General features: G+C 42.0%; 2 protein-coding genes across 4 annotated transcripts; both read left to right on the top strand.

Annotated features, from left to right (window-relative positions):
- The first annotated feature begins 1,366 nt into the window (after window positions 1-1,366).
- SLC35D2 (solute carrier family 35 member D2) lies at window positions 1,367-21,936 on the top strand. 3 transcript variants are annotated; one of them, XM_050329902.1, is made up of 12 exons: window positions 1,368-1,546; window positions 4,831-4,864; window positions 6,440-6,526; window positions 9,261-9,328; window positions 11,770-11,841; window positions 13,304-13,372; window positions 14,398-14,500; window positions 15,775-15,867; window positions 16,821-16,888; window positions 17,627-17,705; window positions 19,110-19,192; window positions 19,823-21,936. In XM_050329902.1, exons 1-12 carry the CDS (start codon window positions 1,419-1,421, stop codon window positions 19,923-19,925), a joined length of 987 nt encoding a protein of 328 aa, XP_050185859.1. In that variant the 5' UTR covers window positions 1,368-1,418; the 3' UTR covers window positions 19,926-21,936. The 3 variants fall into 3 exon arrangements, with proteins under 3 accessions (XP_050185860.1, XP_050185859.1, XP_050185862.1); XM_050329905.1 differs by lacking the exon at window positions 1,368-1,546 and adding an exon at window positions 1,756-2,467; XM_050329903.1 differs by lacking the exon at window positions 11,770-11,841 and having other exon boundaries at window positions 1,367-1,546.
- A 996-nt stretch (window positions 21,937-22,932) lies between these two features.
- HSD17B3 (hydroxysteroid 17-beta dehydrogenase 3) lies at window positions 22,933-49,287 on the top strand. Its single transcript, XM_050328876.1, is given in 9 exon segments — window positions 22,933-22,971; window positions 23,421-23,501; window positions 34,570-34,675; window positions 36,972-37,029; window positions 38,016-38,151; window positions 39,849-39,929; window positions 40,193-40,429; window positions 40,914-40,980; window positions 49,220-49,287. Coding segments are annotated over 9 exon segments (873 nt in total).
- Window positions 49,288-56,080: the final 6,793 nt, after the last annotated feature.

Raw genomic sequence — 56,080 nt, 5'->3', positions numbered from 1 at the left:
ATAAATCCGTTGTAATTCTGAATCATAATTCAGAATTGCTCCTGACTAGTATGTTCACAGGGGCAGAAGACTCTGTATTACCAGCTGGTTGCAGACTGGTGTAATAGGATTTGGGGTTTTTTCCCTAGTCAGCTGTAATGCTTTGGGTGACTTGCAGGGTATTTCTCACATATGACAAGTACACTGACTTGTACTTAGCTGCAGACAAAATTCAGACAGCTGAAGCAGTTTTGGATCATGGCAAGTTTTGGGTCAAGTACCAAGTAAAAAGAAAACCTGGTGTGTGGAAGACTGCTTTTTTATTTTATTAAGTGATTGACGCATACAAGGAGTTGTGAAGTGTCTCCAGTGCTTTGAAAGATTAAGTTGTAGTTTGGCATGAGTTAAAAGCAGAAGAGTTGATGTGCTGTCATTCTAATAGGCACTTTGAATAAAAAGTTTAATTTTCAGGTTGGTGTGTGCCGTTTGGTAACCGTTAAGTATCCAACCTTCTCCTTGCTTCTGTAATCTGACAGCCCGATTTTGTTGCAGAGGGTGAAGGTATTTCTTTCCCTGTCGGTCCACGTTTGGCCCGAGCTAAACCACCAAGGTGAATTCCACGGAGAGTTTTTGCAGTTAGACAGAGCCGTGGGAGTGCTGATGGTGCAGAGCCAGGGCTGGCTGTCCCCTGACCTTGTCCTGACCCTGTCCTATACCTGCCGCCTGTCCCTGACCCTGTCCCTGTCCCCGTCCCTGCCGCCGTGCCCGCGGGGCTCGGACCTGTTCCCACCGGGATGGTCCAACACCGGCCGGGGCTCGGGGACGGGCCCGGGGTTGGCGATGATCCTCGGGAGCTGCTGAGGCGGCGGCGCGGGGGGCTGGCCCTTCACCCCCAGCCCTCCTGCTCGCCCAGCCAGGCCCTGCAGAGCCAGGTCCCCAAAGCCAGGCCCACGAGAACCAGGCTCCCTAAAGCCAGGCCCCCCAAAGCTGAGCTCCCCAAAGCCGGGCCCCCCAAAGCTGAGCTCCCTAAAGCCAGGCCCCCCAAAGCTAGGCTCCCCAAAGCCGGGCCCCCAAAGCTGAGCTCCCTAGAGCCCAGGCCCCCTAGCTGAGCCCCACAGTTGGGCCCCAAGGCCGGGCCCCCTGCAGAACCGAGCTGCCTAAAGCTGAGCCCCCAAAGCTGGAGCCCCCAAGGCCGGGTTCCCAAGCTGGAGCCCTCCCAGGCCAGGGCTCTCAGGCCGCGCTGGGGCCCGGCCGCAGCGCCCTCGGGCGGGGCCGGAGCCGCTCCCACACGGCCGGCAGGGCCGGCGCGCCTGGGCCCCGCTGCCGGCGCTCGGGGCCGGGCCGGGCGGAGGAGGAGCGGCAGCGGCAGCCGGAGCGGGGCCGGGCCGGGCGGAGGAGGAGCGGCAGCGGCAGCCGGAGCGGGGCAGTCTCTCGCCGCCATGAGCGCCGGGCAGGCCGCGGGGGAGGCGGCGGCCCCGGCGCTGCCCAGGGCGCTCTCGGCGCTGTTCTACGGGACGTGCTCGTTCCTCATCGTGCTGGTCAACAAGGCGCTGCTCAGCGCCTACAGGTGAGCCCGGGCGGTCCCTGCCCCGGGGCAGCGCTCCGCAGCCGGGCCGGGGTCCCCGCTGAGCACCCGCGGAAGGCCCGGCCCGACCCGGCCCGGCAGGCCCCGCTCCCCGCTGTGGCCCCGAGGGTCGCGGCGCCCCGGGCACCCTGCGGGGGACAGCGGGGACAGAGCCTACCCCGGCCCTGCTCCGAACGGACCTGCTGCGGGCCTCCTGCTCTGGAGCTACAGCCAGAAATGAAACGTGAACCTGGTACAATTGCTTAACCGTACATGCTGAGGGACTCTTTGACCTGGGGGGGCTGATTCCCGTGTGGAGTCGTTGTGATGATGGGCATCGTGTCCCGCTGTGCAAAGAGACTGCATTAACTGCAGACCTCTCACTCTTCCCATTCCCAGCTAGGGAAACAGAGGACCTTGAGTGTTCCTCTCCGATTCGTACTTGCCAATCTGGATTAATACTTGGACTTGGATGATTCTTGTGGGTCCCTTCCAACTCGGGGTATTCTGTGACTGCCCTGTGGCTGTGATTTTTCTCACCATTAATATATTTTACTTAAAATACTTGCTGTGGTTTAGCTCATTATGAACAAAATCAGAACAAGAGAACACAAAAGGAAAAAGAAAAGTTAAAAAGCCAACTGGCTGTTATTTTCTAATGTTCATCGCTATTGGAGCACACAGGAACTGTATATAACATCTCTCAGAAAGGATACACGGGGCAAGTTGAGATTTTGGGTTGTAGTGGCTTCTACCATACAAACTGGAGCTCCCTGTAAGTCCCTGGCATGTGTTTAGCACATCCGTGACAGAAAATCAAGGACAGTATGTCCATCTAAATTTTGTACAGAGAGCTTACAGCAATGCTGGGAATGTTTAGGGCTCTGCAATCCACAGATGTCTGGAGGAATCTGTGTAATACAGGTGAGTGAAGTCTCCATGTTTAGATGGACTGACTAAGGGCTACACAAAATACAGTTCAGGTGTCACATGATTGTAAAACGAAGTCTTGGTGTTTCTTCTGCCTTTTTTTTTGCATAATACCTCCATTTTCCTGAATCTCTTTCTACTTCTGGCTGCTCCTAACCCCTTCTCTGTGTCAGGACTCAGAACCATTTTTGTTTCTCTTGCCAATCCTTTGTTCCCACCCCAGTTTCTGGTGCATTTCCTGGTGGCTTCTGTGACAGTGGAAAGTTACAGAGCCTGTGGGGAATGTGTGTTCTCCTTAGGCATTCGTCAGTACAGATAGATGTGCACAGAGAATGAAATGGGGTTTATTTTGTGTGACTGTCCCTGACACTGCGCTCTAGGACAATGCCACATGGCTCTTGGAAGGCTGCAGGAGCTTTCACATCTGGGGAGCTCCTTCACCCACGACTTTTGGGCTGAGAGGCTCCAGACACTGCTGGTTATGGCATAAAGCAGCCATCCAACGCAAATAACTTCTTTGCTTGTATTTCAGTGTGCAGATGGAGAATGGCCACTTACTGCCATACTGGGATTAGTTTTAACTTGATGTCGATTTGGTGGGGGGAATGGAGGCCCTCGGGCTTTTCAGGTGTTCTGCTGAAGTTTCTGCCTTCCTAACTTTTGAGTATCTGAATCCAGGGATATCCAGGGACCTGTGGTGTGGATACTAATTAGTATTATTAATATAATTAATATTATTAATGTAATTAATATTATTAATATTACTAGTAATTAGTTCCCTAGAACTAAGAGTCTTGTGTTCAGGGAAGTGCAGGCTGGTCAGTCTCACCTCAGTGAGCAGATCCTCCTGGAAACCGTGCTAAGGGACATGGAAAATAAGGAGGTGACTGGTGGCAGCCAACGTGGCTGCACGAAGGGAAATCACGGCCTGACAAATTTGGTGGCCTTCTGCAACAGGATTACAGCAGTGGTGGAGGGGGCAAGGGCAACAGATGTTATGTACCTGGACTCGTGCAAAGCATTTGACCACATCACATCCTTGTCTCTTGGAGAGACAGGGATTTGATGGATGGACCACTGGGGGATAAGGAATTGGCTGGATGGTCACAGTCAAAGAGCTGCAGTCGACAGTTCGGTGTCCAAGTGGCGACCAGTGATGAGGGTTGTCCTCGGGGACAGGTGCTGGGACTGGCACCGTTTGACATCTTTGTTGGTGACGTGGAGGCAGGGATCAAGTGCACCCCCAGCAAATTTGTGTAGGAAAGGGATGACACCCAGAGGGACCTTGACAGGCTTGAGAGGTGGGCCTGTGTGATCCTCATGAAGTTCAGCCAGGACAAGTGCAAGGTCGTGCCCCTGGGTTGAGGCAATCCCAGGCACACGTTCAGACTGGGAGGAGAATGGATTCACACCAGCCCTGGGGAGAAAGACTTGGGGTTTGTGAATGAAAAGCTTAATATGAGCTGTCAGTGTGTGCTTGCAGCCCAGAAGGCCAGCCACATCCTGGGGTGCATCAAAAGGGGCATGAGCAGCAGGTCGAGGGAGGGGATTCTCCCCCTCTGCTCTGATGAGACCCCACCCAGAGGGCTGTGTCCAGGTCTTGGACCCCCAACCAAGAAAGACACTGACCTGTTGGAATGAGTCCCCAGGAGGGCCACTGAGCTTGTCACAGGGCTGGAGCACCTGTGCTGTGAAGGCAGGCTGAGGGAGTTGGGGTTCAGACTGGAGAAGATTCTGAAACCTTATTGTGACCTTCCAATACCTCAAGGAGGCTGCAAGAGAGCTGGAGAAGGACCTTTCACAAAGGCGTGTAGTGGCAGGAAAAAGGGGAATGGCCTTAAGCTGAAAGAGGGCAGGTTTATATTGAAAATAGGAAGAAAATCTTTACTGTGAGTTCTTTACTAGAACAGGTTGTCCAGAGAGGTTGTGGACTCCCCATCCCTGGAGCTGTTCAAGACCAGGCTGGATGAGTCTCTGGGCACCCTGGAGTAGTGGAAGGTGTCCCTGCTAATGGCAGGGAGTTGGAACGAGGTGATCTTTATGGCCCCTTCCAATCCAAGCTGTTTTATGGTTCTGTCCATGGTTTCAGCTAAAGCTAACTGAAGTGTTATGGTAGTTACAAACGTCCCCCAAACTATTAGCAGTTCAGAACTGACGACCTGTGCATTTCCAATATTATTTGGATTGTGTTTTGCTGCATAAATAAAATATTAGGACTCCAATAAGTGTAGTTGTGAGCTCTTCTGAAACGCAGGCCGCTCATTCTGTCAGTTGTTAACTTTGGTATTAAACTTTTTTTTTTTCTAATTATTTTTTTTCCCGTTTCTCAGTACTAAATATCTGTTAATGTTTTTCAGCTTCCCATCACCAGTGTTTCTTGGAATTGGACAGGTATGTTCACAAGTAAAGTATACTTTAAGTATTCATTATTTTGTAAGCTAAATTAGTGGTAATAGAGATAGATTTTAGAGGCCAAATTCCCAGTTATGCTGAACTGCTTGTCTTCTGGATTAGATAGACTATAAGGAACTGTAATTTGCTTTATGGAGAACAGGGAAGTTGTAAGTTCAAGTCAAAATTATTGCCTGAAAAGACTCACATAAAAGACTGGAAATGCCATTTATTTCCCCTTGCAAAGTTCAGTAATTAAGAGATCAGACCTTTAAAACTGTCAAGGTTTGTTCTAGAAAGTGCATATATCCTGTGAAAGCACTTGAGCATCTGTGGATTATGTGGGGAGATATTGCCCCTCTTGGTAGCAAAACCAGGTATTTCCTCATAAATACCTCCCCCATTTCCTAGCAGTTTTCCAACAGCACCAGCACGAAATTTTGATTCGCTGTTGTTTTACTTGCCTGTGGGCAAGTCTCAGAACTGCAGCAGAAATGTTTTTATTACTTTTGTTGTCGGTAGGCATCGTAATAAAACCAAAGTTCAAGCGTTTGCAGTCGTGGTCCGTAAAGAAGAATGTGTGACTGCAGAAGGATCACTTGGAAAGATGGAGCCCTGAAGCAAGTTGTTTTTGTTTAGGCAAATATATTTTAGAGAGGGTTTGCTTTCTGCCAAGGTTGCATGCCAGGGGGTGGTGAGGAGGAGGCTAAAACAGGGTACTACAAGCCTGACATCTCTGCTGTTTGGTGCTGGAGACAGTAAAATGTCTTGTAAAGTCTTTGTGAAGTGGGAGAGGGAGTTTTACACATCCAGACTGCTCAAGGAACCACAGATCATGTTTCAGTGGAAGACTAGAAAATGCAGCAATAATTCATGTGATGTTTGTTTCACTGCAGAACCTAAGACTTTATGGCATTTCCATTTTTTTTCTTGACTGATCCCTCCAAGATTTCCCTGAACACTTTGTATATAGTATATAGTCTGCAGAACATGACTCCACTGCATCCTCTAGATAGTCAACTAGTGTGCTTTTGTGTAAGGAAGATTTTACCTTTTTTTTGACTCCCTGGGGACAGCATTAACACTTGTGATGTCATGTGTGATTGCTAAGATGTTCTTCTTCATTCTGTCTGTATCTTTATTATTTCTTCCTGATATTATCTACAGACTGATCCATGCACTATCACTGTCTTGCACTACCAAAAAAAAAGCTTTAGGAGTGGTTTTGCAGACTAAACAATTGTTTGAGTAAAACTCTTATGGTTAATCTGGGATTGTACCCTATTTTATTTATTCAGCTCCCTCTCAGCATGCATTGTTTCACAGAGTGCCACTAACTTTCTTCAGACAGGAAAGTGCATGTGTATATTTTACTTTTAGATAAATAGCTGGCAAAAGTGATAAAAATAAAGTTATTTCAGTTTTTTAATTGCATGCTGTGTTGTTCTTTGAGAGAAATACGCAATAAGTAGCATTTGTTAGTTGCATGTAAAGATTTTGTCTTTGAAGCAGTTCTTTCATTCGTACTTTACAATTCTGCTCTTACACGACTTCTTGTTTTTTCTTTTTGTTTAGATGGCAGCCACTATACTTATCTTGTATGTGTCAAAACTAAATAATATTGTTCACTTCCCTGATTTTGACAAAAGTATACCTGTGAAGGTAAGAATTACATATGTCCTGATATTAATAGGAAGAAGTTATTTCTTATAGTGGCATTCTTTCTTAGGCAGACCCCAAAAAAATTACATTTCCTTGTCAAGTGGGATTATTTGTGTCTTTTTTTTCATTTAATATTGGATTTGATAATTTTAAATTCTTTGCAATATTCTTGAGTGCTTGGGCTGTAGAGATAAGCTCTGTTTGCAGAGGAATCTGGTGGCATTTTGTTATGGAGTAGATGGGAAAGGGTGCTGTACCTTTATACAGCTGGATGAACTCCCTCTTATTCCTGAAGTGTTTTTCTGCCTGTGTGCACCTCTCTGTGGGATCAGTGGGAGATAAGAGTTGGTGACAGACTTTTGAACTCAGCATGAAGGGAGAAGGGCTGCTTGGGAGTCTGAATGGAGCGTGTGATGAAACAGTGTGATAAAAAATGCCCACTGAAAATACTGTGGGTAGCAGCTAGCTGCACTGGACAGACCCTCAGTGTACATGATCTAAAGAAGCAGGACAGAGCAAATACGAGAGGCTCTCCTATCACCTCAGTTTGGGAACTAGGATGTGAAGTGACTGCAGCAGTGATCCTTGCAGATTTTTGCATCAGTATGCAATGTTGCTGGGGTTTTTCTCTGATGCATTAGCCCCTGTATTTAGGTCTTGTTGCATGGTGTAGGTTGGGGTTTGCTCAGAGGCACAGACATGGTTTCCAGCTCTGCTGCAGGGCTCAGATATTGTGTCTCTTCAGGCCAGCATCTTCATTGCAGAATCTTGTCTAATCAGTGTGAGGTTTTCTATGGACATTTTGCAGACTTGTTCATTCTCGATGCACGCTGAAATCACTGGCATTTCTGCATGTAAAAGTCTTGGAGGAAAATCTGTGGTGTCAATCATAAAATGGACAACCCTGCTTTATTCCAGAATAAGAAAGAAGGAGGTTTCCCAGTGGATAGCTTTGAGTTCTGCGTACAAACAACTTACTGAGACCTGGAGAAGTTTTTTCCCTCCACTTGCCCCAGTCCCACTGTGCTCCCTCTCTGCTGTTGTGCTCCCTCTCCACTTTACTGTCAGGACAAAGGCATTAACAGAGTACAGCACCCATTTTCTTTATCCTAATATCTGTCCTTTGGAAGACTTCCCTGGATAGACTGGGAGCAGTCAGCACTGTAGCTGTAGCAATATTGCATATTGCTTGTAGTGCTGGATCTGACTAGTCACAGTGAATCAGCAGGATTGCTCATTGCTTATTTCTTTACTTTTTAAAGAACCCTTAGGCCAGCTCTTCATCCTTCTGACAACTTCTGCTTTGACACTGAGATAATCATTACTTTTCACTCCTGAAATGGTTTATGCCCTCAGTGCTTTCAGCTACAGTTTTAGAGTAGTGAAGTGCTTACTTTAGCTATGAAGCTTTGGAGTTCTTGACCCTTTTTAAGTATATGATTTACTTATCTCTGGTGTTGTGCTGGATGTTGTCATTTTGTCTTTATAATGGATGAATTTCAGAGGACTGATAATATAATGTACACTCTGTTTTCAGCCTATAAATGAAATAAACCAAAATGTTCCAAAAAAAGTCTGCAGAAGAGCTAGTGCATTATAAAATTTTCGCAAACTTTTGTTGACAAGCTGAATATTTATTGTTACTTATGCTCCTGATGTCTTTATAGTCCTAACTTTTACTGCTACTTTCACTTAAAAGTTAACTTCAGTTAGCTACAGTTAACTTTTACTTCACATTTCTCCTGGCTGTAAAAGAAATGCAGAATTTTTAACGTAGATAAGATGCAGCCCCCACTTCTCTGTGTGCTTCTCCAGCAGACCGTGTTTTGTCTCCTGAAGCTCGTGTAGGAACAGCAGCAGTTATTAGGGTAGAGGTGTGTTTTGTCTCCCTGCCATTCCGGCTCCATGTGACTGACAGTGAGTGGGACTCCCTGTACACACTACCTTTGTACCCATTGATTGCTTCGGTTGGTTTTTATCTTCTGCAAATGCCAGCCTCACCCCTCCTCTGGTACTGCAATTTTCCTGTAAGCGGAAAATGAACAGCCTTGATTTGCAGCTGATTATTGCGTGGAGATCCCTGGCTTCTTGTACATTTTCTTAAGGCCTTGAAGTCCTGTTATTTTTTTTCTCTGTACTGTGTTACAGATCATATGTTTCTGTGCGAGTCAGTCTCTTTATGCTAGAAGCTGGGATGGGTAAAGTTTAATTTACCCCTAAATACTTATCTTTCCTCTCTGATATCTTGCATAGCATGGTTTGTTGGGTAGATCTGAAATGTTGTAACTTCCAGGCATACTGATATATGTGGAGTCTATAGAGAAGCCCAGCATACTTACAGTTTATAATTGTTTCATGCCACCTGTTCACTTGCCTATGTAGCTACTGTTATTAGTATTTATACCTAAAATTAAATGTTAGAATGGGTATTAATCTGGGGATTATAGTAATTAAAATAAAACTGATGAACATTTACTCTAAATGGAGTCTAAGTCTTATTACAGGTAGACTGCCATTCTTTTAATAAATCATTGGAGCTGTGGTTGTGAATGGTCACATAAATGTGAGCTGCAGATGAGTTTGCAGCATAGTCACCATTCTTTTCCCCTTAAAAAACCCCCTCTTTCTTGTTAAAAGTACATCTGATATATGGGTACCAAATACTATGACGTGAAGTTTCTCAGCAGGGCTTCAACACAAAATAATCTGAGTTGTGCTTTTAATTTTATCACAGTTGTTTCCTCTGCCTCTGATTTATGTTGGAAACCACATAAGTGGATTATCAAGTACCAGGAAACTCAGGTACAGTAAATGGAAGTTATAAGTAGACTGTTTGGATTTTACCCTTTTCTCTTGTGAGGTAAAAAATCAACACTAAAGAAGAGCACTGGGTAGGGCCTTAAATGCATGTGGTGCCTGTCTGTCTGTCTAAACCCCTTATGCTGTTAGGAAGTTCTTACCCAATCATTTGGCCTGTTTACAAGCTGTCTGCTTCTTTTAAAAGGAGCTTAGCCAGGCCTGTACTGCTATAAAATCACAGCTCTTCTGTGTGACCATGAAAGAGCTTCCACTTTCCCCTCACACCCGAGTGTCCAGCTTTTCATGGGCATCCTAACCAGAGAGTTGGAAAACTCTTAAGGTGTTTCTGAAGGAAGAAGCACAAGGTAAAGATTTGTAGGAATCACCAAGAGATGGAACAAGTAGTGGGTGGTGGGGTGGTCGTAGAGTCCTGCTGAGCCCGAAAGGAGGTTGTTGGGGGGCAGTGCTGAAGGGCACCCGGACTCCTGCGTGCCTGTAAGCATGGATTCTGAGAGTTGCTTCCATGCTGGTGCTAAAAAGGTGCAAGTCACGTAGACAGCATGCTATAATAGATTGAATGACCAGATCTCCTCTGGAAGAGGAATGCAGAAGCATGATGGCTGCATCAGGACCAGAGGATGCAGCACTGCCCTTGTGGTGGGTTTTTATGCGTTATTGCAGCCTCCTAGGGATTTGGTTGCAAGCTAAACCAAAACAGGGAATTTTGTAGGTTGATTGCATTTCCTAGCTTTGAGAGAGATGCTGGGAAAGAAAATAGAATTACAGAATCACGGAATTGTCAAGGCTGCAAGAGACCTTTAAGATCATGAAGTCCAACCATCGATCCAGCCCTACCACTGTAAGCCCTAAACCACTAAACCATATCACTCAGAGCCACATCCAGATGCCTCTTGAGCACCTCCAGGGTTGGTGACTCCATCACCTACCTCCCTGGGTGATCCATTTCAATGCCTGACCACCCTAACAGTAAAAAAATATGTTCTAATATCTAATCTGAATCTCCCCTGTCTCAGTTTCAGGACATTTCCACTTGTGCTCTCACTACAACCTCCTTTTAGGCAGTTGTAGACAGCAACAAGGTCCTCCATGTATTCCTTTTAACTTGTTTACATTTCTTTTTATTGTTTACATTTCTGTTTATTAATTCCCTATAATTAGGGAATTAATTTTCTCTAGCTAGGGACACTAGATGCCTGATTCTGTAGCTTGATGTTTTATGCATTCAGAAGTTGTTCCACTGAAGCGACTGCTCAGGGAGACATAAAGACTTAGGGAGCACTGTCACTAGTAGCACTTCAGCCATTGGGAATATGAAAGTAGTTTCAGTCCTGTAAAAGTTTGATTTGTGGGTTTTTCTTTCTCTTTTCCCCTGGCTGTAATTTTAAATGTTTGGTATGGTGTTCTAAACATAAGTGCACTATCTCCCTCTCCCATGGCTGATACACCTCTCTTAGATTTGCAATTCATAATTAATTTTTATAACAGAAGAGTAAAAATGGCTGCAGTGTTTCCACCATTAAGTTTTTGTTACAGCGCACTGTGTTACAATATGTGACATTTGTTTATGTTGTGGAATTCTCCAGCTTGTTTGGGTTGTCTGGAAGGTGTAGATGATCCAGTGCAGAACTGAAAAATATCTGTTGTAAACTGATTAAACTCTGTGTTAGGATTTGTGTCGTTTATTAATGCAGTTGGTATTAGCTATCCTAAGCAGAGGATTAATTGGTCCATATGGTCTTGCTGTCAGATTTCCAGAGCCAGATGCAAGTGTTTTCTCAATCACAAAGGTTTCCAACTGCATTGCTTCATGAAGGTCAACAATATGTTGCTCAAAAGTGACAGTTTGGTAGTTGCAGCTGGTCCCACCTTTTGTGTTTGTTGTACTTGCCCTGATTTTTTTTTGTCATGGATTTGTTTGACTTTTTTAAAAGGTACATCTTGTTTGCTAAGCATGTTTTCTTTGTATTTTATTTCTGCTACATGTTTTCAGAGACAGGTTTATTGCCTGTCCTCTAAGTTTATAACAGAAATAATTTTTACTTAACCCTGCCCATGCATTTTGCAGAAAAAAGTATTTCATGGGGTTATGCTAAGTAGAAAATATCTATTAAATTCCATTTCACTATGGGGTTATGCTGTTTAGTAGAAAATATCTATTAAATTCCATTTCACTGCTGCAGAGGGACCTTTAGAAGGTAGCCAGTTGCACTGGCTTACGCATTATCAAAGTTGTTACTTTTCAATGACTTGGTTATCTTATCTGTGTCTAAGGTCAGACTGATGCTAAGTGACTGGATATTTGGTTTGTTTCTTTACTACTGGACTAATGGTTCCATCCTCTGTTTATTAAAATAAGAATTAGAACATAAGAATGTTGTTAATCTGACATTATGCTTGGATTTTTATTTTGTTTTTTTTGACAGTTTGCCGATGTTTACAGTGCTCAGGAAGTTTACCATTCCACTTACTTTACTGCTGGAAATCATCATACTTGGGTGATCCTTTTTGTTTTGTTTTGTTTCGTTTTGTTTTCATTTAAGACACCTTTATTTTAGATCATATCAAATGGATTACTTCTGACAGCTCATCAGAATATTGAGTGAGTGATTTTTACTGATAGAGAAAAGGAAAGAAAGTGGGTCTATGTTACTTTTTTTGAAGACACAGATAGATAGATTTTAGTGAATGCAGAAAAAAAATAAGCTTACTTTCATTTGCACATCTTACTCTCTTGGCTGTTGCACAGGATTTAGGTAAGCAGACACAACTCAGACACTTTTGGGTTGTGTTTGTGCCCCGTCTGGATGGCCCCTAAGCTGCAGACTGCTTCAAACAGACAAGTCCTTGTGTCTCAAAACAGTGATGATAGTACAAACACATCTTATTTTGTCTAGAACTTCGTGGTTCTATCCAGTAGCTGATGGTGGGTTAAGATGAAGCCACAAGGGGAAAAACAACCTTCTGGAAGCTGAACCCAGGCACCAAGAGAGTGCATCAAGGGAAAAGGTTTCCAGAAAGCCCCCAAGTAGAGTGTCATCTCCATCTGGCTGAAGCAGCAGTTGATCAGTGTGATTCATATTCCTAAAGGACTCCAGAGAGTCTGTGCAGGTTTATGTCAGGCTTTGAAAAACAGTCAAGGAGTGGCTTGTTACTGTTGAGAGTCATTATGGTCAAAGAGTTAATTGTCTAGAGCCTGCATACAGCTTTATTGCTGGGACAGTGGTCCACACGTGGGCTCCTTGAACACACAAGATTTCTCCAAAAGCATTTTTCAAAGAACATTGTACATTTTGTTTTGGTGGATCTTCTCTCTCAGGTGAGCCTGACAGACTAAGGACTGGGGAGATGTCTGCAAGACATATTACATATGGTGCAGAAAATGAGTACTTAAGACATTTGCAAATAACGTAGATAGGAAAAAAACCCAGTTTTACTTTATGCTTTTCACTACTTTGTGGCAGTACTGTGGTAGTAAAGAATATCATAAGCTCTGTGCTTTCCCTTTCAAGTACAAAGTTTCAGTTTGACTTCCAAATAAGTATCTATTTCAAAACCAGTGCAGATAACGTGCTGTACAGCAACTTCCCCAGGAAAGGTGATATGAAAAACTACGTGAGAAACATGCAGTGATTTTCCTTTTTTGGATTGCTGCAAGACACTGAAATATGTCCAATATACATTAAATTAGTTTATTCCAGTGCTTTTACTTTAAACCTTTAATATTTACTTCTGTAATTATCTAGTAGCTCACAGTGCTTTTTCAATCTCTGTTCTCAGGGCCAAGGTCTGACAGCGTGGCACATGGTCAATCACGTTGCTTCTGTAAGGTTATCAAGACTTTGCCCTCCTGTTGAATGTTCTGTGATTACTAATTGCTTTGAAGCTTTTCAGGCAGACAACCATTTAATGTCCTCTTCAAATAATGCAGATGTGAACTGTCTGAATTTTTGCCTACAGGAAACGGTACCCACTGAGTATCATAGTCAGCGTATTTGCCATCATTCTTGGGGCTTTCATAGCAGCTGGGTAAGGCTTCGGTCTGTTTTATGAATCCATGTTATGAGGGGAGGAAAAACAGAAGGGATTTTTCCTTGCTTAGTTCCAAGTAAACCTAGGTTGAGATCAGTTACTCTGGAATAAATTGATTTGTAAAATCTCTCTGCTGACATCATTGGGAGGTGCAGGAGTACAAAGGGGAAATTTTGATTCCTGCTGAAAGTATTTGGGTGCTTCTTTTTTCACCTCTAGGTTTTCCATGTTTGCAGGATCATAAATGAAGCAGGTTAAAGCTGTGTGAGGAATGTTGCTTTTATTTCATGGTATCAGTGTATTTTAGTATTCTTAGAAAAAAATATGTTCCTGTCCTGGATAGAAAGACTTATTTTTTTTTGGTTGTCAGATATTGCCTATATTTTTAATCACTTTGAATAAGCTCAATTATGAGATTAAGTTCACAAAGCATTTATATGCTGTTGTCCTGTGTTTTCATTCTGTTTGAATATTCCTTTACCTACTTGGAAATGTCTTGGGTTTTTTTGTTTTTTCTTGGCTTTGCTGTGTACAAGGGTAAATAATTTCCATGTGATGTGACTCAGATAGAACCATGTGCTGTTAAGTGAGTTACCCTATATCCATGAGGTAACTAGTCAAAACAGAAAGGATGACAATATGTCTGACCTGACTGTAAAAAACAGTCAGACTTTATTCCATAGCTACTTTCTGTATTAAAAGAAATAGGTATACTCAGTATACTCATTAATAATTGGACGGGTTGTCAGGGTTGAGATGGGTGGAATTTTTCACTGAATTAAAATGGAACATTCCCTGTCACTTTCACACTGACTACTGGGAGTTCCCCAGTGACTCATTTGTGGTGATCCTGTGACTGGAGAAATGTAAAGTACTTTGACTTACAAAGAATGCTTGAAGCAAAACCTGTGACTCGCTGGAGTTCTCAGGATTTGCATATCCTCACTTACAGTGTCCCTCTGGGTAATCAAGGCTTATTTACAGTATGTTTGCTTATTTACAATATAGTATTTCTTTCCCAGGTCTGATCTGTCTTTCAATCTGGAGGGCTATATCTTTGTGTTGCTAAATGATATCTTCACAGCAGCAAATGGAGTTTACACAAAGCAGAAAATCGATCCAAAGGTAACTTTGGGGTGATTGGATTGAGTTTAACATTATGACAGTATGATAACAGTGGGTTACTTGTTACATAATTTTATGTACTTACAGTTATGAACTCATAAACAGTTTCATTTCACATCTCAGCTGATATATGAATCTTTAATACAGAACAGCCTGGGAAAATTTGTTATTTGAATCACTGTCCAGGCTTAGGTAAACAAACAGTATATTTTAGTTTCTCTCAAGTCTACTAGGCAGAGTTTGTAGTTACTTTAAAATCTTGCTTTAGGCTAAAAATAAAATTAATCCAAGCCATAAGCAAATCATTTACCTGTGAATTTGATATATATTTATATAAGGAAGATGATTTTTTGACTAGAAATGTACTTTAAGTGGCATTTATGTAAAACAAACAAAGACCTGAGTCAATAAACACAATAACTTATATTTTTTTGGTTATCTAAAAGCAAGTCTGCACCGAAGCCAGGTATGCCAAGGAATTAAGTGATACCCAGTGCTGTGAAACGTAACAAGCCATAGCAAAGAGCAGTCTGGGAGATGCTGGATAGAGGTTTTGTTTCTGACTCCTGTGGCTCAGTCCATACACTGCAAATATATACCTTCTAATAATCTCAGACAGCACACTGATTCCAGACTGCATTTTGGTTTATGAGCAGCACTCAGCAGCCTCAGTAGTTTCATTGTAAAGCAGGAGAGAGGCTGGAGAGATTTGCAGTGTAGCATGGCTGAATCTGGAGGAAGGGAAGGCTGCTTTGTCACTCTCCTAATCTCCTGCCTTTGTGCCAAGCAAGTTAACCAGCAGGATATATGGCATCCCTCAAGTTGCTTAAGGTCACAATTAGCAATGATTACAGAGCTCCATCTAGGAGTCGGACTTCATTCATCTTCCTGTCACGTGTTTTCATGGTTAATTTGCAATAGGTAGAATGAGGAATACCTTGGCCAGGCAGAGGCTTATGTGGAGTCCTAAACTAAGCAGTTCTGGACCAGTGCTTTGGGAAGTTTCTGACTGGCTGGCATTGTGTAGACACTGTCCAAGGTATAACAGAGCAGTAAAATCTGCTGAGTGTACAGACAAAGTGACTGAAGTGGAAATTAACTGCGAAATTAGTACAAAACAGTGAACCCAAGGATCACAAGGCTCTGTTTTAAACTAAAATCTATTATGTCCTGTCTGCTCATTGACAGTAATCTCAGGAAGATTGCCACAGTCATTGTAGTATTTTGCTCCCAAATGGCTTGTAGTTTCAAACACCATGTTTCATTTTTCACAGGAGCTGGGAAAATACGGTGTCCTGTTCTATAATGCTTGTTTCATGGTGGTTCCAACAGTTATTATTAGCTTTTCTACTGGAGACTTTCAGCAGGTGAGTAGCAGTATTGCATATCTCAGACTGATAACTTCATTTAGTTCAGGTTTTTTTCACTTGGGAAATGAGTGGGCTTTTTCTTTGTTTCTAAAGAGGTTTCTAACTACCTTTGTGTTATTGACTAGTATATGAAAAGTGTGACTTGGACTTGCCCTTCACAGTAAGAACTTGTGATTATTCACTTCAGAAGAAGGTGAATTTGTGTGGTGGTCCTCATGTGAGGCTTTGTTTAAGAACTAATGCATGGGAAAAATAAAGAGAGTGCTGTGGCCACTGGCTGATTTCGGGCAAGCAGCTTAATGCTCAGTTACCTGAAGAGAATAAATATATATCAGAGGGATCCAGTTTGCCTGTTGTGCATTGCCCTGGCTTGGTCACTCAAAAAAAAAAAAAAAAAACCCTGTAAAATGATGCAGGTAACCAGTGTCAGTGTGACACACCGAAATTTAATCACAGAAGAAAGGGAGAAAATGGAGGAATACTGATGAAAAGCGAGGAAATGATTGTAGATAACACAATTATTCTTCAGCTTTTCAGGCCAGCTTTTATCCTAGGAGAACTTACTGCCTTGCTCCATCACAGACAATGCACAGCACATGTCTTTTGCCAGTCAAAACATCAGTACCTTGCCTGTATGATAAGGACATTGCTTCTGCTCCTCTAGCTAGTTCTGGAATTACAGCTACCACGCCTCATGCAGACTGTAGTTTTTGAGTGTCCCAGGTATTCTCTTCTCTTTCACCAGCTGGCTCACTATGTGGACAGTTAAATGCATTGAACTGCTTCCAGCAGTAGTAATTCATAATTTTAGTATGAATTCGTAATTTTAGTATGAATTAAATGTATTTGTGATTTTGCACATTTTCATAGTAAGCATGTTTTATGTGTTTACAGCTGATTATATAGCATGTAATTCTCTCTCTTTTTTTTTTTTTTTTTTTTTTTAATAGGCAATACATTTCCAGCAGTGGACAAATTTCTTATTTCTTTTTCAATTTGTTCTTTCCTGCTTGTTGGGGTAAGGACACAGGCGAGTCAAGCAAGACGTTTTTATGACATTGTTTCCAATTGCAAATCTCAAATGTAGAGACTCACTAATAGGTTATGTTAGAGTTCAAAGAAAAGGGTTTCTTCCCCCCCAGGCTTCTGTTGTGTCTCTTAAGTGTTTCTAATGTTGTAAATAACTGTTTCAGTACTATCTGTGCTGTTGACCTCACAATACAGCGATTGTGCTGTATTTAGCACAATATGATATTTAGCTTTGTAATTTCTGTACTCTCTCCTCTATTTAGATGTTTTGCAGTTATCCCTCAGTATAGGAACTGTTTCAGTGTGTTTGTTCTGTGAAGTAGCTGGGGAAAATGTGGGAGACTCAAAAGCAGTGAGCCTGTTCCCGTTGGAACTGCAGGGTCGAAGGAAAAATAGAACAACAAGCTGCATCGTGTTTTCTCTTCCACGTGTCAGCAACCAAGGGGTCAAACTAATTTCAAGTACTGACATTTAAAAAGCACAGAGAAGAGGGGTGGCTCTGCTAGAGCTCAGGCAGCACATTTTAACATGTATTTTGAATATTCTGGATACCTTATGTCATTAACTTAAAATACAGATCCACAGACTGGGTGGGTTTTAGGGTTTGAAACAGGTGGGATTGAAGATCCCAGAAAAATACTGATCCAGAAAATGTTGAACATCTCAAAGTGTTGCTAAACTTCTGAGCTCCGTGGGAAGAACTTATAAAATTTTCTCTGTTATTTAGGTTTCTCTTGATGTATTCTACTGTCCTATGCAGTCATTACAATTCTGCACTCACAACGACAGTAGTTGGTGCCATCAAGGTGAGTTATGGAGCAGAGGAGGGGAGCAAGAATGCCCAAATAGACAGGGAGGAGCATTGGCTCAGCAGTGATCCTAATTAGACTCTGAGATGGAAAGATCAAAACAAGAGCTAATAGTGAGACACTGCTTGTGCCAAACAGGGTCACACCACAGAGTGGCCTTGTTCTCTTCCACTGAAGCTGACTCCAAAGTATGCTTTAGAAAGCAGTTTATATTTTGTTTTCCTACAAGAATAACTCAAACCACTTTAATTAAAAAATGTATATTTAACAACAGTTCTTCAGGTACTGCCTGCTTCTGTTCTTTATTAGGTTACTGTGTGTTAGTCAGGGTGGCCTGCTGCAAATGCAGGTGAACTGACACAGACCAAGCTGAAGTAAGGAGCATATTCCTTTTTGGTTAACTGCCTCAGCCTCTGTGTGAGCATTTTTGTTCTTGCTGAATGGACTGTTTCATTCTGGTTTATACAAATTCAGGTCAACTTGATCAACATCAAAACATGAATGTCTTAAAAAATTGGTTTCTTGAAAACTCTGTGTCGTTACGGTCGGTTTTCTTTGACACAGTTTAATTTAAAACCAGTGCAGCTTCCTTTGTGTTGATGAGCCCAACATGTCTGAACTGGGAACACCTCTGATTGCCCAGGCACCTTCCTGAAGGCCATTTTGGGGAGAAGCACAGAGCTGTAAAGCTGGAACAGCTTTAGCAAAAGATAAAGCTTATGCAATTATGGGCCAAACACTCTCAGAATCCAAACTAGCTGAGGCATAGGAATAACAGTCCTCATGGTCCTCCCTTGCAGGGGTGACTAAGGAAAACAATACCTCCAGCACAGCAAAATCTGCAGGAGGAGGATGGTACTGCACTTTCTACAGGGGGTGGGTGACAGTTAGAATTTTAACTTTAAACTGTGCCTGTCTGGAACTGGTGCCCAGTGCTTTCAGGGCACATTTGGTTAACAAAGTAAGCAGATGACCCTTTCAAAGTAATAATAAAGGAATCTTATCGTAACTTTGAAGTGTCCTTTTTATGCTTGAGAACCCAAAACTCACTTTTAAGAAATGGGATTTGAAAGGAGCCTCCCAAAGATTATAAAGAAGCATATTTCAAAAGGTGGACATAGCTCCATTTTGCCTAATATCAAATAGCTGACTTTTTTTGGTTTTTAACCCAGAAAGTCCCTCTCAATGCATTTAGAAAGCATGGTGGTTTTATTATTCTGTTTCATTGCTACATTATCCACAAGGCTGAAATCACATGAAAGGAATTTAAGTGCTGATTTTGGGGTGGTCAGTAACAGAATGTATCTATTTTCCTAGAAAAGAAATTAAGTTGATATCACTTAATATTCATGGAGATGAAACCTGAATTAAATAAATACATTATTTTTTTTTTCCTTTCAGAATATATCCATTGCTTACATCGGAATGTTGATTGGTGGAGATTACATATTCTCTATGTTAAACTTCATAGGCCTAAATATTTGGTGAGTGAAACTCCAATAGCCTTTATTTGTTAGGGCTGGAAATTTCCCAGCGAGCTGTAGTTTTATGGGTTGTTTGATCTGATCACCCATTTGGGTGATGCAGTTTTGACCTGATGAAGCACTGCCTCAGGAGGCAAAGCATGTTACAGTTAGACACCTTCTGTCCTGTCTGTTTTCAGATGTTGAATTGAACTGTGGTAGGGTCTTCACTGTGGCAGTATTAGTAAAACCGCGCAGTTTTACTCTGTGGGATAGAATTGATTTTTTTTCTTTTTTAAAGAGCAGCAGTTCTGAGCTGCGAGGCTTCCAGGTAAAAAAAAGCCAAGTGGTGGTGGGAAGTGAGAGAGAACGCTGACTGAATAAGTTGTGCACATTGAATATAAAGTTCTGACTTGTGAGTCGTTACTTTTTGTGCTGGGATGAGCTGTTACCTCTGTGTGTGTGAATCCGTGGTAATTGATCTTTGCCTGCTTGGGGCTGGCTACTCAGAGGGCTTACATAGCTCTGAGGCACTCCTGATTTATGGTAGCTGGTGTTCTTTAATGCTCTGGAAGGAAAGGTAGATACCTGTGGAACGGCATCCATAACATCAGGCTTCTCTGACGCTGCTGTTCATTCCCTTTCCTTCAGCATGGCAGGAGGACTGAGGTACTCATTTTTGACATTAAGAGGAAGCAGCGAGCCTGCACAACCTGGGGATGAAGAGAATGCACTTCCTACCTCAAAGAGTTAGCCAAAGCGCCTGCCTTGAAGGGGACCCAAGATGCAAGTGTGTTTAGCATTGCTGAGAGCTTAAATTGTGATGGAACACATTTGGAACAAGGAAATCTACCTCGACTGTCACAGACCAGCACGAGATTCGTTGGCTCAGAAATACTCTTGCACACCGTGTTTTTTACATACAGACTAGTTTAATTTTAGGGTTTTTTTTTACACCACAAGCCGATTTATAGGAAGGAATGCTATGAGCAAACCTCAAGTTGTGAATTTCTGTGTTTAACTGTGTTTGGGTGCTGCTTGTACTCAGCAAGACCTGTGAGTTCTCTTTCAGTGTCTGCCAGCAGCCTCTTGAGGCAAAACTCGCTGTGAAGACCGTGAAGCCTGATTCACCATTGCCTTATGCCACGTGCAATCCTTACTGTCAGTGAAGAGATGAGAAATCCTGGTGGTTCAGGCTGTTTTCACCTCTGCATTTGCCTTTGTGTAGGTGATACAGAACATAAGGGGCACAGAGGATATGCTCCCCCAGATTGTTTCCTGTGTAAGTGTTGACTAAAAAAATTGGGGATATGTCCAAGTGTGTTCAGTATACATTGTGTAGGCATTCTGTTTCAATCTTTTCCTCATCCTCACGGTGTTCTGCTGCAACTGGCACTGTTGGTATAAGTGAATCCTCGTGACTTGGCAGCGGGATCAAGGAGAGTAGGAAAATGACAGAGGCTTTTTTAATATTTAAAGGTATTTTTGTGTGTGTGTGTGTGTGTGTGTGAGCCAGTACCAAAAAAAGGAAATCTGGTTTTGTTTACGTAAATTTTTCTTTTAAAATCACGATCACCTCCTCTGATATTTTGTCTATAACTGTCTTGCTGCAGAGATGTGATGATACTACGTACAAACATAGTAGGGAGGGGAAGCTGACTGGTGTACGGAAGACTAAATTGTGTTTAAATGAGAAGAAAGGCTCAGTGTCTTGTTGTGTCCTATATATATAGTGAAAGCTTGTCTGGTACTAGTTTATGTTTTAAATTCTGAGTAAGGAATCACTGTAAGCCTGGAGATTGCTAGAGTAGGCACAGCCCGCACTGTGGTGGTCTGAGTTATCATCTGGGACAGTGGCACTGCTCTGTATCTGTATCTCCTTCTTGGAAAATATGGTTGATAATGCTTACTGGTGTCTCTGAGGATAAAGTGTTAGCCTTTGAAAACACCATACAAGCATTGCAGCACTGGAAGACAGCTGAGGAATTAATCTTGTTGATGCTCTCAATTCCCTGCAAGCACAAACTGAGGTTTTTGAAAATAATCAGATCAAAAGAAGATTTTGGAAGACTCTGACGTGGCACCAGCATGGTCTAATGACTTGTTTGATTCCCCCTCTGAATTAAAGCAGAGCTAAATTTGAAAATCATCACTCTGTGTGCAGCACAAGAATGACCAGTCTGGATTAGACTGGGGAAACGTGGGTAGCTCACACCAGAATCTTCAGGGAATGACTGTGCTTCCCACTGCCTGTGTGGATTTGAATGGCAGGTGGAGCAGTGACTGCAGATACTAGAAGTAGAATTTAAGGGCACAGTTAAAGTGAAAAGAGAAATCTGAGCTGTCCCTTTTCTCACAGCTGGCCAGGAGATGTGACTTGCATTTTCTATCTGTTGAAGATCCGGGGAGGGAAAGGTTTGCTGCAAATGTTTTAGAGTTTTTAAAGATTTCCTTTGTCTTTAAAAAGCCTTCAATATTTTTGAGTGTATTCTTTTATAGGACTCCTCTTTTTCCAGATCATCTCTACCTCCACAATCCAAATTATTGAACCTCAACTCTCTGCAGTGAGACAAGGCATTGGAAGGTTTTCATTAATTATGAAATGATTATGAGTGCCATTTGATTGCAATACTGATGAACACACAGTGGCACCTGCTAAACAAGATGTAGTTCCCACCAAGGAACAACCTCCTGTGTGCATTGAATTAATTACTATTTTGCTGTACCTTTTATAAATAAAAAGATGAGGATTACAGTTTTAACAAGGTCTTGGATTTGTGGTTTTTTTTCCTGCACATGTGCTCTCAAGCACATGCACAGCACAAATATTTGCTTTCTCTGTGACCAACTGCTGTAGCATACTCGAAGTAGTCTCATTAGTTCATTCTGTACACCAGTGTGGAAATGACTTTATTTAATTCATTGTTCATGTAATATTTTTGAGGTGCTTCAGAATTAGACCTCTCACCTAAAATGATAGTATTACTCAGAATCATTTTAAAAAAAAATTTAGGTATAACAGCAAGTAGGTACTACCTACAAGGACTAGCAAGTGCTTGCATACTTTCACAAAGCAACTCAGCTTCAGTCACTTACTATTTTCCTCTGCATCTGTAATGTAAAATATTGTAAATTTGCTGGTTAAAACTCTGGGAATGTGGTCTCAACCAGGCACAATATTGTGTTAGAACTTAGACAATTACAGAAAAGGCTATTTCATTCAGAATCTCAGAAACTATGTCTTTCAGCTAATAAGATAGGAACTTAAAACTGATTTTTGTTAGACACAGCTGTTGATAGTCCTTACCTTTCCTACAGATTTCATATTAATGAAGTTAAGGTTTTAAAAATTACACTGGTACCGTTACAGGAGTCAAGGTGTATTTACAAGGGAATATGCGAAGAGAAATGGTAACTGGACTAGAAAGGAACTGTACATTGGTCTGTTCATACTCTAAATTCTAAGGGGATTTCTTAGCAGTGGCCTAGCTGTAGTGGAGTGAGATTAAGAGGCAAAAAAGTGTGGTCACCCAAAGAACTTTCTATCCAGGCACTCTGTAAAGCTCTTGCAGTGATTCCTGTGAAAGTCAGAGAGGCAATGCCTCAGACCAAAACCTTCGACTGGGCTCAGTAAACAATTCTTACCATTCTTAAGAATTTATTATTTTTCCTCTCAGTACCTTGGCCTAGTTTACTCCTACTAGGCCCCTGAAGTTCCATAGACCTGTCTGAGACTCATTATCAACCTCAGGAAAACGAAAATGATGATAACAGGGAAGAGTGGAAGAGAAAACTGGCAGGTATGAAAGTCTATGTTTTGAGTCCATCATTAAACTGAAGGGATTTTTTAAATTATTATTATTATTACTATTTTTTAATTTAGAGGAAGTATTCAGCATTATTTTTGCATGTGGAAAACGGTGAACCTTGCTCATATTTAAAGTATTCCTTCAATGGTGAGTGATTCTTTGGGTAATTTGTGATTGTTTTCTTAATTTGTGATTTTTTTTTTTTAAATTTGACTGGCCTTACTTATGGGGTAAAACAAAAGTGGAAAAATTAAGACAGCTTTAGTGTGAGGAAACTGGGTTGTTGTTAAGATGGTAATGATATTTTTATCTCCTAGTTAGAGGTAGCGTCACCTTTGTGATTTGGACATGATCTTTACTTGTAAAGCATCTTCATATTGTTGTTTTTTGTCTGAAGGTGTCAGTAACACAACATGATAAATTTTTTGTTCTGGTTTCAGCATGAGCTTGCCCTGGAAACGTCTGGGCTGCAGGTTAACTCCTCACTGGAAGAAGTGGTGTTGATCCGTGTTATCCCCGAGGTTTGGAGTATTATTTTTGAGGGTTTAGGTTTAGACCCATCTTTGATCTCTATGAATGTTAAACAATTACAGTAAAAATAAGACTGCAGAGTCTTTCGTTTTAATAGCGCTGCCTATATCCTTAGTTTCCTGGTATGTGAAGCAAACAGTTTATATCTAGCATATGTTCTCTGCTTTTCAAAAAGTGACTTTTCTTTGTTCCCAGTGATGATGCTCCAATGTGTTTTTTCCTGAAGTGGTGTCCCATCCTTAATGACCTATCATTAATGAGCTAAATGTGCTCTAGTCTAAAATCTTCAAAGGCTGCAACTTGGCAGTGCTTTTTTAAAGATAATATGCATTCTCATAAAATAACAGAAAAGTTTAATTAACACCCTCTTCTTCCCACTGATCATTGATGTTTCTCTTAAGCTTGCTAGATGATCAGTGCAAAAGAAGAATGAACAGGTTCTGCAGTTTCTGAGTCCCTTTGGCTACAGATGTCGCTGAATGTGGCTTCTTGTTAAGAAATGACCTGAACAGCACACTTGTGCTTCATTCCTTTCTCCTGATTAGACACTTGATGTGACTGGATTAAATATGCTTTTAATTAGCACATCTCACCGTGGATTAAAAAGAAATTAAATCCATACCTGTGCAGAAGACCTTCCTGAATACCAGATGCTTCTGAAGCAGTGCATGAGCCTCATTTTTATTGAAGTGAGGCAAGGACCTCTCTTCTGTGCATGACATGAGGAGCAGCATGTGGAACCTTCTTAGTAAAATCTTTGTTTCCACTGAAGGTTGGGAGACTTCTTTCCTTTACTGGACCTTTATGCCCTGTTTTTATCAACAAAGTCTTCTGGGCCCAGTAAAATTCACAAGTCTTGGATAATTTTATGTATCATGTGGCACATGAGATTCTGAGAATCATGAAAATTAAAGCTGGTAAATAAATAGGTTTGGCAAAGTATATCTCTGTGAGGTAAGACAGAATACTTACTCTTCAGTTTATTTTAACAAAATGGCCATTGCTATCTCTGCAAGTTAGTAAAATTATTCTAAAATTCACAGCTACTGTGACAAACATGGTGCTAATCCTTCTCCCCTGTATGAGCAGAGTAGTATTAATGAAATTCTGAAAGGAAACTCATGCTGCGTTTCAGAGAAAAGTCATTCAGGCCTCAATGGTCTTGTCAAACCAGGGAACTAGAATGAATAATCCCTGAATGTCTGTACAGAGTAGAAAATCTCCTAAATTGTCTTTTTTTCCTCCCAGTTTCATAGTTAATCTGCTTTTTCACCTTCAGTAGGCTGACCCAGCATTAACACACAAAATGTGATTCTCTAGCTTTTACACTTGCAGATACATTTTCAAAGTTATGTGTGAAGCAGCCAGTAAGGGAGAAGCCTCTATAAGCTACTATAAACTACAAGCTATGAAAATTATAAGGAATGGTTTAATTGAGAATCAGTAGCTCTAGGAGGCTGCAGGAGGAAGGGGATATCTGTGCTGTCCCTGTAGCTGTGCAGAGTCACTGCAGCAGCACCTTCCTGTGCTCCTGTGCTGTTCAGCACTGTCTGGTTCCAGCCTTGCTGTTACTCGTAGTGACTGACTGGTAGATTTTTTATTTGGTGTCTTCATTCTAAACCATCTCCCCTTCTAGAAGCTAAACAGCAAAGAAACTTGAGTTGCAAATGAGTTGCTGTCTGCAGAGCTGGGGGGACTGGGTAACCTCAGTTAGCAACCTGTGATATGCAGGAGTTCAGATGTGACGCCTTCTGCTCACAGGTTATAAAACGTTATCTCACAGGAAAGGAAAATGAGTTGGCTTTTCACTTACGGGATTTTTGCACTGGTCTCTTCAAGTGTGTACATTGTTTAAACACCTACCTCGTGATTTCCACTACTGGGAGTGGCAATGCAGTAAGTTCTTTTGAAGGAATATGAGATGTAGGAAGCACAAGACAAATATTAGAGCTTAACATTTGGCATAGTTGTGACAAAAATCACAAGCTCTCCCATGGGAGGGAAGGGGAAATGCTGCCTCCTGTCTACTCACTGAGTTGCTGTAGTGGTGAGCAAAAGGGACAGATCTGATGGGTACGTACACCCAGGGGGAACTGGATGGGATTGATGCAAGGAGAAGAATCATCAGAAAAACACTGATTTAACACCATGCCTCTGGGTGTAGTCCCCTGTACGTGCAGCTTGCTGAAATAATTTTGTGTGTGAGCACCTGGTGATATTTTATCCTTGTGAAGCGTGCAAGAACCTGTGAATGTCTAGGTCAGAGCCTCTGTTGTTGTTCTGCTTCCTTTGTGCTGTATGGGTTATGCAGGAGTAAATCCCATTTAAAAGGCCAGCTATACCATGTGAATGGCTGCCTTATACCATGAGAAAGGGTAAAACAACTACTTTCCTTTTTTTTTTTTTTTAAACTTCTCTGGAGCTGGCTGGGGTTTGTGGACAATTTGTTCATTATTTTTGGCATTTGTGGGATGACTGAGAGCCATCTTTATCCGTGCTGAGAGGTACCGTCCTCCCCAGGTGGTGCCTTTGATTGAAGCTGTGCTCAGCTACTGCTCTGTGGGGCAGATCCCAGGCTCACACCACATGAGCTCATACTTGGCACATCTTGCTGCCTGAGGTCGGAGCACACACTTGTGAGTGGCTCGTGGATAAATAAATCTGACCCTGCTGTTTTAGTATCTGTGTGCCTTCAGAGTTCCTGGCTCAGCACTGCTGTCTTGCTGCTCTGATGTCAGGGTACAAAATTCTCTGATGTCCTTCTGGTTGTAGGTTCCTCTGGTGTTATGTGCTGATGTGAAGGCAGGTCTTGTTTGATGGGCAGAGCCTTCTGTTCTTCTAGAGCTTGGGTTCTGACACCAGGTGGTGAATTTCTGACATCCTGAGCCCAGGCAGCCTGAATATCCAGGCTTCCCTGAAGGCTCTACCTGTGTTCAAGTAGACCAGGGTGATTTGGAAGGACTGGTCTTCCTGAGGATAACGACCCCGACCTTTTAACTGACTGATGTGGGGTCAGAGTACTGGGATTTGGGCTCTATTTTGCTATCCTTATTTGAAAAACCAGGTTTCTGTTACCCTTGGTCCATGAGGTTTTGGGTTGGTGGGGTTTAAACTCAGCTGCTAGGATGTCACATTTCTGCTGAAGTGTTAGCAGCGTTTCAGGTGCTGATGTAGCCTTGTTTGTTCTGTTTTTCTGATAGAACAGCTGCAGATGTGCTTTGGCATCTGCTCTGACATAGCACCTCAAACACACTGGGTTTATGGGTTTATGGATTCATGGTTTAGCCTCTGCACACTTCTCACTGATGTCAGGACATAAACAGGATGTTGGTGGCTCCCATGGTCACTGTTCTTGTTATTGTTGATAGTTCATCACTGAGAAGTCAGGCTGGCACTTGTATTTAATCCATGTTTTAGCAGAACATTTTTAGAGAGGCATTGCATTAATTTGTTAATATAACAGTTACTCAGCTCTTAAACCCATGTGTTTTTGTTTTTGTTTTTTTTTCCTGAAACTTTGTGTAGTATTACCAGCAGCATAATAGAAGTAATAAATATATAATCTGAGTTTTCCTGGTCCAGTTGTAAAAATATTCCATTTTCTCCACTTCATCTTGAACTTATTCCTGAAAATGCTGCTATTCTACTTGCATTGTACAGATGCAGAGCTAGGAGAAAGACTGCAAAATCCTCGTGTCCTGTCATCACAGCCCTGGTGTGCTAGACCAAAAAAGGGCTGAAAGATTTGGATCATAGCTTTGAATGAGTGAGTCCTTCAATCAGAGACCCTGCAGGTCTGAACACCAGGTAGGGAAAAGACAAAGGGTGAAACACTGAGACCTTGTGAGCACAGCCCTGGAGAAGAGAGAAGGTAGAAAATTATGGAAGGCAGCTACAGATTCCATAAGGGGAATTTGAAGTATTACATCTACTGGTCCGTGTAGAATATAATGAGTTTGTCAGGGTAAATGTAGCAATTGCATCCATGATTTGAATATAAAACATGTATCTTGCTTTTCATGAAGCTTTATTGTTTAAAAAATTCGACTCAGACTGAGCTGCAAAAACGTGCTAGAAAGTGCAGAATGGCCTAATACTCATTTAATTTGGGTTAAACTTTTTAACCACGCATTTGTGAGGTTCCAGAGTGCTGTTCCTGCTTGAAGTGTCTTCATTATTATCCCCATTTCTAAATGCTGACCTGTCATCATTGGTTAGGGCTGGACTCGGTAACAGTGATCTTACATTTTGGCAGACTGAGCATTTCAGTCCTTTGCCACTGGGAGTCAGGGTTTCCTAACAGAAGCAGCTTCACATTACAGAGTGCTGGGGAGCCAGTGCTGTGTATGGGTATATATAATATAATTCTGTGTATGACATGGCTGATATTTGGGTCTGAAGGTGCAAAAATTGGAACAGTCCCTGCCCAAACACCCACAAATGACAGAAGGGGGCAAGTGAACACAGAAACAGAGGCCACGTCTCAGACTGGAAATGTCCTCAGTCAGACTCTTTGTAGGCAAGTCTGCAGAGGGAAATCTGCCAGCATGTAGACAATTAGAATTCTCTTCCTGAGAACTTCAAGTGGGGTGCTTAAAACAGACTTTTGAAACTCCCAACACATCCGAGTCTGTGCAGGTGTCTTTGGAGCACTGATCAGCTCTGTCAGAGGGTTTCCAAAAGCACAGGACTGTGAGCATGGCTGAAAATGCAAGTGGTTGTGGCCGATGCATTTAATGGGCAGTTGTTCCCTGGTGCTGCTGATGGAGCACATTTTTGAGCGAAGGTCCTTATTTCCTTCACATTCTCTGCATTGTTTCAGGAGAGCCCAACAGGACAAACTGTTCCCTCACAGAGGTTTAAGGAGGAAGTGTTGCAGGGTGTCAGCTGTGGAAATGAATGGATCTCCAGTGTGTCCTTCCCCAGTGAGTTTCTTCTTCCAAGCAAATCTGCTACTTTCAGATGACATTAGTTTTATGTTTTGTGATGACCAATTTACCTCTCTTCTTGCCCTCATGGGCATTTTTCTAGTGTTAGTTTTGTCTTTATCCAGACAACTCAGCTCAGCCTCTACTTGTTAATAACTCAGCTTCAAAAGCTGGGGCCGTGTTTCCTGCTCTGACCTTGCCTAAAACTCTCCAATGGGAAGGAATGGGAGGCCTCAGAAAAATGTGGGAATATCACTCTCTATTTGTTATGCAGTTGGCCTGCACATGGTAATACCAAAATGGTGGATTGTTATATTAAATAGTGTTTGCAACTATAAAATTCCAGCTATTGCCAACATCTTTGTGGATGTACATTTATGTGACTCTATTTTCAGTGCATGGACTTCACCTTTTTTCCTTTATTTGATTTCTCTTTTTTTTCCTTCTCAGTTTGCATCTAATTAAGAAAATAAGGGGGGGGGGAGGGAACCAAACCAACCAACCAACCAACCAAAAAACCCCAAAAACAACAACAAAAAAAGAAAGTTAAAATTTATCCATCTGCCCTGCATCAGATTTTATTTCTATTTTAAAAAAAATTAATAAAATGCAAATCCTTTCAATCAGTTGGGCCTTCAATTTAATATGCTTAATCTACTTCCTCAGGGTAAAAAAATGTTATGGTGAAAGGTGAAGTTGTAAAATGACTGGGGAGCCATCAACATATCTGCGCTCACAGACCCAAACAAAAACAAAGATATGTTTCTGGGAAATATCACGTAGTTTTCAGTCCTTGAAAACTTTCAGTCATTTGAAGTGGGCTCTGGTATTTATTTTTGTTCATATTATTGGGATTTGATTCTTGTCAGTCTATTTTTCTTGTAAAGGTCCAAGATTATACAGTGAAGGAAATGTTTTGGAAGTCTGCCATAAGGCTGATTATTGTTTGGCCTGGCTTTAACAGCTGTTGTTTACCCACTAGGCAGGTGACAGGTGAATGAGAACAATTAAAAAAAAAATCTATTATTGCCTTTTTTGCAAAACTGTAAAAAATTGAAAGATTCTTGTCACCTTACTGTTTTCTAACAACTGCCATATTCCTCTCTTGTAGCTGGCGAGACTTGGATTAAATGCAGTGATGATATTGATACCTTGGAGTTTTGATGTTTTGATTTTTTTTAATTTTTGTAGACCTTAGAAGTAGTTATGTAGTAAATGTAGATTTTAGAGTAGCAGCATATTATCCCTTTACCCTTAAAACACCAGCTCAAACCCCTGTTACCCATTCCCCTATCAATTCCCTAAATTCCATAGCCTGTTTAGTCTCTTTTTCAAGGTAGAATTGTAGAAGAACACCCTAACCCTACGGAACAAGATACAGCCATAGACCCAACAACCTTCAGGCCTAGAATTCTGGAAGGCCTCCAAGGACATTACGTGCTCTGAGGAAGATGAAGATGAAGAAGAGGGGGTCCCAAAACGCCCCCAGACCCAATTCCCAAGAGGCGTGGCGGGGGCAGAACCTGGGTGGTGGCTGGACAGGGATTGGGTGAAAATCATTCTAAAAACTGTGGCCATCTCTATTTTGGGGGAGCGCACCTTGGGGTATTCCAGAAAGCCTGGGGGCTCATTAAAACTTTTGTATCCTTATCTTATCTCCTACCTAATTTGGCTTGGAGTCCTTTTTTTCCCCACAGCCATTTAGGCAACAATATGGAGAGCTCACTGCAGAGAGCAGCCTCTGAAGCTGGCAAGTATTTGTCTCAGATTTATCCTCCCATTTTTGCAAGCTGACTTTGCAGGGATCTGCAGGTGTCTTCCTTTGGGGCAGCACCCACCACAGCAGGGCCCTGGATGTTGCTACAGCCACACCCCTCAGCTACTGCCCCAATTCTACAAACAGGGTTTTTGTACTGCTGTGTCACTTGGACCCTAAAAATATATCCTGTCTTTCAAAGAGCATAATGGGTTTGGGTAAAAAAAAAAAAAAAAGAAGAAGAAGAATGTGTGTTCTTTACTGCATTTATCTGCCCTTAAGACCTGTAAATACTGGCAAAGGAGATGTAATATGAGATTCATCAGAGGGATTTATCAAACTGTTTATGCTTAGGAAAATAAGGGTACCTTTAAACTAGTTCTTGGAGCACAGCAAAGGAGGACTAAAACTGAAATCAAAGTACCTGGTTGGTTTGTTTGCTTGTTTGTTTAGGTTTTCAAATTACATTTGGCTCTTGATTAAACAGTTATGTAGTGTTTCTTTAGAATTAATGTTCCCTTTCTTTCCTTCAAAGGAAATTAGCCATTTACCCTGGGGAATAGCTTGTAGAAATACACTGAGATTGACAGAATATATTTAGGAGTCAAATGAGTTTTATCCCCCATTAACCTTACAGATTGCTATAATGAAGATAATTTTTTACACTGTCTCTCTTTCTATACATGGCTTCTATCCACCAGCTTGATTCACTTGTTTAAAGTATGTGCCACCCCAAAACTACATCTCTGTTGTAAAGACTTGCCTTTAAGGAGGCTTAGCAGGTAACTCCAACGGAGCATCAACCCAGGACGCTCACCTGGGAGAGACCAGAGCATCTGTCAGGGATGTGCCAGACCTGAAGTGGGTGAAAAAGTCTCCAACTTTTGAACTTATAGCTGCCAAAATCAAGCATTGGACTCCAAAATTTTCTAACCAATATGCTTCTCTTTTTAGTTACTTTTTTTTTTTTTTTTTTTGGTGTGGGAGGGATAGATTTGTTTTGCCTTGGAAAGCAAGGAATCTCTGAGGAGAAAAGCAGAAACCCCCTGACTTAATCTCTGTAAGAAGTTGTAACTGTGGCACCACAGTGGCTGTTGTCTACACTAGTCCCTCTTAAGTGAACAGCCATAAAAGATAACTTCTGTGGAAAACAGGTGAGCTCTGGTGCCATTGTTGGATTTCTTTGCAGCTAAATGTTGGAGAGTTATAATAATAGAAACCTGGAGAGAAAAAAAAGGCTAAAGAGTTTTCGAGTCATCTGTTATTTATTGTGTCAGGTTGGAAATGGGTGCATTGCAGCAAATAGATGACACAAAGAAGAGGAGAGAGAGAAAAAATTCAGCAGTGAAAAGTGCAGAGTATCTGATGTGGAGATACTAAAAGCAGCAGGGAGCCCTGGCTGTGGGCTTATATGCTAAAATTTTGGAAATGTTCCACAGATTCCAAAGTCCAGCTCAGGGTTTACTCCTTTTTTATTTTTTCTGCCTGTATTTCCTAAGGAAGCTGTACAGGCAGAGTTAGGTCCTGTTTGCAGAGTTATGCCTGAAGATCCAGTTACATGACCAGGATCTGTGCCATTTGGTTGTTAATGCCAAATAATAAAAAATAAAAACTACTTCTGAAAGATATAAAATTCTTCACCAAAAAATGTGGTTGGGTTTTGTGGGGTTTGGTAGGGATTTGTTTGGTTTTTTTTGTTTTGGGGTTGGTTTGTGGGGGATTCTTTCTTTTTGGTAGGGTTTTGGGGTGTTTTTTTGGTAAAAATAAATCTTAATTTAAGGAAAAATAAGCTATGGGATCTTCAGTGAAAATATAGCTGTATCAGTTTAGACTAGCTGAACATGCAGTTAATTAATTTGGATTTGGTGATGCAGGAAATATGCAAAAATTATACCTGCTAGTATAGAATAAAGTAGTGAATAAAAAACCAGTCAAGAATACAAAATGTGCCTTGCTTTCACTAAGCCCTGTGAAAGGTGCTGGTTCATTTACCTGTCCTGCCTGCTCTTGGCTGAGTTTGCAGTCTGCTGTACTGTGTCCTCTGCCCCTTGTCTGTCCTGCTCTGGGAGCTGAGCAGGCAGCAGTTGAGTCACTGGCTGGCATAAAACAACTCACTCTGCACATCCTTTCTTCATCCTCAAAGGCTGCCATAAATCTTTGTCACAGAGAGGGAGAGACCTAAGAATATTGGATATTGGCTTTTGTCTCTCTCTCCTTTGCAGAATTGTTATAATTTTCTGAAGAGCTATCCCTGGATAATTCATTTGTCAGCATGAGAGTTTTACTGGTTTTTAGTGTATTGGTTTATTCTTAAAGGAGGCAGAGGAAAGCCATCTGGAGTCCTTGTTGCTGGTTGCAGCAGTACAGCTCTGTACAAAGCCCTTCTGCAAGGAAAATCCAAATCTGAGCTTTTGTTTGGTCCTCATTTTCATGTTGCTCTAGTTTTGGCTGCCCACCTGACTGCCCATAAGAAAGATGGCCATAACACCACTACACTTTTTAAGACTGTCTCACTTTGTTTATAGAGTTCTTCAATCAGAAGGTCACTGTAGGTGTCTGCTCCAGCTGTTGCTCTGTTCTTTCCCACTCACTGCATTTACACTCACAATGCCCTTTTATTTATAGTTTCACCATTCGCCCAGCCTGGGACCATGACGGGGTCATTTGCCACTAGAGTTGCTTTTATAGGTTGAAGGTTCAAAGGGTGTTTTGTCCCTTTCATACAGAGAACTGCAGCTTGGAAAGGCAGCAAGGAAAAGGGCACTCCTTCCTCCTTTCTTCTGCCATGGAGACAGATGTCCTCTAAAATTGCACACAAGGTGCAACCCACATTTCAGATCTGCAGTCAGAGTGCCTGCTTTTTGGTCAAACTGCATTACTTGAGTACTGTGAGGTGGTAGAGACTTGCAGTTTATGCAGGGGCAAAGAGGAGCAACTAGGAGGGAGCAACTTTATCTCATCCTCCAACAAAGGCTCTGTTTTGCTGCAAATTGGCCCAAAGCTGGACCCAAAACCAGCTTTCTGCCAGCCTTGCTCTCCTGCAGCAGCTGGTGCAAGGCTTCTTCCTGCTGAAAGCACATCAAGGGATGAGGCAGAATTTCTGGGTAGAAATCTGAAGTGACTCTGATTCCTATTCAAGGCAGTGCTCTGCCTGCTGTACGACAAAATCAGGCTCCAAACAAGCAGAGAGAGGGTTTCTCCAAAGCACACCTTCTGCCATCTGCGTGCACCTGAATTCCTGCCACTTGCAGAGAGCCTGCAATCCGATATTCTATTGACATTTCCGAGCCTCGCCTGTCACTTTTTCAGCAAACTTCATCTGGATTTCAGGTTGCCCATAAAACTTGAAAGCGGCTTTAGTAGCAAGAATTTACAATGTGAACATCTAGTTAGGAGAGACCTTAGTGGGCCCCTTTAAAGGAGAGCCTCACCTTTAAAACTGAGTAAATAAGAGCTTCTATGAAACTTCCTCATGAAACTTCATTGAAAATATGAACAGCAATAAATCCACTGCTGAGAAAAATGGTAATGTACAGCTGGGCTCCACTCCTGCATAGCAATGACACTGGAAAAATCACACACATTTCCCTTTTCCTTCTGTGTAAATGGACCTTGTAAAATTTAAGCTGTACCCTCCCTGAAATGCCTTTTAGTGCTGCAAAGTCCTGGGCAAGGTTCAGCCCATGGGATCACAAATGTCAAAGCAGGCAAGGAATTGTTTGAAAATAACGCAGGAAATAGTGTATCACATCCATCCTTGTTTCCCCCTCCTCCTGTGTAAAAAAAAAAAGGATAAGTTCCACTTGCTAAAATGCTCATCTGATCCATCAAAATGCTTCTAAAACATTCTGCAAAACTGTGCTTATGTAGAGGATCTGGCACCCAAGTTCATTTGGCTAACCTATGCTGACAGTGTTCATCTGTAAATATTATGAGAACCAGGAGAATAAGTCCTGTGTGGTTCATTTCTGCATTTGTTTTGTTTTACTTCGCTGAAGGACCCAAGTCTTGTTTAGAATTTAGAAGAAAAACTCCACTAATTTTGGGGATAAATTCATCCTGTGTCTACCAGGCCATTTCCCTGAAAAAAATGGGGTAGAGTGAGAGTGTTATGCTTGTGCTGTATTATTTCTTAATGGAAGAAAGTTGCAACAATAGCTTGTACAGTGGACATTATTGAATGAGACAACTACTTGTTTCTCAACATTGACTGTAATCATTACTTAATTACAGCTCTCCCCCTTTCTGGGTAGATGCAAAAAGTCTGGGGGTTTTTTTGAGGTTTTGTTTGGGGTTTTTTTGTTTTATTTTGGGGGTTTGGTTGTATTTTTGGTCGGTTGGGTTTTTTCTGTTTGTTTGTTTTTAATTACACAGCAGGCCACAGGTCAAAAGGTGAAGGTTATACAAGCTGATTTCACTAAAAATTCAGTGTACAAGAACATTGAAAACAATCTGAAAGGGTTGGATATTGTTGTTCTGAGTGAGTCATTCAGGTCTGTTAATTGAAGAGTATTTTATGGCTGCAGTGTATTAAACAAACCCTTTTGTAAATGATCTGTCATAACAAATTAGCCAAAGCTGCCTAATGCATTTGAGCATTACTTATCATGAACGAGTTTTAAAAGTGAATTAGGATTCTCCAAAGCATTCTTCTTGCTTCTGTGTACAGTGGCTTCTTTCCTGTGACACCTCTTCTGCTGCTTTACAAGCAGCATCCAGCTTGTGGGGTGACTTCTTTTTCATTTGGCCTCAAGGAATTTATTGTCTCTGTTGGTTGTTTTACAGCTCTAGGCAGTTCTTATATTCGGTCTGAAATGAGCCTGTGGCTGACATTATCTGCCTTGATTCATGAAGGAACAGTGAAGAGATGGGGATTTGAAGGTTTTTGCTATTCTCTTTTAAGATAAACATCCTTTAAATAGTGAAACAAATGAAACAACAACAAAAGACAGACAAACCAACCCCTGAACTGTAGCATTAGTCTGTATTTCTGTTTCCTGTAGTCAGCACTGATCAGTATTGGTGACTTCAGTGAGAACAAGACCTGATACTAAACAGCATTTCTCTTCACATACAGCTCAAAATCTTCTGGGTCTGGAGGAGAAGCCATTTGTTTAACCAGATGAACTGTGGACTTTGTCTGGATTTGCTTCTTACCATTGTATTTTCTTTGACCAGTTAACAACATTGAAATAATCCTCTTTCATGCAGTTTCTTTAATGGACCAGGCATAGATGAAGTAGGATTATTCTGTGGATTTCTATTTCTAATGTAGCAATGAGGAGCTGTAATTCCATTGAACAAGGGACAGATTCTGCCCCTGCTACAATCAGTGTGTATTAACTCTTCAGTGGAGCTGGAAAAGAACTGGGCCTGAAGAAGCATATTTTGATTGGCTTCTTCCTTTACAAGAGCATTTAGTATTTCGTGCTTTCCAACTGATCAGGGTCTGTATTGCTCTGCTCTTTGCAGGCAGCATGTTAACAGGAACACGAGCAGTAGAAGAGCTTTGTAGTTTGTCTCAACCTTGGCTTTCACCCCTTTCATGTCTTTCTAAGCACGACATGAAAATTAACAGCAGGTGTTTGTCTTTCTTTGGCTAGCAAAATTTATATCCCAAATTTGTGATGCTGCTTAATGACTTCAGATGGAAAATTATGTAATATCAGTTGAAGCAAAGTTTGGTGAACTTCTTCCCCCTGGGATTTTCACAAACAATTCCCCTTCTTCCAGATTACAAAGAAGAAAGCATTCTCTTAACCGGCGCTCCTCATGGTTTGGTCCAAGTAATCTTTACATCTTTTTTTGGCTTTCTTTTCCCCTCTCTGTCTGGATTCCTGCTAGGATCCTGTTCACCACTTCTTGCAGCGTGGTGCCTGAGCTCCAGGTATCCTGGCTCCCACAGATGTCAATGGGATTGTCAGCAAAAGAAGGACCTTTTCCCACGTTTTCCACTTTACTTGGAAATTCCCCTTCACCCGAGCTGACGTGGCTGACCTCCTGTGTGAACCCCACACTGCACAACTATCCCACTGTGCACAGTGACACAATAAAAATAATCAATTGTTAAAATAATAAATTAATAAGTATTCAATTAAACTGCACCATTAATTTGCACTGGTTTTCATTACTTTTCATTCTTCAAAAGTTAGGCCACACTCTTATTCTGAGAAGACTCATAGTATGACCTCCCCATGGGACTTAGGCTTACTATGAATATTTCTTTTCAAATGCACAAACAGGAACAGATTTCTTACCTAAAAAATGGATTTAATTGCACTTTAAAAATCAGATGCCTGATTAAGTCTGTTGTTAAAATAATACTGTAAGAGTGGATGATTAAATAATTAGTATTTAAAAAGAACCTAAAGCTCTTTTTGGTAGCAGAAAAAATACTCCCTTTTCATGATTTTCTGCTATTTCTGATCCAGGTAGAGCCTGAAGTAAAAATGTAAAAAAGGACATGGAGCTGACTTTCTACTTACAGCTACTGGAGAGTGATGAAATTCAGACACTCTTGAAAAGCTTTGAATAAACAGAAGAATTCCACTGCTTAGAAGGCTAACCTTTGGAATTTTTTGGCAATTCAGATGATTTGCAGACCATTAGCATTTCTAAACTGTTTTCCAAAATTTTGAATGTGTCATATTTTAGCTTTGTGAGTTGTACACCTATGACTGGGGCTTGATCAAGTGAAGGATCCTGTGAATAAAACAGAATCAGTTGAAACATGCTATCAGAAAGAAGGAGAATGGATACAATTCTTACATTTGTAGTTCAACCTGTCAATGTCTTATAGATGACAAAAATAGTTTTGCAACAGGTGGAACCAAGGTAAAAATTATTTTTTGTACTACTTGGAATAGCTTTTAGCTGATACCTTCTGTGTGTTCAGGGGTGTTATTCTTTTTCATCATCAATTTCTGCACTTTACAGTCTGTCAGTCAGTAAGATTTCTTCTACTGCTGTTAGTGTTGTATGAGTGAATCATAGGAACTCCTACAAATTGTCAGTAAATTGTAGAACCAGTCAGAAGAATATAAAATACAGGTCTGTGTCCAGGTGAAAGCAACTAGGTGTTGCAGAAATAGAATGGTATGTGATGGGTCTAACTAGGCAAGAAATGTCATTTGAATATATTGCCATATTCTTTTAAGAGTGACAGCTGTGCTACTAACCAGAGAGATCAATTCAGATACGCAATTAAGGATCCCTTTTCTCCTATTAATACAATTTTTTTTATGTGGGGTCCCTAAACCAGAAGTTAGGCTCTTCAGATGGGATTTTCTAAAAAACGTGGTTAACTGCTGCATTTTAGAGGCCAGCCCATGCTTTTAGTTTTGGCAACAAAATTACCTCTTACTGTTTAATTGTTTTGTTTTGTTTTGTTTTCCTGGTTGTTGCTAAATGAGTTGGGTTTAGTGATTTGTACAGGGAGTTGTGAACGGGGAAGGTAAAACAGCAGATGCACGGAGCAGGAAAAAGAATGGGCTGGCTAATGAACAAAGGGCATCAACCAGTTACTGAGGAGCATAAAATCCTTCCTCTGATGGCAGTTTTTCTTCTGTGTTGGATGTGCAATAGCATGTACAACATCCCCACGGTTCTGATTGCAGTAGGCTTTTAAATTTCTCTTATGTTGACATTATTCCTATCTGGTTTAGGCCAAACTAAACAGTAAAAAGGAGGTCTTTGGAAAGTGCAATCTGCAGTATAATAGGAGAACTATGTCTTCTGCAGGGAAAAAATGTTCTCCATTTATACACTCTTTTACTGTAATAGTGTCAAATGTAAACTGAATGTCACTGTTTAAATTTCAGACAGAAGGGTCTAATTCTGAATCTGTCCTCTGGTCTGGGTACTTTCCCTTGTCCATTCTATACAATATACTGTCCATTCAACATATTGTCCATACAATATTCCTGTCCATTCTGTACAATATACTCAGCTTCTAAGGTAGGTCTTTCCTGTTGCTTTACAAAGAAATCCCCAACAAGTGTTCACCAAAACCTTGTAGCAGAGTAACAAGGTCAGGTTTTTAGGACTCAAAATAGTGTTGCTCCACTGAAATAGTGAAGTTGTGTGCATTAGAAGTGGCTGAGTAAGCTGTGTAAACCAAATCCAGCTGAGAGCATGCCTGATAATTGGAATAGTTTTGCCTTTGATTAAACAGTGTTACACCAGTGCTCACCACCTGTCCTCAGTCTGGAAAGTGATGGTGTTTACTGGCTCACTTAGCTGGTTTGCTTAAAACTGTAAATGCACAAAAGTGCTGGATTTTGCTTATGGAACCAAGAATACAGTTCCTGGTAGGTGGGTGAGTCGCCTGACTTCATAGATTTCGCTTTAAATTTTTGCTCTGAATTTAAATCCCAGAACTTATAAAAATGAGGAATGAATGATTCTGAATGAAACCCCAGAAGCAACTTGCTCAGCTTAGCTTTGCTTCAAATGACAAATTCTAACAGTAATTGCTTGAACATAGCTGAAGTTTAGATTGCTAAAAAAACCAAACAAACAAACAATATAACCCACCAAACATGTTATTCTTGGTAAGAAAGTTTACTCTTCTGTTTCCTTTTTCTCTTTGTAAAGTAAGTTTCTCATTACTCAAAATTTGAACTGTATTCAAACCAGACAGTTTCAGTTTCTTAAAAAAGTTTACTTAGCATCATTTCAAAGTGATATGGTACATTGGTTGCTTTATGTTGCCTTTTTTCATTCTTGGCTACCTTTTACCTTTGGGGTTTTCTTTTGGGTTTGTTTGGTTACTCAGTTTGGTTTTTTTAAATGCCTTTTTTTTGTTGTTTTTCTTACCCCCTGAAAGGAGACTATTTTACTTATCAGCATGCTAATGTATTATGCAATACCATGACAGTGTTGGTGTTAAAATGTCAAGACTGTCAAATGATGATTTTGAAACATGGTCATTTTTTCTCCTTAGTAGGACTTTTGGCTTTTTAATTACAGAGAGGTGATCCAATATTGTCAAGTTTCTGACTGTTTCTCAGAGATCTAACTCCTAAAATCAGTCTTAAAAGAAACCCAACATTAACACTGAGTTAGTGTATGTGTACTCTTCGTGGTGTGGAGAAAAACTTTGAACGATAAGCCTGAAAGACTGAAGGTAAAATCCCCTCTAATTCAAAAATACTTGACTTTGAAAATCTTATTTGTAGGCTATGCTACTAGGTAAACACTGAAGGCATGAATTTCATTTTGCTACCCTTTTTATTGCAAAAGAAACAGTAGTGAAAGTGTCTAACTGGCGTGGTGTCATCCAGAGAAGAGAGCCACATGAAACAACATCTGGAGAAAGTGGGACTTGGGTAGGTATATCTCTACCTTTTCACAAATGTGCCAAAGCTTTCAGTGCAGTCTGCAGTAATACTTGCTATGTGTCTGTCTCAGGCCAATGCCAGGTTCCATCTTTTCCAGTGCAGGAAAAGAATCAGTCTTGCTGTTGCTCCTGTGCACCAGCAGAAAACGTCTTGAAAACTTGATTTCTGTGTTTTCCACCACTGCACTGTGACTTAAACTGCATGATACTTGGCCATTTTTTGCTAAGGACATGTTCACACTTACTTGTGAGTATATGTGAGAATATTTAGTTTCCTATGCTGATGGTTTGGTTTGTTTTTTTTATATTCGAGGCTTTTATAAGCACTTTCTCCAAAGCACTACATGCAGAGTATAAGGGAAAGGGAGTTATCATATAGGAGATGCTGTATCTTGCCATATTAGGCTTCATTTTAGCAAACTCTTCAAGAATATTTGTGGTGCTAAAACCTATATCATGTAGCTGTTCTCAGTGTGCTGCTGGGTGACCCTGTCAAAGCTCTGTCTCCTCCCTGTATGCAGCTTTTTTCCTTATTCCACCACAGCACCATCCCTTAGTGCTGTTATAATTTACCAGATGCTGTGGGATTGCACAGAGTGAACAGCCTTATGTAAGTGTGAGATGGCATTACACTGTTACTAGGATTTATTCTTTTAGGTAATGACTCCTTTTGGTGTCTCCACTACAATGGAAATGTACCAAAACCCAGACCTTATTACAAAGGCAGCAGAAGAGTTTGTTGTTGAATCACTGGAGTGTGCCACCTCTGGAGATGAGATTTTTGGACGTTTAGCCCATGAAATTCTGTTAATTGAATTTGATTTGATGAGAAAGAAAGAATGTGTTACTAAGGCTGATATGGCACCAGTAAAATTTGAAGAGAGGAATACACAAGTAAAGCACAGCTGTAACAGCACAGTATGGTTTTCTCTGCTTATGTGTCTTGAGCTGAGTTCAGTTTGATACCTGGTTCATCTTTATCCTTTCTCTAGCTGCCTGTTTTCATGACCCTGTTAAGGAATTTTCTGAGACCTCTACTTGACAAGAATTGGCCAGCAGTTTCAGAAGTTATTAGTGGGGAAAAGGAGGGACATAATTTCCTTCTGATACCATACTGACACAATACCATCAATATTTGTACATGGCAGCTGTTAATGATGAGCATTAAATGAAAGTATAGGCAAGGGAACACATTTGATGAAAACTGAGAGGAATTAACATTTTGCTCTAAGAGAAATGTACATACTGAAAGATTAAAGTAAAACTTTTTGCATTTACTGCTTTCTGTGGCCTTTCTGAACTCTCAGTTAATTTCTTTCAGGAGTTTTCTATAACCTTTTGCCTTTTTATTGTTTTTGCCTGGTTATTCTGAAGGCAGTTCATCCCTTTTTGGGTGTTCCACAGTGACAGACTTCAAGAAGCAGTCCTGCATGTATTTACCAGCTGTCTGGTGGAGAAAACCCTAACAGAGTCATTCTTTTCAGAAAATGTGCAATGGGAAACCTCAGCAAGATGCACTTTACAGAGTGTCTGTGTGTGTGAATCAATAGAGTTTGAGCCAAAGCTCCATCTAAGTCACCTATCAAGTGATGTGATTTGATCCAGTGAACCTATTACAGAAATTAATGCCTGACCCTTTTCAAAGAGCATAAAATTTGCTAGAGCTCTTCCAGGGACTTCCGTGGGCCATAAATAGGCTCTAAGAAATTTATATTACTCTTTTAACAAAAGCTTGGAGGCCACAAATATTTATGCTTATTTGATGTTCTTTAATAAAACAGTAATTTGCTTTACTTCCAGCTTTTTCACAGTGTGTTTTCACGCTTTCAGTGAGTGTTTTGTTTCTTTGGAAAAGAAGAAGGAAATTTGCAAGAAGAAAAGGAAAGCTGTCAGAATGTAAAGTGCACACTGGACCTTTGGAGGTCTGCAATGAAATTATCAGTGGCATAAGGGCAATTATCAGTGGCACGAAATGTAACAAGGACAGAGCTGGGTCCTGCCCCTGGGATGGAGCTGCTCCTGGACAGAGTGCCCTTCAGTGCTTTAAAAGAGGCATCTGGACAATGCCCTTCTTAATGGGCTTTAACTTCTGGTCAGCCCTGAAGTGGTCAGGCAGCTAAACTAGATGATCACTGTAATCCTTTCCAACTTTCTCTTCTAAAATAGATTAGGCTATTCTATCCTTCTTAATCAGATGCATTTCTGTTTGTTAAAAATCAGTGATTTTAGTGTACATTCTCATTTTGCGTGCTTATTTAACTTCCTCATTTCAAAAAGTGTTTGTAAAGCTGCATTAAGAAAGCAAAGACCTTGTTAAGAAATAGTTGGGATTTTTTTTTCCAAGTGTGAGGAGGAGTCTCTGTAACCTTTGCCACACAGAAGGGAGAGAAATCACAAAATGTACCCTACTGGCTCCAGAAATACCTACCTGCTGCACTGAAGCTAGTAGGCAACATCTTGTAACACAGCATCATTAGGTCCCAATTTTCTGCACATGCCTCCTATACCTCTTGTTGTAAATCTCAAAAGAACAACTAAGGGTTGAGCTGAGATTTCTGAAATAACAAGAATTGCAATACATAAAATGATATGTATCTTTCCTGCAGCATAATCAGATTTGACCCAGGTCTGCAAACAGTGATAAAAAAATCACTTTATTCACATGGGCTGCCATGAACCGTTTCTGCCACTGAACTCAATGAAACCTCTGATACACTTCTGTTCTTTCATGTCAGAACTACAAATAAAATTATTACTGATTATTATCACCCAACACAGAAAACATCTGGAAGTGAAAATGAGACATCTGTGCTGGACATTTCAGTTTTTCTGGTTTCAAAAGCAAGGAATAGAAATGATTTGTTCATCACTCCATAAAGACTATGTTTTCAGGTGGGTAAACTGTATTCTTCCAAGTGTGATATTTGTGCAGCTGTGCAGCAAATAAATATGAAATATAATCTATGATACATATTGCATGTGGACCAAAAGCTGCTGAAGTCCCTGGGGGAAATGCACCTTGAACTGGGGGGCCGAGTGTGTAATGCAGAGTTTGTGTTTGCCATCAGTAGAAGTGCCTGTTCCTCCACGTGTGCAAATGCTCAGTCAGTGCATTCTCAGGTAGAAAACGAAATGCAGCATGTCTCTTCACCTTGTTTATCCACCCCATTCTATTTGCACCGTATTAGGCTGGGATCTTGTTGATTTGCAGTCCTCAGGGTGCTCTCTCTGGTGATAATTTAACCTAAGTCTGCCAAAAAAGGTTTCTTCTCCTTTGGCTCTTCAGAGGGGTTGGTGAGTAGATGAGCCATCAGTGTGTAAGCCTGGAAGAGAAGTGATCATGACTTCCTCTTCATTTTGTAGGCTGTTTGTTTTCTCTGAGTGCTAAACAAACAACTGCTTTTGCTGCTAAACTTGGGCCTGGTTGGTGGGTAAATGGAAACAGAGGGGGAAGATGCCAGAGTTTTTCCCAGTACTGTCTGTCTGGGGAGAAGGTGGAGGAGCAGACCAACAGGTCACCCCTTCTGCCTCCCCCACAGCACTCATAGCAAGGGATCTCCCCTTTTGTGATTAAACATTGCTAATTACAATAAAAATGTCTGCATTCTCTCTGTGGAAGGATCACCATTACTCCTGTTTACGGAGTGGGAAGAAGAGGTGCAGAGAGATGAAACCCCTGTCCCAAGCCACCCAGAAGAAGGAGGATGACCTCAAGACAAGCACAGTTCATGTCTCCTCAGCCCCAGCCTGCGAGGAGCCTGGGCCTGTTAAGGAGCCCCATGGCTCAGAAAGTTGAGTGTCTTCAAACTGAGTAACAAAAATAATGGCTTTTCACCCAGAGCCAAACTCTGCTGTGCTTATGCACTTTGACTCCAGCGAGGAGTCTGATGGAGAACTGCCATCCATGCCTTCAGTGGAGGCAGAATGGTTTGTGTTGGAAGAAACCTTCAGAGATCACCTACTCAACACCCCTGCCACAGGCAGAAACACCTTCAGCTAGACCAGGGTGCTCAGGACCCTGTTAAGCCTGGCCTTAAACATTCCCAGGGCTGGGACATCCACCACTTCTCTGGGCAACCCTTTTCAGTGCTTCACCACCCTCCCAGTGAAGAAAACACTCTTTATATATAGTCTAAATCTATCCTCTTTCAGTTTAAAACCAATGCCCCTTGTCCTGTCACTACAGACAACGATAAAAAGTCTCCCTCTTTCTTACAAGGCTGCTTTATATATTGGAAGGACACAGTCAGGTCTCCTTTGATCCTTCTTTTCTCCAGCCTGAACAACCCTCTCAGCCTGTTCTCAAAGGAGAGGTGCTCCAGCCCTCTGACTGTCACTGTGGATCTCCTCTGGACCTAATCCAACAGGTCCCTGTCTCGCTTGTACTGGAGCCCCCCGAGCTGGATGCAGCACTCCAGGTGCAGTGCTCCTCTGTTCTCTCTCACCAGAGCAGAAGAGCACAATCAGCTCCCTCAGCCTGCTGGCCACTCCTCCCTTGGTGCAGCCCAGGGTAGGGTTGGCTTTCTGGGACCCAATCCCCAAGTTCTCCAGAGGGCTGTTCCCAATTAATTTATGCCTCAGTCTGTATTCATGTGGGAAATTGCCCAAGCCCACGTGCAGGACTTTGTACTTGGCCTTGCTGCACTTCTTAAGGCTCACATTTGCCCACACCTCAAGCCTGTCAAGGTCCCACTGGGTGTCATCTCTTCCCCAAGTGTGTCAACTGTGACACTCAGCTTGGTGTAATCCACAAACTTGCTGAGGGGGCATTTGATCCCTTTTTCTGTGTCAGTGACAGAAAGCTGGGAAACTTCACGAGGTCCATCTGGTCAGGCTTGTCCTCCTTCAGCTGCTTCAGCAACTGCCCACACACTGTTTGTATGCACGTGCCTGGTGTGATGCCACAGTGCTGATGGTTTTGGTTGCCTTGAAGTTGGTCTTCAGTAATTTCCCCAGTAATGGAGAAAATCTGATCTTTCTGACCTTCAGACTTCTCTCAGGTACCACAGTGCAAGTGTTCACCAAGGGGTTTGGATGTGCTGGGCCAATATAGTGTTGAGTGTGGGTTGGGTTGGTTTTCTCTACTTTTGACTATTTTTCTGTTTGTTTTTCCCCAAAATCACTATTTTTTTGAGTGAAGCTAAAACAATTTTTAGTTACGGGATGCAAACAGCAAATCTTTGTCTCACACTGATTTCAGTTATTTCACTAGTCACGTGCTCAGGCAAAGAAGAGAACCACTCCAGTAAGAAATGTAGTTAGTGAGTCTGCAGGACCCCTAGATTAAGGGAAACGGGCACTATGCAGTGCAGGATTGCTTTTAACAATGTTTTACTCATTCAGTGGGTGACATCAGTAATCGAGTCAAAGCCTCACTTTCACAAGGATCAGGGCTTAAATCTCTCTCTAGGCAAGAAATTTACAGCAAGGGAAAAAACCTAAACCACTGAACCCTAATGTTGTAAACAGTCTGTTATCGTGACTGGTAATACAGACAGGGCTCTACTTGTCTCAGGGGCCACCCACCAGAGAAGAATGTGATGTGGCAGCTTGCCTGAAGAATGAATTTGCGATAGCTGCACGACAGAGCTGCAGGAGTGGGGAGCGCCTTGCTGAGGGAGAGGCTGAGGGCACTGCCCTTCCAGTGACTGCTGTGTGCTCTTCAGACAGCGTCAGTCCTCCTAAAACACAGAGTCTTCAAACAGTCTCCTGACTCTTCTGCTCTGTCCTCTCTTCTTTCCACCATAATGGCATCTCAAGAGTCACAAATTAATCACAGCTTAGTTAAAGGGCAATTGTCTTCCCCTCCCCACCTCTTCTTTTAAAAGAGCGTTCTTGGTTGGGAGCAAACATGAGCAGACCTCCTGCACGGTCTTGCAGCCATAGTGGCATTTATCTTGGTACATCTGGGTTTCTGGAGCCCAAGGCAGAGCTCAGCATTGCGACCCAGGGCGTTCCCAAGACCATCAGTCACTGCCTGTGGCTGCGGCACGACAGGCACCTGCTGCAAACTGCCCCTCAGCATGCCCCTGCATCCCCTGGGACAGCTGTAACACAGGGAGAGCTGTCTAAACCACATTTTCAGTCTTGGATATTAAAGCTGGATACCTGCATCCACAGTGACACACCTGGGTCCCCACTTCAGAACAGTATGTGTGATCTACACTGAAACTGCTGTTCAGCTTACTGAATGAGCTGAGAGAGTGACAGCAAAAAACACTTCTGACTAAAGTCTCCTGCATTGATTTTGGTGTATTTTAACCTTTCAGAAATTACTAAAAACAAGAGTGGCTGAAATGTTATATAAAACATATTTCTAATTAAAGCTGTGTAGATTTCTCCAGTGTGTGAAATCCAACTGAATTTGGGCGGTTCTGCCTCTCCACAATGTTTTGAGGTTTTGCTTTTGGTGATTTTGGTTGGGTGCTTGTTTGCTTGGTTTGGGGCTTTGGTTGGTTGGGTTTTATTGTTTGCTTGCTTATTTGTTGGGGGGTCTTTTTTAGGTTTTTGTTCTTTTTGGTTTGGTTTGGTTTTTGCAGTGTTTTGGGTTTTGGTTGGTTGGTTGGTTGGTTTTGTGGGGGGCTTTTTGTTAATGTTGCCAAGAAAGAGATCTACATGAGAAAAGAAGTCTGGTAAGTGTTCCTGGCTACTTGCTCAGCGAAGAAAAACACAGGAAAGGCAGCTGGCCCAAGAGGGCTATTACATTCCTCTCTCCCCTTCTCTTCCCTCCACTACTCTGCAAACTTCAGAGCTGAATGGTTCAGAGAGAGTGGAGAGCAAGGTCAAACACAGCTTTACACGCCCAAGTCCCACCTTGAGAGCTTTGCTAGCACGAGGGGAGAGTGCAAAATCTGCTGGAGGAGTTTGTACCTCCCAGATGGACCAAGGCAGCCAGGACTGCTACTCCCTGAGAACAGATTTGAAATCTATCGGGCTTTCCCGGGGAACCTTTTGGAAATTCTGTGCAGCTCAATGGTTGTGGTTGCAACTGCCCAATGTGATAAAGGCCTGTTTCAGTGCAGTGAGAGACTGCTGAAATGCTGTGGCCTAGGAGGAGATGTCCCACTTGCTGCATTGTTAGCACAGTTTGTGCAGGGGAAATAATCTTCAGTGACAGATCAGTGAAAATTAAATAAACGGGCATCAAAGTTCTTATCACTGTCTTCAAATACACTCTGACCTAGAAATTACTATACAAGTGACTAGTGGAAAGAAATAATAGTAAAAACATATTAGTAAAGGAAAGGAAGAAGTCCAAATATGCTTTGCTTTGATGGAGACTGAAGCCTTTTTGGAGTGCCTGAAGTGGAGCAATGGAAGGGAAGTGATCCAGGCTGAGAATGATGCTGGTACAGGGCTCAGCAGGTGGTCTGACGTGATCATTAGGACCTCTGGGGCAAAGTGTCCCCCCCCTGGACTCAAGAACATTTATCCCACATCAGAGATACTTAGATGTGAAGCCACTTTCTTGGAAGACTTATTGCAGGCATAGGGATGGCTGGTTAGTGTTACTGCTGTTTAATGGCTCAGAATATGTTAACACTGCAAGAGCTGGAAAATTTAATCCTTTCCCTACAGATTGTACAGCCTGAAGTAACTTCTTTAAGAAAAAAAGATGTGGCCTATAGTAAGATTACAGCTGCTTCAATTCCCCTGTGCAGCCTGGGCTAACTTCTACAAGTGTGCTTTAGAAAGTACTGATCTGTCAACATGGAAAGCAAGGCAGAAGAAAGATTTCCAGTGACCTCAGTGGGCTTTGGCTCAATCCCTAGTGAGACAGACTGGATCAGCATAAACCCAGAAATCTGCTGATAATGGATATTGTATTTCAAGCAAAACTAAAGTGTTGTAATCCATCTTGTTTAGACACTCAGTCCTAACAGGGGTTTTTTAAGCAACACGGATTTCTTGCGGGGGAGTGGCTTGGCTGAGCTAATCAGACCAATTAATGCCTCTCACTGAACATTGAACTGCTATCACAGAAACTAAGAGATGAAAATATCAGCTCTTAAATGCTGATGTAGGGCAGGACCGCTGCGGCACTTTCTGGGGAGGAGGTGTGGACTGACCCGACCCGTGGGCACAGCAGGGATGCGCTCTGCATCCCATTTGAGTAAAGCGAGAGCCGGGCTGGCCACTGAGAGGTGCTGCGAGAGCGTTGTAAGCGGAGCAGGAGCAGCAGCACAAACTCCATCCTGTGCCCGCAGGGAGAGCCGAGCGCTGCTGGAGCCTGCGGGGACGGGGCTCGCTCGGGAGCACTCCGGGCTGCACAAAAACCAGAACGAGTCAGGGCTCGGACAGCAAATTAGGTCTTTAGGCTTCGCATGCGCCGCCCCATGAATAAAAAAGTTTAAAAACTATGGGGGAGCCACGCAGCTATATGAACAGATACCTCGGGAGGGCACTATGACCACAAAATAAAACCCTGCCAGGCTTGGCTAGTGTTTTATTCCCCCGTTTTGTTTCACTAACGGCACTGTAAGCCTTGTGCACTCATTCAGCTGCTCTATCCAAAAGTACATCCTGTATTTTCCTATTTAAAAGGAGTAACAAAAAGCCTCCCAAAAACAAAATGCTGATTTCAAGGGTGTTTTTTTTCTTAGCCAGAACTCCGCAAAACCCAGGTAAAGACATCACGGGTTGTGACGTTTTGCTCTGACCTCAGCCATACAACAGAGCACAGCACGTTTCAGCTCCACACTTGGCTGGAAGGTCTGAAAATCCAGCAGGAAGTCCTGCCCTTTGTACACCTCTCAACAGCACGCCCTGCACATTAATAACTTCCGAAACTGCCGACGGGGCAAGCTCGCACCAGCAGCCCCTGATGTCAGCACGGGGCTGGGGAAGGACCAACACCACAGGAGATCAGCCCATCGGGGCACACCTGGTCCTGGTTTGTGTCTGCTCTGCTTGCACACTTGGGTCTAAATCCCCCTGTGTTGCTCTGTTCCTACCCACATGTCTGGGAGTCAGATCATCTGGCTGCTTTATGGGCTCCTATCTCTTTGCACTGCGCTCCACACAAGCAGAGGCACTTCTGGGTCTTGCTCTGGTAGAGCAAACAATGATATAAGTGGCATTAGGTGAGCAGAACATCTTTTTGCCTTTGCAGAACACGAAAGAATGTTACATACCTTCTCACTGATCAAAGGTGGTTATATTGCCCTGCTTGTTACACATACGGATAGTTTTATTTGTCTAATATTTACAGCAGATACGGCCACTTTAATCTGAGTTGTTTGTCTGTCTTTGGACAATAAGGCTTAGTGCAAAAATGTAACTGAATATTTATGCTTTCTTTTTATTCCAGCTTGGGTCTTTGCCTGTGTCTCCTTTCCAATCCACTGTACTCCCCTACTCACCAGCCTGTGCTTACCAGCACTGATGATTTAAGGTTGTAGTCACACATCTCACTTCAGACAGAATGGATATCTCTCTTTAAAGACCTTTAAGATGAAGATAAATTAAACCTGTTTTCCTAGCACGAATCAAACACTTTGTAACTTCGGCCAAGGGCCTGTCTCTCCTTGTTTCTCTCTTCTTTCCTGTATTTTACAGTGGAAAAATGTCTGGTTCACCTGGAAAGAAAGCGTTTTACTGAATAAAGGTATGCGTATTAGGAAAGCATCTAGGAGAAGAAGGGAACCTGGAGACAAGAGGGGTGTCTAGGGAAAGGGATGACAGATTTACAGAAGAAGTGGACCTGGTGGCAAGAGAAGCTTGGAGAGGTGTCTGCGAGGTGTGAGTTTTGAACACAACCTCCAGTGAGACAGCCTAAGAATGAGACCTGGAGACACAAACATTAGGAATGTGTCAGTGTGTTGAAGCTGAGGGGCAAGAACAAAGACCTAGGAGAGCAAAAGGTGCAGGCATGAAGACAGAAATCAGCTTGTGAGGCAAATGCCTAATGCCCAAGGGCGAGTGGATTAAGTTTCTGTGGAGGGGAAATTGAGAAAGCAGCAACAGGTGAGTAATTTGTTACTGGCTCCTGTGCTTTGAGAGCAACCACAATCTACAAGCATTTCAGTTATTGTCCCATTGATTCTCCACAAGTCTGCAGGATTGTGGAGTTATGCTAGGAGCTCATTCCTGGCCTCCCTTATTCCTAACCATCCTAAACCTTCTCACTGCCACGAGGCTTGAAGTGTGTGTCCATTAGAGGCTAAAACCCAGGCCCACTGCATTTCTTCTTTGTCCTTCTCTGCAATGGTGTGTGACACAAATGTGACTTTGGAGGTTGTGTGGCCCCTGCTGCGCTCAGCAGTGATCTGAGTGCATTTCCTCCTCACCAGGGCACGGCAGCTGCTGTAGTTCTGCATTTTTGAGACACACTGCTTTGTGATGTGAGCCACTGAAACGCTCTGCTTTTCCTAGGGAAAGGGCAATTTCATGTTTAACTGTGTCTCCAGTTTTGAGAGTTTACAGTAACTCCACCTGAGTGCTAAAAGTATTTCTTCCAATCAGTTTCCTGGGGCTGTTTCTTAGCAACACAATGTAGTACAGACCACAGATTACAGTTTTAATTAAAAGTTGAGAATTTTTTGTAAGGAAGTTCTCCAGACTGTAATGACTAAAAGCTTCTGAAGATGTTGTGTGTATATCACTCTTAACCACTTGCACCCAAATACAATATGTGAGTTGCTCAGAATGGATAAACAAAGCACATTCTGCCCTTTTTTTTTTTTTCAGCAATAGTTTTGAAAAGGAGGATGAATTCTGTACCAAAAAAAAAACCAAAAACCAAAACCCAGCAGAAGCTCTTGGTGTCTGAAACAAATGTTCGCAGAACTAACTATCCTCACATGCTGATTTTATAGATCCAGGCTTTAGAAGGCAGCTTTCTTCCCCCAGAGCCCCACCCACATAATAAATCAATAAATAGATCAATAAATAAAGTAACCAAATGCCTCTGCTGCTGATACACAGTAGATGCCAGCTTCCCTTCCTGTTCTGTCTGGCAGATTCCCATGAGCGGCACAGGGTGGGTGGCCCATACACTGGTAATCACCTTAATTTCCAGGGCTGCCTCTGTTATTAAACCATGACACTGATCCCATCTGGATTACAGAGACCCATTTTACTGATGAAATCACAGTGAATTTCAGCAGAAGCTGAATAATATTCTCTCAGTATTGAATCGCTGTGTGGATCTGGCCGTGCTTGCAGCATGGGCATATGGCAAGCACATGAACAAAATGCTGTACTCTCAATCTATTGTTTTACTTCGTTTCCAGCAGTTTCAGTCCAGAAAAATCCATTGCTAATAAATTACTCGTGATGGTTTGTTAGGAGGAAAAAGATGTTATAGCAGAAGAACATCCTCCCCTCCTTGTTGCCTGCCTTCTGAGATGCTATTAATGTTGTACACAAACAACTTTTTTTTTTTTTTTTTTTTTTTGTTAAATTATAAGCAAGTCTGGCAAAAAGAAAACTCTGTAGTGAGGCGAGTTTTATCAGGAAAGATAATGTCCTTTGTTAGACTGAGTGTCATACTTGAACAAAAGAGACACATATGTCCTTCTTCGGTTTCTAATGTAATAAATAATATTGCCTCTCCTGACAAACCTTGTCTGCTTTTAACCTTGTACCTTGTTTCACAGCTACATCAACACAACTGTTAGTGTAATGAATTCATATACTTGTGAACAATGTTCTTAGATACTTGAAGCTGAAAATTTCAGATGTTGCTTTTGGAGTTTCTGAGGATACACTCTCAGCCATCTCCTTTTTTTTTCTTTTTCTCTCTCTTTTATTTTTTTTTTTTTACATTCCCTAATGTTACAGGCTTCACAGTAAAAATGAAAATCACTGTATTTTCAAGACTTCATTTTAAGTTTTAGATTTGCACTTGGGATATTCTCTGGTGTAGACACAGACCTCTGCTTAATGTCAGCAACAGGTTTTCTTTCCTTAATGGCTTCTTAATGACTCTATAGAGACAGTCTCTGGCTCCCCAGGAGCCATATAATTCCTGCACTGGGCATATTCTTAATCCCATTTAAATGTGAAGTAATTTGCTACCTTTTCTCCAAAAGAAGGGCCACCCAGCACTGTCTGATATGATGGGGGTGCTCACAAACACAGCAAGAAGGTGAAAACTGCTTATTCAGTGCATTTTCTCACCCTATTTCACACTCTAGCACACCTAGCTAGTGCATCTGTATCTGTGCTGAGGAATGGCTGCCTCCTGCTTTAAATCTGTTCCTGCACATGGATTTGGCCTTCTCATTTTTCTTCATCAGCCACTTCCTTACGACACCCTAATTTCTGTTGTAGGATGCCTCTCCCCTGCCTGGGGAAGCGGTGCAAAGCCTCTCACAGGATCTGAGGTGCTTCCCCTCTGCTCTGGGCAGCACTGCCTGCCTCCACCTGGGACTGGCAGCCGCACGGGGCATCCCTCCTGCTGCTTCTCACAGGACTGCTCTTCATCCCTGGAGCTCAAAAACGGTGCTGCTGACCCTGGCCTTGAGCAACACGAGCCTGTTCCACGTAATGTGACGTGAGGTGACGGGCCAGCCCCTCTGGGGATGAGGAGTTGCCCCAGGTTCCCCCACTCATCGCGTTGTCCGCACGCAGCCTGTCCACACAAACGTGGAACCCCGGTGATTTCAGTTTCAGGAGTCACTTTCTCTGCTGGATGTTGGCAGCATCGTTCAGGAGGAAGGCAGAGCTCCTCCAGGCCCCGGTGAGCTGCTCACACACCCTGCTGGGGTGAGTGTGCCGATGGTTCCAGCAGCGCCAGGTGCAGCGTTGGTGCAGGGAATGCTGCCCCTCAGCTTGGAAGTCAGCGTAGCCCTGGGCTAAGCCCAGCAGCCTCTGTGCCATGGCAGTCCTTTTCCACTTCTGGGGGCACTAGAGGCTTCAGCATCCACGTAAACAAAGTATATGTGAAACACATGTCGTATCTCCACACACATGTGTGTGACATGAATGTTTTGAGACTGTGGGGTCGTTTATAATCCTATTTGGGTTTTTATTACCAAGCAGACACAGTATTATTCACGCACACAACTTGCATATTCCCTATTATTTTCAGCTGTTATAAAGTAATAAATGTTCTCATGCACCTGGTCACAGTGGTGCTGCAATTCTTGCGCGTTTGCCTTTCTCCCACCGTTTCTTTTAAAAGTTCAGTATTGTTCAAAAAGTTTTGGAAGTGTGAGAATTATTTTGCTCCCATAGAAGAAAATAAGGAGTTTGCTGGGTAAAACGCTTGCCCATCAAATATGTGCTCTGAGATAACAATATTGGAAAAGGAAAAGGAAATAAGCTTATGGCTTTTTCAAATATTTTCCATGGTGTTACTCTAAATATTTGTATGATGTGCAAAAAAAAAAAAAAAAAAAGAAAAAGAAAAAAAAAGGAAATACCAATGGACCTGCCATTCCACTGCAATCTTGTTGAGACAAAATTCTGCATGGTGTTTTAGGAGAATGACAGACAAATGGCATTTATCCCTGAGGTATGTTTCTAGCTGCCCTCCCCCCTACCCCCAGCAGTCTGTGTGGTGCACTGACATCAATTTGTACTTGTGGGAGTTCACTACCACATAGGGAGCGATTGTTGCCTTTCAGGATGCAGCTTTTTTCTTTTGAGACCATTAGTCTTTGCTATCAAGCCCAAACACTGGAAAAAATGGGGAGAATAAATCCTACAATGGTGCAATTTACAAAGCGTGAAGCTTTAGGATATTAAAATATACTGAAAAGGGTCTTCATTTTGTTGGGCTCCATCATGTCCTCTGCCTTGAACTTGACTCACTCTAATTAATATGAAGTTTCCTGGAGTCAGGTTAAAAAAAAAAGAATGGAATGAGGCATAAGGGACATTTAATCAGGCAAATGTCTCTGATACCAGGAAAGAAGGACAGCACTAAGGAAAACCTGTTCCATTGGAACACAGTAGTTCAGAATACATTCGTGCTTGTAGAAGCATAATAGTCTTTTGTTCTCCATCTAGACATATTTTGGAAGTGTAATAAGAAGTTACGCAGTAGTTTCTCATCAGTGTCCTGGGTGTGTTCTGACACAGCAGTATTTTAGAAATGACATTTAGCATCTAAGATGAGATGAAACGTAATTCTTCAGGTTTATGATCGTGGGTTATAAAGACCATGAGTGATGGTCTGGAAGAAAGGCCCTGGCAAGGAGGATTACAGTGGATTTTAATAAGACTTTGGAATGTAATGAGGGTACTTTTGACGTCTACTGTATTTTGGTATCTTCTTCTCCCTCAGTGTGTTCCAGGTAGCATTAGAAAAGCTGAATGAGTGTTACTGTGCCCATGACACTGTGCAGAGTTAACTGCTGGATTGTCCCCTGGGTACAAGGCACTGCAGGAAGCCCTGCCACAGGGTATAGCATCCCTGCAGCTGTGGGGCAAGCCAAGAGAGCACGGGCACACATGTGATGGTGTGTTCTGATGGTCCATGTCTGCTCCCCTTTCTGCACCTGCTGAAAGATCCTTTACCTCTGAATCACTGAATGCCACATTGACTTCGGGTGGCAAGGCAGTCATTAGTTCCTCCTTCTGCCCTGCTGTTGGAAAGACACTGTGGGAAAGGGAAACTAGGTGCCTTTCTTGCTGGCAAATGTCATGGAAGGGGTTCCTTGAAACGGAACTGTTAGCCAGAGCAGATACCCTGGTCGTGACCAGCAGGCTTCTCTAAAAAACATCACAGTTTTAATAATTATGCTGGCAATTCTTCTTCCTCTTTTTTAGGTGGGATTCATTCATGATGAGGGGCTTGTGCTGCTAAACCCAGGCTGTGCCTTTTATTTTTTCCAGTAGACGAAAGATGAAGAAGCTTCTTAGAACAAAGCCTAAACTGAGGAGAAATGGGGAACTCAGCTCTCTCACTTCATGAAGAAACCTCCAAGGAAATTTTTCCCTGTTAAAATCTCTTCAGTTTAAAAGCTGTGAAGTCACAGAATTTAACTGAACAATGGTTTTCCATATAAAGGGCTCTTCAGTTGGTAGTTTCACTCTATGCTGTTCCAAATCATCCTGGCTTCTGTTGCCTGAAGATCAAGAGCAGAAAAAACTCCAGGCAAATTTGGTATAGATGAGAGAGAGAACAGCTCTTTTATGAAGGCCTTTTGGCATGAGGAGCACATAAATTTGATATGAAAAGGGGGCAATAGGGTTTGGTAAGTGCTAACTACTATTCTAAAGTGTGACAGACTATATAACTACAGCTAAAAATCCTAAAAATACCAAGGCATCAGTTGAATAGGATCAGATGTTCAAACAGTCAGTGCAGGAAACAGTGTGACTTCTATAGGTTTAGCAGCTGTTCAGTATACTCTGCTGTGGTGGGTCTGTCTATCTGTGTGCAATTTTCTCATGTTTTTCACAGAATTCCATTATTGTGTCTGTTAGACAAGATACAGAAGAGATCAATTTTTAAAGTAGCTGGGGGGGGCTTCACACACACATATATGTATGTATGTATGTATGTATTTAATTATTTTCCATTGGGATGTAGAGAGGAGTCCCACTTTTTAAAGCAGCAAACTTTTTTACAATAGAGTAACAATCTAAAAGAAGATGATCTGAGCTTCCTGAAGCACGCAAGTGGTTTGCAGTCCTGTGTGTTGATTAATGTCAATGTTCTTTATTTGTCTAATGAACACTAAGATGAATTAAAGGATATACAACCCATTGATTTTCTTCTGTTTGTTTCAGCAGAAAATAAAAGTAATATAAATTTTCATAGATTTTCGTCTCTTCAAGAATAAACATGGGTAAGTTTCTAAAGAGCAGGTTGCTTCAAAATGCAGAAACAAACTTCTCAAATTTTTATTTAGGTTGTATAATAGGACTTTTGCTTTTCTCTGTGTGGCTGAAATGACTCCACAGGTTCAACATGAATTCCAGCTTACTTGTCACAAAGTAAACGTTAGCCTGCACTTACTTCTAGATTTATTCAGATTTAATGTATTTTAAGGCCAGAGGAGAATATTGCTACAATTTATTTATTCTTTCTATATAACTGAGGTAATACAATTCCTGGCAAAAAAAATCCTGCATCATTTACAGTGCTCTGGTCCCCCACTTGGAGAATTTTCATACCAGTAAGACTTGCCCTGATAATTGTAGTAAAAGCAGTGATGCCCAGTCTCTGCCTAAAATTTGCAATCTAAAATGGCAAAATCCCTGTATGTGGCACATCTCTTAGCAGAAAACAGCCCCTTTGTCTTCTGGCAGACACCTGGGCTGAATGGACTGTGCCTCTGATTCCAAGACCTGTGTTTGATAACACTGTAAATCCATAATAGAGATATTTGCAACACAGGACTGTGGTAAACTCAGATAGTTCAGATTTTATGTGACCAAATTTGAGGTTACCCAGATACCCGGCACATCCTTCAGTTCTAAAACTCATGGGGCATTTGATTTCATTTGGAATCATGACTCTTGCACTGTCCTGAAGCTAGCTGGATGACTGGAATGTATCTGCATCCCATGAAGATTTCAGCAGACTTTCCACCAGACTAAAATCTTCGGAGTGAGAGCTGCAGGCCATGATTACACTCATATATT

This window comes from Myiozetetes cayanensis, unplaced genomic scaffold (assembly GCF_022539395.1).
Source record: "Myiozetetes cayanensis isolate MyiCay16 unplaced genomic scaffold, myiCay2020 scf4, whole genome shotgun sequence".
Taxonomy (NCBI): domain Eukaryota; kingdom Metazoa; phylum Chordata; class Aves; order Passeriformes; family Tyrannidae; genus Myiozetetes; species Myiozetetes cayanensis.
Note: the sequence above shows the minus strand (reverse complement) of the source record. Positions and strands in the feature narration are given on the sequence as shown.

What these genes read in the sequence shown, in the direction of transcription:
- SLC35D2 (XM_050329902.1), top strand. Translation starts at nt 1,419, where the DNA reads ATGAGCGCCGGGCAGGCCGCGGGGGAGGCGGCGGCCCCGGCGCTGCCC. An exon ending in ACAAAAGTATACCTGTGAAG is followed by an intron (nt 6,527 to 9,260) that starts GTAAGAATTACA and finishes ATTTTATCACAG; the next exon opens with TTGTTTCCTCTGCCTCTGAT. An exon ending in AGCAGAAAATCGATCCAAAG is followed by an intron (nt 14,501 to 15,774) that starts GTAACTTTGGGG and finishes CATTTTTCACAG; the next exon opens with GAGCTGGGAAAATACGGTGT.